This window comes from Schistocerca nitens, chromosome 1 (genome assembly GCF_023898315.1).
Source record: "Schistocerca nitens isolate TAMUIC-IGC-003100 chromosome 1, iqSchNite1.1, whole genome shotgun sequence".
NCBI classification, from domain to species: Eukaryota; Metazoa; Arthropoda; class Insecta; order Orthoptera; family Acrididae; genus Schistocerca; species Schistocerca nitens.
Genome location: NC_064614.1, coordinates 584,503,578 through 584,575,666, shown reverse-complemented (window position 1 = coordinate 584,575,666; position 72,089 = coordinate 584,503,578). Strand labels below are relative to the sequence as shown.

The 72,089-nt window shown below is 42.5% G+C and overlaps 3 non-coding genes across 3 annotated transcripts; 1 reads left to right on the top strand and 2 right to left on the bottom strand.

The window, feature by feature from the left end:
* Positions 1 to 30,281: 30,281 nt before the first annotated feature.
* On the bottom strand, positions 30,282 to 30,354 carry Trnaa-agc (transfer RNA alanine (anticodon AGC)). Its single transcript has one exon. It is a non-coding gene; the product is annotated as a tRNA-Ala (tRNA).
* A 23,888-nt stretch (positions 30,355 to 54,242) lies between these two features.
* Trnaa-agc (transfer RNA alanine (anticodon AGC)) lies at positions 54,243 to 54,315 on the bottom strand. Its single transcript has one exon. It is a non-coding gene; the product is annotated as a tRNA-Ala (tRNA).
* Positions 54,316 to 54,480: 165 nt separating this feature from the next.
* Positions 54,481 to 54,553, top strand: Trnaa-agc (transfer RNA alanine (anticodon AGC)). The gene has a single exon. It is a non-coding gene; the product is annotated as a tRNA-Ala (tRNA).
* Positions 54,554 to 72,089: the final 17,536 nt, after the last annotated feature.

The window sequence follows — 72,089 nt, the reverse complement described above, 5'->3', positions numbered from 1 at the left end:
GCGTTTCAGGTGTTCCTGGTGGGACTCCAGTAGCCTCTATACGATGAAACTCACGGGTAGCATCTTAAACCGTTCTAGTGAGCTTTCTACAACACTAGATGAAAATAAGGAGGGAAGTTGTGATTTTAATACTCTGTCGACGACGAGTTCACTGAAGATGGAGCACAAAATAGGATATAACAATGATGGGTAATGAAATTGACCACATTCATTATTATAAGAACCTCATCGGAATTATTTTAAGAAACTGACGGAAGCACAGAAAACGTAAAGCGTGATAGTCGGACGGGATATGAATCGCGCCCCTCTCGTATGCGAGTCCAGGGCACCGATGGCTCCACCACATCACTCCGTGCGCAGTATGGTGAAAACTGCTCGGAATTAGATTCACAGGTGCAGGTCACAGGTGCGTGGGTTCTGTCTTAGTTGTGTTCAAAGTGAACTGCAATGACCTTCTTTGAAATGTAATCGAAGAGATGGTATGGGCTTGAACCATATCCGGTGGTGAACAGATAATAACAGTGTATCTTTGGAGTTCTCTGAGAAGAGCTGTGAAAGGAGATGCTGAACTATTAAAATGGATAAGAAACGAACACATCGTTAGTCATAAAAATCTTGATAGGCTTGTGACAGATACGATATCGCGTACTTGTGGCATTTCTTATTAGTTAGTTCAAGTTAAGGTTCAGTTAAGAGTAGTTTCAGTCAAGACTGAGTAGTATTTCAGATAGACAGCAGTTTTGAAACGAAAATGCCATGAATTCCAATGGCAATTTCCTTCACAAGTGACAGTAAAATTTTCGAAAAGTCGAAACCACAATGCCGGAGCTCGATTTGAACACAACTCGTCCTCATACTTCTCGACAGAGCAAGCATAAATTTGCGTTTGTTACACAGCGCCGGGCAAATAAAAGTAGCCCGGACGAGCGGAAACGATTGGACTTGAATGTATACATATAACCACACACCGTGATGCGCACATCCCGTGTATGCCTGCCACGTGATCCACACCGGTTCAGTGACGGTGCAGCAGTGCAAAGTGGACGATGGCACAGTGGAGCAGCGGGTGTTCGTTGTGAAACTTTGCGTGACAAAAAAGTCGTGCAAACGGTGTGATCAGTTGTTTACTGGGAAGTTTAATGGTGTCAAAGTACCAGCAAGTACCAAGAGAGGGTGTCATGCAACGCTTAGTCTGAAAATGGCGCCAGACAGGTTCTGTTTTTAACAAGTCAAAAAACATTGAGAAACATGCTCGCACACCAGAAAATGTGGGTGCAGTTGTGCAGTTCACCAGAAAATGCGTCAGAGTCGTACCAAGTCAACGCGATGCCTGTCGCAAGGGACCGGCATATCATGTCGATCAAGCGGACAAATATTCCACCTGGACCTGCACATGCATCCCTACCGACTATCTGTTCAAAAAAAAAAGTTCAAATGTATGTGAAATCTTACGGGACTTAACTGCTGAGGTCATCAGTCCCTAAGCTTACACACTACTTAACCTAAATTATCCTAAGGACAAACACACACAACCAGGCCCGAGGGAGGACTCGAACCTCCGCCGGGACTATCTGTTGTTCATGCATTAAAAGCAGCAGATGCTCCTCAGCGCCTCCAGTGATTGGCTGTTCACTGAGATAACAATGAATGCCTTGGACATGGATTTGTTCTTTACGTCTGATGAAGCTTGATTTCATCTGAGTGGTAATGTCAACTCACAGAATCACAGGTTCTGGGCAACGGAGAATCCGCATAACTTCCACGAAACACAATTGTATGATCAGTAGGTTGGGGTTTGGTGTGCAGTGTCTGCACGCCACAATACTGGTTCCACCTTCTTTCATCAGACGCTGACTTCGGTGCGCTACACTGCCAACATTTTGAAACCATTTGTGGCAGCATTAACGGAGGTGGAAAAGACCTAAAGTTGCTTCCAACAGGATGGAGCAACTGCCCATACAACCGGCCGAACCTTGAAGCACATTTACACAGTCTTCACGCCTGACACAATTATTAGCACAGGTTAGTCTGGTCGCGGCCTCAACAGGCCACCCAGTTTACCTGATCTGTCAGTGTGCGATTACTTTCTATGGGAAGTCCTCAAGACTACGGAATATCGCAACAACCCTCATAGTCTTCAAGAACTGCAGCAGAACATTTCGGGTGAGATTGCAGCAATTCCAGCAGTCCAGCTTGGATCCGCCTCGCTGATCAAGGCCCAAAAGTGCCAAGAGATGAACATCTGCTATAGTGTGATTTGCACTGTACTACCTTTCCTCTGCTGTATTTTTTGTTTCCTAGAACTCTGTTCTCCGCTCTACTTTTATTTGCCCCACGCTGTAGATTATTTTCGTGGAGAATTTGTGGGAAATATCAACTGCTCGGAATTAGATTGACAGGTGCAGGTCACCGGTACGTGGGCTCTGTCTTAGTTGTGTTCAAAGTGAACTGCAATGACCTTCTTTGAAAGGTAGTGGGAGAGATGGTAAAGCAGATGCCAGACTGAGATTCAGTGGAAGAATCCTAAAGAAATGCAGTTCGAAAACAAAGGAAGTAGGTTACAGTACACTAGTTCGCCCACTGCTTGAATACTGCTCAGCAGTGTGGGATCCGTACCAGATAGGGTTGATAGAAGAGATAGAGAAGATCTAACGGAGAGCAGCGCTCTTTGTTACAGAATCATTTAGTATTAGCGAAAGCATTACGGAGTGGAAAACTCTGCAAGAGAGACGCTCAGTAGCTCCGTACGGGCCTTTGTTGAAGTTTCGAGAACATACTTTCACCGAGCAGTCAAGCAGTATATTGCTCCCTCCTACGTATATCTCGCGAAGAGACCATGAGGATAAAATCAGAGAGATTAGAGCCCACACAGAGGCATACCAACAATCTTTCTTTCCACGAACAATACGAGACTGGAATAGAAGGGAGAACCGATAGAGGTACTCAAAGTACCCTCCACCACATGCCGTCAGGTGGCTTGCGGAGTATGGATGTAGATGTAGATGTAGATGAACTGTAACTTGGACTAAGCCGAGATTCTTGTTATAATCCCGTTACGTTTGATACTGTGTGTGGCAGGATTTAGTTTGGGGATTTTGTTCACGCGAAATTTCGTAACTTTGTGTGGTAATCGGTCTAAAGGCATCTTCAGGAGCGATTAATTTTATTTCAGATTTGTGTTTCTCCGTACATGGCAAACTGTCTCGCGGACGTCTCACCGAGGCAGAGGAGAAAAAGAGTTGTGAAAACGATTGATTTGCAAGTTATTGCTTCGTCAGTGATGAATTACTGCTATGTGTGACAATGAAATGGCACACAGAGTGTGTGCGAAGATTCGTTCCTGGTCGCCTTGAATCGGGTGGCCCTATAGCTAAAAATTTATCAACCAGGGCACTACCTGGCCTAGGTGGGACGGCAACCGAACGTGCCAAATGCTACCAAATTGCCCTGATTACTTAACAGTGCGTGGCAGCTAGCTAAATGAATTTAAGGCCTCGATTAGCGTTTGATTAATGCAGCAGCGTCACGTTTTCGGTAACAGGATTTAGCGAGGGAAATGCGGTTGCTTATTAAATAAATGTTTTCGTTGTTGGCTTGCATCGAAAATTCCGTTGTCTGTTGGCCGCTGTAAAGTGGTTATTAATGGTACATCGCGTTTGCTGAATTACGTGACACAGTCACTCGGCGACAAAAATTTACAAAAATTCAATTCATAGCGTTTTAATACGTGCTGCCGTGGATAATAACTGCTGCTTTATTTTGGCTGCAACGTCTTCATAGTAGCAGACATGCATGCAAAGCACAGATTATCAAGGAACACTTTTTTCTGTTATTGGGTGTTGATGCCGTGTTGCTTGACTTTTGAAAGGCATTGGGTGCACTTCAACACTGTCGTTTCACTGGAGATAATAAGAATAACTTCCATATTCACCCATATGATGGTCAAGTGTGGTCCTGAAAAGGACCAAGATGATGTTCCTGGTGTGAAAGGATCAGCCGCCAGCGAAATCTGACGTCCTGGATACGCCCGACTGCCAAGTCTTATCTTGGTCGGAAGTCATTGCAGTCTTCGTGGAGGCTCCTTTCAAGTATCCCATATCGTGTGGCGAGGGCGTCCCGTCGGGTAGACCGGTCGCCTGGTGCAAGTATTTTTAGTTGAATTTCAAGGACAACGCAGTCGCTGGAGAGCGCAGAAAAATGGTCTACTTGAGGGAAGCGTCTTGGCTCCACTTCTCTTCAACACTTATATCAGCGACCGGCTATTGACGCGGGGCACGAATAGATTCTTCTATGCAGATCATCTAGCCCTTGCTTCACAGAGCTCATGCTTTGTAACAGTGAAAAGAAACCTGACAACTGCACTTAGAACACTGCCGATCGGGAGTTGGACGATCCAGAGACAACCTGAAGAGATGGGGCTTCAAAACGGAAGACACGTCCTGTGACTGTGGGCAAAGCACAAACCACAAGCCACATGCTTCATGGCTTTTGTGCCCTACATCCTGCATGAAGAACTGTCCCCTGCAAGCCACTCCAAGCGCCATGGAGGTTTCAAAGTACTGGGCACATGTAATATAATTACAATTTGTGTGTATATTGATGTGTATGGGTACTGCAAATTTGTATGTTTCTGCCTCGAGAATAAAAAAAAAAGGATAATCTAGTACTGAACCAGATTTGTGACTGGATTCAAGACTCCTCAACAGATAGAATTCAATGCGCCGTTGTAACGTTGCAAAACACAAACACACACACACACACACACACACACATACATTGTAATACTAGCGCCATCACAAACCAAAAATGATCGACGGCAGAAGTTATCGATAGTGCAATTGATAATGAACAGGTGAGGTAACACTAACTTTGTTTCTCTGTTTTTTGACTAGGGAAAGAGCAGGATTCCAAGCAGAATTTTAACAAAACCCAACATTTCTCCCTTTTCAAAAACAGAGGGACAGAGTTAATGTTAAATCGCCCTTTGATTACTAATTTCATTATAGATAACTTCTGACGTCGACCATCTCTGGATTGTGATCGTTATAAATAACTTCTAACGTCGGCCATCTTTGGATTGTGATGCGCTAGTGTTTACAGGTGTGTGTGAGTGTGTGTGTGCGGGCGTGTGTGTGTGCGTGTGTGTGCGTGTGTGTGTGTGTGTGTGTGTGTGTGTGTGTGTGTGTGTGTGTGTGTGTGTGGTTGGTGATAAGTTCCTATGGGACCAAACTGCTGAGGTAATCGGTCCCTAGGCTAGGCTTACACACTACCTGATCTAACTTAAACTAACTTACGCTAAGGACAACACTCACACCCACATCCGAGGGAGGACTCGAACCTCCGACGGGGGAGCCGCGCGAACCGTGGCAAGGCGTCTGAGACCGCGGGCTACCCCGCACGGCTGTATGTGTGTGTGCGTATGAGTGTGTGTGTGTGTTTTTTACGTTTCCGGAATTTCTCTGCAAGTCGAGGTTTTAAATGCCTTTTAGAGAACTTACTTGCTGGAGTTTTACCTTGAAAATGGCAGTTGTGCTCCCGTCGAAATTTCGGCGGCTGTCAACGACGCCATCCCGCTGCGTTCCCGCAAGTTATTTGAACATCCTAAACTGATTACAGTATACGTATGTGACCTATCTGAATACAGGCGGTAGCTTTGTGGACGATACTGTCGTATGTAGGAAGGTTGCAACGGCAAAAACTATAGTGAAACGCAAGAAGACATACAGAGGATTGATATTGGTGAGGTTGCCAGTAGTTAACACTAAACGTAAAAAAAAAGAAAAAAGTAGCATGTTTACGTATAGTAGGCGAAACGATCATTCTCACTCGATTACAATGTGCGCGATAAATTACTGTAAAAAGTAAGCTATGCCAGTCGCATACTCAGGAAATGAACTTTCGGGGCGGATGTGGGAATCCCTTATTACCATCCGGGCTAGATCCTAGCGGAGATGAGTTTGCCGTTGCCTTCCTCTACCCTACAATAAAGTGGAAAATGTGTATCTGCGTCATGTTTGCAACTACGATGCGTGTTTAGCAGTGTAGTGCTTCTGGTAGTATGGGCGAATGGAAGGAAGAGAATGATATTGGTGCCCCACACAGGCAACTGTACTCGAATAGCACAAATGGGACCGCCGGACTTAATTTCCGGTTCGACGGGCAGATTTATCATAAAGATAAGCACACCACCTATCCTCATGCCGAGCAAATAATAGCCTGAAAATCTTTCTACTGCCAGGATTCGAATAAAGCACCACCGTACAAGCGTGCGTTAGCGCGTTGTCTCGAACTCCGCAGTTCAGAAGATTTCGAGGTGTGGTCCACTGATTGCTCAACCGAATTCCGGAACTTGCCCTTCTGGCAAAACAGTGCGCGTACAAGTAGGCACTGAGGAGTCTTCTGCACTTTCGAGAACGACAAGTATGACGTAGTGTTTTTATTCTCGTGTTAACTCTTCGTTTGATTCAGCTCACCCTACCTATTAAATTTTTTGTGAGCAACCTCGGGAGAGTACACAGACTCTTACATTCGGCTAAATCCGGAGAAAGAAAACTGGCGTTCTACGGATCGGAGCGTGGAATGTCAGATCCCTTAATCGGACAGGTAGGTTAGAAAATTTAGAAAGGGAAATGGATAGGTTAAAGTTAGATATAGTGGGAATTAGTGAAGTTCGGTGGCAGGAGGAACAAGACTTTTGGTCAGGTGAATACAGGGTTATAAATACAAAATCAAATAGGAGTAATGCGGAAGTAGGTTGAATAATGAATAAAAAAATAGGAGGGCGGGTATGCTACTACAAACAGCATAGTGAACGCATTATTGTGGCCAAGATAGACACAAAGCCCATGCCTACTATAGTAGTACAAGTTTATATGCCAACTAGCTCTGCAGATGATGAAGAAATTGATGAAATGTATGATGAGATAAAAGAAATTATTCAGGTAGTGAAGGGAGACGAAAATTTAATAGTCACGGGTGACTGGATTTCGACAGTAGGAAAAGGGAGAGAAGGAAACATAGTAGGTGAATACGGATTGGGGGGAAGAAATGAAAGAGGAAGCCGTCTGGTAGAATTTTGCACAGAGCATAACTTAATCATAGCTAACACTTGGTTCAATAATCATAAAAGAAGGTTGTATACATGGAAGAATCCTGGAGATACTAAAAGGTGTCAGATAGATTGTATAATGGTAAGACAGAGATTTAGGAACCAGGTTTTAATTTGTAAGGCATTTCCAGGGGCAGATGTGGACTCTGACCACAATCTATTGGTTATGAACTGTAGATTAAAACTGAAGAAACTGCATAAAGGTGGTAATTTAAGGAGATGGGACCTGGATAAACTGAAGGAACCAGAGGTTGTACAGAGTTTCAGGGAGAGCATAAGGGAACAATTGACAGGAATGGGGGAAAGAAATAGAGTAGAAGAAGAATGGGTGGCTCTGAGGGATGAAGTAGTGAAGGCAGCAGACGATCAAGTAGGTAAAAAGACGAGGGCTAATAGAAATCCTTGGGTGAGTGAAGAAATATTGAATTTAATTGATGAAAGGAGAAAATATAAAAATGCAGTAAATGAAGCAGGCAAAAAGGAATACAAACGTCTCAAAAACGAGATCGACAGGAAGTGCAAAATGGCTAAGCAGGGATGGCTAGAGGACAAATGTAAGGATGTAGAGGCTTATCTCACTAGGGGTAAGATAAATACTGCCTACAGGAAAATTAAAGAGACCTTTGGAGATAAGAGAACCACTTGTATGAACATCAAGAGCTCAGATGGAAACCCAGTTCTAAGCAAAGAAGGGAAAGCAGAAAGGTGGAAGGAGTATATAGAGGGTCTATACAAGGGCGATGTACTTGAGGACAATATTATGGAAATGGAAGAGGATGGAGATGAAGATGAAATGGGAGATACGATACTGCGTGAAGAGTTTGACAGAGCACTGAAAGACCTGAGTCGAAACAAGGCCCCCGGAGTAGACAACATTCCATTGGAACTGCTGACGGCCTTGGGAGAGCCAGTCATGACAAAACTCTACCATCTGGTGAGCAAGATGTATGAGACTGGCGAAATACCCTCAGACTTCAAGAAGAATATAATAATTCCAATCCCAAAGAAAGCAGGTGTTGACAGATGTGAAAATTACCGAACTATCAGTTTAATAAGTCACAGCTGCAAAATACTAACGCGAATTCATTACAGACGAATGGAAAAACTGGTAGAGGCGGACCTCGGGAAGGATCAGTTTGGATTCCGTAGAAATGTTGGAACACGTGAGGCAATACTAACCTTACGACTTATCTTTGAAGAAAGATAAAGAAAAGGCAAACCTACGTTTCTAGCATTTGTAGACTTAGAGAAAGCTTTTGACAATGTTGACTGGAATACTCTCTTTCAAATTCTGAAGGTGGCAGGGGTAAAATACAGGGAGCGAAAGGCTATTTACAATTTGTACAGAAACCAGATGGCAGTTATAAGAGTCGAGGGACATGAAAGGGAAGCAATGGTTGGGAAGGGGGTGAGACAGGGTTGTAGCCTATCCCCGATGTTATTCAATCTGTATATTGAGCAAGCAGTATAGGAAACAAAAGAAAAATTCGGAGTAGGTATTAAAATTCATGGAGAAGAAATAAAAACTTTGAGGTTCGCCGATGATATTGTAATTCTGTCAGAGACAGCATAGGACTTGGAAGAGCAGTTGAACGGAATGGACAGTGTCTTGAAAGGAGGATATAAGATGAACATCAACAAAAGCAAAACGAGGATAATGGAATGTAGTCAAATTAAATCGGGTGATGCTGAGGGAATTAGATTAGGAAATGAGACACTTAAAGTAGTAAAGGAGTTTTGCTATTTAGGGAGTAAGATAACTGATGATGGTCGAAGTAGAGAGGATATAAAATGTAGACTGGCAATGGCAAGGAAAGCGTTTCTGAAGAAGAGAAATTTGTTAACATCGAGTATAGATTTAGGTGTCAGGAAGTCGTTTCTGAATGTATTTGTATGGAGTGTAGCCATGTATGGAAGTGAAACATGGACGATAAATAGTTTGGACAAGAAGAGAATAGAAGCTTTCGAAATGAGGAGGTATTGAATAGAATTGGGGAGAAGAGGAGTTTGTGGCACAACTTCACAAGAAGAAGGGACCGGTTGGTAGGGCATGTTTTGAGGCATCAAGGGATCACAAATTTAGCATTGGAGGGCAGCGTGGAGGGTAAAAATCGTAGAGGGAGGCCAAGAGATGAATACACTAAGCAGATTCAGAAGGATGTAGGTTGCAGTAAGTACTGGGAGATGAAGAAGCTTGCACAGCATAGAGTAGCATGGAGAGCTGCATCAAACCAGTCTCACGACTGAAGACCACAACAACAAAGTGGACTTTCTTTCCATACCAAAAACTGACATGACAACTTAAGGAAGACAAGTATCATTCACTAACGACAAGTGTGGGGTAGTGTTTGCATTCTCGTGTTAACTTTTTGTTTGACTCAGCTCACCCTAACTATTAAATTTTTTGTGAACAACCCCGGGAGGGTACAGACAGACTCTTACATTAGGCTAAATAGTGTGGACTATCTTTCCATACCAAAAATTGACAGGAAAACTTAAGAAAGACAAGTATCATTCACAATAAAATTTTGCAGTGGTAAAAAAGTGAAATGGATACATTACACTTTCTGGAGTGTTTGATACGAGCGCTATTTATTTCCTCATCCGATCGTTCGCGAACTGGAAGCCACAGTGAAAATAAAATATGTTCTGTTTGCAACATTTAGCTACACCTTCCATGTATGTCTCTACATAGTCGTGACTCCAACTTAGAATTTTGTCGTAGTATGGTACCAAGTTTCCAATATCCTCGTCATGCAAGGCAGGCACCTGTGATCTCTGCAAATTGCCTTCGCTGGTCTGCAGCTCGTTGTCTGTGCCAAAATGCGGTCTCCTCGTGAGCGAAGAGATTAAAATCAGAGGGAGCCAAGTCCACACTGTATGGTGGGTGGTCAAATATCGCCCATCGACAGCGCTGCAGGATGGTCTTCGTTGCCCCGACAGTGTTGGGCCGGGAATTGTCGTAAAGAAGGAAATTCTGACAGATACGTTATGCGAGCTGCATGAAATCAGGAGAAACTACACAGCAGGCACCTCGCACTTGGCGAGAAACGCTATTTCCCAGGCGTCTTTACCTGCTCACTGGGCGCCGAGTACTGAAGAGACATACTAGAGACACTGCGCAACTCATCTGTACAAAGCTTCACCGGATTTTCATTGCAGTTTTAATTTCGCGCCCGATCGGAGGTGGAAAAACAAAATAGCCCTCGTACACAGCTGAAATGTTATCATTAGCTTAAAAATGTTCTATGAACGACAGTACTGGCAGTTGAAGCCCATTATTGTATACTTTCTTTTCTTTAATCATCTGTCGGTGAAGGCATTTAAAATGATAACTTACCTTCTTGTATATTCTGGTATAAAAATGTTGTAGTGTTATATTGTATGAAACTGGGGACAGAGAAAAGACGGAGAGTCTCCGTCCCCGCCGTAGCCCTCAGTGGTTCACAACCCTACAACAGGCTACAGCAGTCCACTCACCCCAACGCTGCCCCACACCGAACACAGGGTTATTGTGCGGTTCGGCCCTCAGTGGACCCCTCCTGGCAACGTCTCACACCAGACGAGTGTAACCTCAATGTTTCCGTGGTAGAGTAATTATGGTGTACCCGTACGTGGAGAAAGTTTTTGCACAGTAATCGGCGACATAGTGCAATTGAGGCGGAATAAGGGGAACCAGCCCGCATTCGCCGAGGCAGATGGAAAACCGCCTTTAAACCATCTACAGACTGGCCGGCACACCAGACCCCGATACTAATCCGCTAAGCCAATTCGTGCCGGGGACGGCACGCCTTCCTGCACGGAAAGCAGTGCGTTAGACCGCACGGCTAACCGTGCGGGCAAATGTAGTAGTACTTTCTTAACTTATCATCCTACAAAAGAGGTTACTGATGTGTTACCGAGAATGGTAAAGAGAAAATCATAGGTGGGCTACTAGTTGGATAGTTCGGTTACTGGAGGGAAGGTAGTTTTAGGCAAGTTGCGGAATCCTTGTGAGCCGGCGTTTGCGACCTCGGCAAAGTATACGGTCATTCCAGATACTAACAGTGGTGAAACACCCGGGAATAACCGTCCTGGGCCTCCTAAACTGGAATGGTCACATAAAACTAGTTATAGGAAAAACAGAAGCCAGGCTGAGGTCAACCGGAAGAATCCTCAGAAAATGTAATTTGTCTACGAAGAAAGCGGCTTAAAAACAACAGTTTGAACTGTTATTGAGTACCGTTCATCAATGTGGGATCCTTACCGAGCATGATTAATAGAAAAAATAGATGCAAACGAGAGGTGCGCGTTATGTCACGGACTTGTGTAGAAAATGTAAAAATTTTCACGGAGAAGAGCATCAACCTCGAGTGGCAGGCGCTACAAGAGAAGCTTTGCATATAACAGGGAAGATTACTTCAAAAATTCAGAAACCATCCAAGGAGAGCCAGGAAACATATTAAATCCTCGCTCCTCCGATGGATTGCAGGCAGCCGGTCTTCGTACTCTCCATTCGTGAATGGAACGGAGAAACGGGAGAATGTTAATGATGTCAAAAGTGTCGTTCACCCCACACCATAAGGAGGTTCCTGGAGTATGAATGTAGCTGTAACTATATTGCTGGCTGTTATTGGGCATGCCTGTGCAAGTGTGGATAATTCGATCAAGGGATTTCTTGCAAAAGACTTGATATGGTGATGGCTACATGCCTCATCCTACACATTCTGTTTCTAGAGTTTTGCACTTTTGGAATGTACGTTTACTCGAGAAGCGGAAAGTGTAAGATGAGATATGTAGCCATCATCATATCACATCTTTCGGAAGTAACCCTCTGGTCAAATTATTCGTAATGTCGCAGGTATGTCCATCAACACCAGAAGTATTAGCCATGCCTTCTTACACATTCCGCTTCTTGTGTTTTGCACCTTTACAGTATATGTTAGCTGTCTGTGCTGTTATTTTTAACATCTGTTTTAGCTTGAAGCATTTCATTGCCTGCGCGCCAGTAGTCGAGTAAATGTAAAGGCCGCAACACCTGCTCGAACTTCTGCGAGCGAGTGGGTAAATTTACACAGAATATGTGACTGTGAACCTTCTGTGTTTGTTTCAGGTGAGACTGAGTATCCAAGACTTGCCAACGCTTCCTATGGTCACATTTTTCCTGTGACGCTGACCATTGTTGCCGCAAACAACAATTCAGGCAAGAAATGTATAATTTTTATATTGATTTTTTTTTTACGTCTCACCAATTTAGCGTATAGAGAGAGCGCAGAAATATGTGGTAATAGCACTGTGTTTAGAGATCGCTGGTTGGTTAGAATGTTTCACCTGAAGATAGTTTTAGCCTCAGTTATTAATTTATGTGGGTGCTTTAATAATACGACTATCATTTCTCAACAAGTCAAAAAACAACGGATCGGGCAATGAAACCCATTCCTTAGCGTGCGGACATGCGAGGAAAAAAATGCCTTTCTGCCCTACTGAGATTACTTGAAAAATGTGACTATTAAGATGTTTGCTTATTGAGTTTTAGGTCCTAATGTGATTCTTCTTCATGCTTTTCATTATCCCATCAGTTACAGCTGACAATGTACGTGTATGACGGCATCATTGATAACTGATCTGTTCGTTTAAGATCCATTGTGGTATAGCTTACGCCTTTTGTTATGGTCTACTGGCGCATTGTTTCCCACTGGCAATCGGTTTCCTTCAGTGACAGAAAATCTTGGGTATTTTAAAAATACACAGTAAGTTTGATCGTCGCTGCGCAATACAAGGGCATATATAAATAAAACAATGTATGTGATGCCACGAGCAGTTGCAGAGATGAGGCCGTTTCTTGTATTGTGGATAGCGTCCATAAACTACTCATGTAAACAGAATTTTTAAAAAATCATTCTGTAGATACAGCATGGTGTCCGCGTAATGATCCATTACAGAGACAGAGACTTTACAGTCAAATACCAGGGGAGCTGATAGTGGGGAAAAGGGAGTCCCAACTTGGAATATTTGAGAGCAGATATCTGGTTCCATCATTCGCCTTACAACTAATGGAAACCGCTCGTGCAACTTGGTCAGAATCGGGGAATGGGAACTGTTTTAATTTAATTGTGGGACACATGTCCCATAAAAGTTGTATTTGTTTATTTGCACAACAGGGGTTAAGTCGATCACTCGTTCGACACGCACGTGTCTACGGCGTTGCCGGTAGAGTATCATGTGTCACCGACGTACACAGAATAAAATTGTAAGATTTATAAAGAATTATCAAGAATTTAGTGCAGTGCTATATATGTGTGGTACGTCAAAAAGATGAAGTCGTTATGCCTCAGGCAACGCACCTGGGGAGATACAATTATGAGCAGTGTACAGAGTTAAAATTACAACAGAAAAGAACCTTTCACTTCACACTGCGGACATGGTTTGTATTTGAGTTTTGAATGTGCTTCCTTGTACGTGTATTCCATGAGAGGGCGCCGCTTTCCATGACTCAGGAAGACGTACAGACAGCACAGTACAGTACAGTGAAGTAGAGTATGGCAAGCAGTTCAGAGCTTCGCTGTTGGGGCAGCTCTCGTAGCCACTGGGCTGGTCACGTCGGCCGGTGCAGTGGTTACTATAAAATTCTCAAAATCTGTTCATCTGAAACAAGGTTTGCACATCTAGCATTTTGCCTGCTTGTTTTGCGAGAGTCCAGAAAATTTTAAGCTTCTCCATTGTCCCATGAGTTTTGGGGCTTGCAACCGGACGATGTCGGCATCTGTCCATGATATTTCGGCTGAAAACAATTGAGCCGTAATCAGGTGAGTTTCAAGTGTATCTGACCTGAAGACGGATGAGTGATTTTAAGCCGTAATGTCGCGAGAAGATGTAGACGTCAACCGGTTGCAACTCGGCGCCTCATGGAATACTAATCACGCCGGCAAAAGTTCAGGACTATTCCCCATTATGTTGAGGAAGCGACTCTTGGGGCTGTGTAAAGCACTCCTCTCTGCTGTCTTTAATTTTCAACACAGCTGAACATGTTTAGTAGTTGTTGGAAACCAGTTACCATTGTGAAAAATGCGATAGTAGACTGATAAAACACTGTAATAACACAGTTGTAGCGGATCTTCTCCACCGCACAGTGTTGCATGCTCTGATTTAAAAAAAAAAAGTTCAAATGTGTGTGAAATCTTATGGGACTTAACGGCTAAGGTCATCACTCCCTAAGATTACACACTACTTAACCTAAATTATCCTAAGGACAAACACACACACCCATGCCCGAGGGAGGACTCGAACCTCCGCCGGGACCAGCCAAACAGTCCATGACTGCAGCGCCCTAGACCGCTCGGCTAATCCCGCGCTGCCATGCTCTGGTAAGATTCAATTTTCGTACAATTCGCATTGTTTAAGATGCAATGTTCAATCGCTGCCTGGGTCCCTACCTTGAAATTTTCCTTATGCTAGTTTAGCGAAATGCCAGAATGGTTCCTTTGAGAATTACGCAGGTGTTTTTTCTTCCCCAAACGATGCTAGTTTGCTTGTGTTGTACAATTGTTACGATGATTGCGATGCACAGTATTCGATAAGATAATTAACTCCATCATCCACTTGCCTTTCGTGCCACAATCAATCCCTTAACGAGCGAAGTTACGCCGTAGAAAGTACATATGTTCCATCGTTTCCCTGAATCACTTAAGCCAAGTGAAATGAAATTATTGTGTGGTATTATTGGCTGGGAGACCTCGTCTGAGGCTGTTCGGCGGCCTAGTGTAAGTCTTTGTTTGACAACGCTTGGGCGACGTACGCGTCGGCACTTAAAACAACTTCCCTTTGAAAGAGCGGGATCGAGTTTCTTCCCCCAACTTACCGTAATCCAAACTCGTGCATCACCTGTAATGACCAGAGGTGGGATTTATATGCACGATAAACTATGAATAGTATATCCATGCATCTGTGCACTAAAAATCTGGTAAATATTTCCTAAAAACTTTCATATACGCAAAAAATTAACATTATGTCAACTTTTCGTTCCGAAATTATTCCAGGAGCGTTAGAAATTCTACATTATTTAACTTACTGAAAGGGATCTTGGCTAAAACTGACGCTTTACAGATATCTTTTGAAAAATTATCGTCGACATCATTTCCACCCCTGCTTGAAGTAAATGCTGCAAGTAAGGCTGTTTGGATCTTGGACACATTTATATTGACAGCATTTCTATGAGCAGCTGTTTGTAAATGTTGTGTAATCCGGATTTTTTTTTTCGCAGTGCAACTATGACAGTGGTATACAAATAAAGAGAGTTTATCTTGGTTAAATAAAAACGACAGTCATTAACTCGAAACTCACATTGATGTATTTAAATACGTAGAAAACACAAAAATAAAACGTTGCCTCCTTCCATCTGTTGCTAGAATAAGACTTCCGTCAATCCACTGTCGAAGCAAATAAGCTTTGCTGCTCTTCATCTTCAGCATTCTAATATTCTCTCACTTCCCGCTCACACTTCAGGAATGAACAAGGAACAGCAGTCTGCTTACAAATTTAAAAGTTAACTGAAATGGCACTTTTTAATTCTTGGAACAGTTATCGTCGTGGTAGAGGGCTTCGTTTGTAACACAATGCAGACCATATCGAGTTTTATGTTGCGACGGGCGCACCAATCTGTATAGATTTGTCGCATGACTATAAAATACTGTTTACTTTATGCTGAGTCTGAGCGGCGTTATTTTATATACTACTAGCTGAGAAACCCAGCTTTGCCTGAGCATTCCTTTTTCCAGTTTTCTTTTAGAAACGAAAAAAACCTGTGTTTGTCGTGAATTATCTAAAAAAAAAGTAGCATTTCCATGTATTCGTGATAACATCTTTGAAATTACGAAACAGTCGTATAAAGAAATATGCACAACGTAGAAACGTATAAGTACAGTATCCAAATTAAGAAACATGGTCACGAACAGTTTCTGTATGCTGGGCGCAGATGTTACGCTTGTCTACGACGCGATTCTGTAAACGTCCTTCTGACAACGCCTCAACTTTGCTGGCGAAAGCAGCAGTGGAAAATCTGGCGGTAAGGTTTTGAAAAGTGTTCCTTTCCATACAGGGAGCGCGTGAAGTCGTTTCTCCATGACAAGAGTTCTTATTCTGTTTACTCCAGTGGCGTCTCTTTAGCTCTCTGTGGTGTCTGACAAACATTGTAGTTCTTTACGGGAGAATACTTGAGTCGAATTTCAGTTCTTGGCTAATGAGCAAACAGAACTCTTGACTCGTATTCTACCTTGTACTGAGGAAGTTTCAGCTGTGGGAGTTTGAAAACTTGTGTAGACAGAGGATTGAAGGTACACCACGTACGTGCACATTGGCTAACGCCCCAGTAGAGCATTGGTGCAGTACAACTGCACTCAGTACTTCAATCCTTTAATAGTTGATATGTACGCCCCAGGTAGCTCAATGGTCATTGCGACAGTCTGTCAATCCTAAAGGCCCGGGTTCGATTCTCGGCTGGGTCGGAGATTTTTCTCCGCTCAGGGACTGGGTGTTGTGTTGTCGTAATCATCATCATTTCGTCCCCGTTGACGCGCAAGTCGCCGAAGTGGCGTCAAATCGAAAGACTTGCAGCCGGCACGGTACCTCAGCGTGTTCTGTCAGAGAGCTGGTTGGCCTCTGTAATAAAAAAACTGGGTAGAAGGATCAATAATCGAACTTGAACGGATGTCATGTGATGTCCGCAACAACCAAACAAAACGGTCAGCAACGAAGGAAAAAAAAGGTGGTCAGCGCGACAGTCTGTCAATCCTAAGGGTTGCAGATTTTCTCCGCTCAGGAACTGGGTGTTGTGTTGTCCTAATCATCATTATTTAATCCCCATCGACGCGCAAGTCGCCGAAGTGGCGTCAAATCGAAAGACTTGCACATGGCGAACGGTCTACCCGACGGGAGGCCCTAGTCGCACGTCAATAGGTGATATGTGCACTCCGGATCGGCGGATAGGGAAACACTCACAGTAGATATACCGAGTTTCATTTTTTTGTCCACTGAGATTTTTCTGAAAGTACTCATCAGGGTGAAGGTCTTCCATTTCTCACAGCTAAATAGTATTAGCCAACTTTGTGCCCATGTAATAACTGGGGGAACGACCTGCAGAAAGTGAAACATATGTTCCGCCAATCTCGAAATTACATGTAGGGTAGAATCTGATATTGTGTACTTGATATTTATACAATTTCTTACACTCTAAATGTTTTTTGAGAATAAGTAATTTACGGTATCCACAATTTGATTCATTCTAGTATCATTCTGAGAGGAATGATTGGTCAGATATACTAAACTGAAGTAAAACCGCAACACGATAGTTCGTTTTATGGAAATCTCAAGGTGTAGTTTGCATATGATAGGGTCATCTATCTTAATCATTTGAAGGCCTAAGAATTCCATTGCGGAGACAGAATTAGGCAACCATACATACACACACCATATGTTACAAAGAGCACGGAGGTTTACAGTGGAAAAATATCGAAAACGAGTATGAGCCGGTAATATTGTTAAGAGAATACTTATGTATTGCATAACTGGTTTTCTGCAGCTCTATCTTCCGATTGTTTTGTACGGAAAGGTTTTTCTTTAACCAGTTTCTGTCACTGCTGATGCAAAATAGATGGAATTCTGCGTACAATTGCTGAGACTGCAACTGGGATAATAAAAAAACCTGGGAAGGTTTTTCCAAGCATCAGTAGTGATCAATTGTTGATCTCGCAAACTTGTTGACTGCACAGCGATACTGGATTTAGATACATGTATTTAGTATGGGCCGACTATCAGAATAAAAAGACGACAGAATACATCTGGCGGCGATGTTCTGCGCACGAACACGCAAGCCTTCCATTCCGACACAGCCGTGTTGCCTGCTTAACTTGAAGCCCTTGAAGTGCATGTGGCGCATTATTATTGATCGGTAGCTGTACCCTCCACTGAGTAACGAGGTCAAGGCCTCCCCGAATGCTGATGCTCAGTGAAATGTAGGAATGAATTGGGATTCGTGCTGCTGTCGTAGATGCTTTTGTTTTTCTCACATTTATTGAGTCACAAAAGGTACATTACACGAACTATTTATTCCAGACTCTTGCTGACCTCTGAATATCTGCACTGTAACCTCAGCTCAAGTGACTACCTAACGTTTCCACTGCTACTGCTGGAGACATTATCATCACATATGAAGATTGATTGTGAACATTCTTTCACTTTTATCTGATATGACACAAAGTTGTTCAAGCACTACGCTCTTATTTGCAGTGAGAGGAGAAGCATACAGTTGTATCAAAAAATTTTTTTAGGTAACTGTTAACTCACAAAATGACGGATACAGGCAAAAACACAGTGAGCGCCCAATCAAATGGATAGAGGAAAACCTACACTTAATCCACACTTTTAAGAGATGATATGAAATGGAACTGATGCTGAAACTTCAAATTTATGAACACTACAGACAAATAACAGTAAGACAGTCTTGAATTAAATGTGTCATAGTGAATCCGCTATTTTTTCATACGTTTTTTCTCTGTGTATAAACAATAGTTATAAGATATGGAGTTTGTACAATACCGTAGTAGGTATCTCACGAAGCAGATTATTTTATGACATAATGAAACAACTTAAAATTTCTTGTGAATGGGTCACTCGAATCATGAACTTTGGCGTCGATGGGTAATGCTGTTGCCAATTGAGCTGGCAAGGATTGGCTAAAGGTCCACTCCCACAGATTTTATTTTGCCAGTATCTCCAGAACTGAACAAAACTGATGCTTCAGGGACGGGTCTTCGGGCCAGCGGGTGTGCCTGGACACCTCAGTGGGCAATAGCATAGCCCTGAAAGACAGGGTTCCGGCTTCCAATCCCGCTATGGCACAGTGCATTTATCTGTTAGGAAGTTTCTAAACAATGCACGTTCTGCTTCAGAATGAAAGATTCATTCTGGAAACGTAATATACGGTTGTTCTCTTTAAATGATCATAATTACAGAGGTAAACCTGGGGATCCATTGTTGTGGGCCGGTCGTTGTGGCCGAGCGGTTCTAGGCGCTTCAGTCCGGAACCGCGCGACCGCTGCGGTCGCAGGTTCGAATCCTGCCTCGGGCACGGATGTGTGTAATGTCCTTAGGTTAGTTAGGTTTAAGTAGTTCTAAGTTCTAGGGGACTGATGACCTCAGATGTTGAGTCCCATAGTGCTCAGAGCCATTTGAAACATTTGAACCATTGTTGTGGGAAACAATTTCAGTAACTTCTACAGACTCCTTTTGCTGTATTTTAATCATGTGTAAAGAGGGCACAGAAGTTCTGGATGTCATTTAGGAATGTAATGGTTTACAGTACTTTCACATGATGTCGCAATGGGTCAAGTGATGTCAAAGGTAACGAAAAACAAACTTGGCCGTAACCATGCATGTCACACAAATATATAGCGGGGACAGGTGTAGTGATTGTGCTGGTGATGGGAAATAAACAATATTTTGGAGACTGCCTAAGGTAATACGTAATTTGTGTGCATGGGAATTACCTTGCAGATAGAGTACTTCTCCTAGACAGCTACAGCTACAAAACGGACTGGATTAGGTTCTGGATACACTCTGAGGTGACGAAAGCTATGGAATACATCGTGATGTCATGTTGGACCTCCTTTTGCCTGGCACAGTGCAGCAACTCGACATGGTATGGACTCAGTAAGTCGTTGGAAGTCCCTTGAAGAAATATTGAGCCTTGCTGCCTCTGTAGCCATCCATAATTGCGCAAGTGTTGCGGGTGCAGGGTTTTGTACACGAAGTGATCTCTCAATTATGTCCCATAAATGTTTGATGGGATTCATGCTGGACGAACTGGGTGACCAGGTCATTGTTCTGTGAACCATTGTGCCCAGTGACATGGCGCATTGTCATCCATAAAAATTCCATCGTTGTTTGGGAACGAAGTCCATGAACGGCTACAAATGGTCTCCAATAACCACTGCAAAACACTGGTTCAGTTGGCAACTACCATTCCACATTGAAAGTCTGTTCATCCCCACTATGCAGCCACAATCACGTCGGAAACACGTCTTGTTGGAAACAAACTTATTCCAATCATTCATGGTACTGGTTGTTGACAACAGTAATGCTTGCTAAACTCTTCGGCCTCAGGCTTGCACGCATTACTGCTAGTTTCTGGCAGTGTACGTTTACTAGTGAAGAACTGATCGCTAAGCACTTTGCTAAATGCCGTGCAAGAGCAGCACAATGGCGCTATGCTGAGCTGTTCCCATTTTTTTAATCCAAATGTTGGCACCTCCGAGCAAGTGGATCCTCCCTTCTTGCATTCGAAGAGTCCGCCCTTGATAGCTGAGTGGTCAGCGCGACAGAATGTCAGTCATAAGGGCCCAGGTTCGATTCCCGGCTGGGTCGGAGATTTTCTCCGCTCGGGGACTGGGTGTTGTCCTAATCAGCATCATTTCATCCCCATCGACGCGCATGTTGCCGAAGTGGCGTCAAATCGAAAGACGTGTACCAGGCCAACGGTCTCCCTGACGGGAGGCCCTAGTCGCACGACATTCACATTCACATTCGAAGACACTTGCATATTCCAGGGATTTTCATTGTTGTGAAGGTATTGTCACACAAGCAAAAGTAAATTGCGTAACAAACCGTATAAATCGTAATTACGTTATTACGAAACAACCTCCGAAATATTGTAGGTAGAGTTGGAGTTCATCTTATGTATGTATATGCCGAATCCGTCTTGCTGATGACCCTGAAGTTTCAACACTCCCTTTGCTTAATCAAGACCGTTCACAGAACCTATTGGTGACCAAACGTCTGAACTAGGCGAGGTTGGTGGTGGAGACACGTACGTACGCCGTACGTCGCTGTTGGTACGTGAAATACACTGACCTGCAACTTGCAGACGATGATGTCCTCTCTGCACAGCAGAAGCGCTGGTCATGGATTCGCTGAACTCCGGATCTGGATTACTGGCTTAATAGTGTACAACAATATGAAGTCTGACAGGAGTTAATGGTAGAACAATAGCGCGCACAATTTTTGAAAGGATGCGCTTTTTAATTCTAGTAATTTCCTTTGTGGTGATTTGCAATACACATTTGCCCAGTCATATTGTCATCTGCGCCATATGCAGATTACAACCGTCTTACATTCGCGTATCGCAACAAAACAATGACAGTTACATTTAACGATATCTAAAAAGTGCCTAGCCGTTCACCTCAGCCGTCCATTTCCGACTGTAGCTTTTTTTCCTTGACACAGGGTAGGAAAGTGCTTCCTTGTGTTCAAGGCCAATCAGAGCCCTCCATTTTGTTGCCTATATAGGGTCGACCAATGGCCGTATTCTTACGTGGCTGATGTAATGCCACAACATCGGAGACTCTATGCAGAACGCTCTCTTTTCCCCAGTTTATGTACCCTCTCTCTCTCTCACACACACAATCCAGTGGCAGCATATTGCCCAACATTGCGTAATCTTACATATCACTCATTGGGTACCCCCACCTCCTTCCACTGCGTCAACATAATCGTTATGAAGTGTGTCAAGAATATCGACAGTGAACTATCGTTGTGTGCGTTCGAGATACAACACTGCTGAGGTCGTCTTGTCGTTGACCATCATTGGCCTTCCCTCTGCGTCCATACCATAAAGCTAACGTCGCCTACGCAGAGATATTCTGTCAGATATTTTCCACCTCCAGCAACAGGACACCGGGCACAGCTGCGCAATGCAGCTGGCACTGGTGCCGTTATTACAGCATGTCGGCCCATTCATCTGAGTTATATACTTCGACTCTGCAAGCGATGGTACGAACCGCAATGCATCGTGTTGTGTAGTCGTGTGCTGCACAGTTAATACAAGGACCCGATAGAGCCAGCCCAGCTTAATGCTAATTCGAAACGTGTAGCAAGTTAACTGCAGTGAACTCAGGTTGTTTGTCAGGCCAAATTGAAGTGCTCTGCGACATAGGTTGGGTGGGCGGTTATAGCCGGGAGATTTACGAAGTATTACGGTTTCTCGTATGTATCACAGGGATTAATCGCTCTTAGTTTTAGAAATGCAGCTACTGTAATACGAGAGAGCAGCAGCCTCACAAAGAGGTCCAATTCCTCGGTGTTGATCCTAACTGAGAGAAAGAAAAACATTACGTATTTCCTCTTTGTGACTTCACCAGTTCAAGAGTAGCCCCTACTCATTACATGTTGGTAAGTTTGCTTAATAGTTTTTAATTACCAGCGGAAGAGTCCGCTTTTCTTAATGACAATCGGGTCTTTTTTATTTACTGTTGACAATAAGTGAGTAGAAATTTGTGTCCTAATTACAACAATAGAAAATACACGAATGCAAATCATGGACAAACAACATAGTACACAGAAGAAATAAATTACGCGCCTCTAACTGAAACGAAGTTGTCATCAACCCGAAGTGTGATTTTAACACTGCGGTGCTGTAGTAGTCGTATTGGAAATGGTCTCTGCTTCCCTTCCCTCGACTTGAGACCAGCTAAAACTGGAATTAGATTCATGTTGTAGCCTGATGGCAAACAAATCAATGACACAGGTAGAAGTCACATTAAATGCCATAAAATATCCAAGGACCATCATAAATTTTCCAAAAATGTATAGCCGGAAAGTTAGATAGGCCCCAAAGTGCTTTACTAGGTTTGTTTCTGTAGGGACTAGTGCGAATCAACCTTTCTTCAACTTTCCGGTTTGTCACAAAGACAGTGACTGAAATATAATGCTATCTGCTCTTTATCAATCAAAGATGTAGTTCAGGGGCAGAGAATTTTCTGGATTGGGGCTGGAGAGTGCGTTTCACGAATTTTTTTTCACGAAAAATCGGTAGGCTGGACAACTAAAGGCGAATAGGATTCTTCTAACTCGACGAAGCACATAAGTTCCAAGTATAATCACTGAACAAAGCGACCGAAGGCCTTTAAAGATACGCTGAGTTACGCCGTTTTAGCACTACCAATAATTTCATGCTATTATGTTCTTGTATGATTTTTTTTTAGTAATTTAATTGAAAGCTTTGTTGCTTTGGTAAAAATAAAATTGGTTCTTTTTGTCGTGACAGAATAAATTACTATTAATCACACCAGATTTGTCGGAGAACAGCAGCAACATGTGTAATTGATCCAGCTTTAAGAAATTCTATTACCTTTTAGCGGAAAATTCGTGCGGTACTCTCCGACGTTAGAAAAGTCGTGGTGTTCCGTTCGGAGCAGGAGGCGGCTGTCTTTTCTCATTCGCGATATCGAAAATTACTAAAAAATGAACAGAAATTTTTTTTTCGGAGGAAGATCGCGCGGAGAAAACAGACAGAAGTTACATGAAAGAAACCTAAGGGACCAACTAATTGGATTTGTACGAACATATAAACGGAACTGAAAGAACTTGGAATAAATACTATAATGATGTCGTCACGACAGCCTCCTGTTCCGACAGAACACACGCTGGATCAAAAGCTGCATAAATCTTTTAAACAGAAAAGATTATCACAAGTATAATTAATGAAAATAAGGTTGAGAGATTTTCTTTGAAATTAAATAAACTTCAAGGCTTCAAGTATTATATTATGAAACGGAAACTTACATTAACATGGCCACCCAATGTGGCGGTGGAGCGAATTTTCGTGATACACATTCTCGCTTGTTTGTGGCTACATATATTTTAATCACTTAAACTCTTAAATTTACAATAAAATGATTATATTAGTATGGAGCACAATACTTTTGCGTCCGACTCGCAACACATTCACAGAAGAACAGCTAGAGAGCAGCGCGGCTCCCTGCAGAAGTAAAAATTGGCAATTGTTATTTTTTAAACATAGGTGCATTGTTTTTTTTTTTTACTGATCGATAGCAGCGTATAACAGTTTATAGTTATCGTGATATTCTGCGCTTTTCAGGAGCGCGGCAAAGATATCTGGTTACAACATTCATTTGCATATGTTAAAAGTTCGCACATACCAACGCGAATACAAAAAAAAAAAACATTTACATGTTAAACATCGCAGTGATAAAGGCTGTAATGTCACAATGTACACGAAGGATCTGTTTCACGAACAGATGTCCCTTTCACATTCGGTAAATTGGTGAACATGGATCATACAAAGCAACGTGTTGGGCTATCCGTTGTATGAAATTCTTCATAGATCGCATCATGTCAGTCCTGGTAGCGAATGCATAATCCTGTTACAATAGTTTCGGAAACATTTAAGCTGTAGCATAAATAGACGTTGTCGTTAAATTATCTGTTAGCTTGTGTGTTAAATTGAGGTATTGCTGCATGGTCGATTCTCGCGGAGGTTTGTAGTTAGTGTTCGCTGCTACATCTACATCTTCATAATGTACATCCTCCACAAGTCATTGCATAGTGCATGGCAGAGGTAATATTATACAATATCATCGGTTTTCTTTTCTATTCACTTCGTGCTTGCACTGAGCGAGGGGAACGTGACTGTATGTTTCTCTATGCGAGCTTATGTCTCTTATTTTATTCTCACGATCCCTACGCGACGTATACGATGGTGGCAACGTAACGGTCGCACACTGTTAATCGAGTACGGGTTTCTAAATTTACTCAGCAGGGTTTCGCGTGAACTACATCGACTTTCTTCGAACGATTTCTGTTTAAGTTCCCTGAGAATTCCTGCTACACTTTCGCATAGGATATACCCCCTTTTGCGATCCTAGAAGCGCTCCTTTGACCTTCATCACATCATTAAGTAGCAGCAATCGACTCCTACCTGTTATCCTGCAGGTGGCAATGATTATACTGCAGCGTTCTCACTACAAACTTGTACTTATTAATTTTATTTCATCGATTACATGATTTGGGATTAGGCAACATGGAGCTACAAATTACTGTAGTTATAATTAAAACCGTAGTACATGCAAGTATATACGAGGGTTGTTCGACAAAACCGCCCCAATGTTTTTTTACAGCCGTTAATATAAACGTAAGAAAACATCCTATTACCCGTTTCAAACGTAACGTTTCTTCTGCAAGTGTGCGGAGTTTTGAACAATTCCGGCATATGTCGGAACTCAAGTGAATCATTAAAATAGCTTCTACGCTAGACACTTGTTACAAGCAGCGTGGTACAGTTGAATTCTTGGTTTCGGGAGCATTCATAAACATTTGTAAGCAATGTATGGTAAACATGCGATTGATAGGAGTACTATTGGACGATGGGTGAAGAGAATTAAGCTCAGAGATCTGATCTGCCACGTTCGAGACGTCCTGTGAGACGGCTACTGTTCCAACACGGTGAATCGTGCGTATGCTATTATTGACCCATCGCAACTCGACATTTGGCTCTGCATCTATAGATGAGAGATAGAACTCTGTATGCAATGATTGAGACTTTTGGATATTCAAAGAGTTGCTCAAGATGAGTCCCACGAATTCTCCTAACAGACCGTAAGATTGAAAGAATATCAATTTTTTCCGAAGTGATGGAGCTGTTTGACTCCAATGTAGAGGCTTTTCTGTCACAAATCGTTACAGGTGACGAAACGGTGGTGCATCAATTTCAGCCAGAAATAAAAAGGTACTCACTGGAATGGCCCCACTGGCGATGACCAATGAGGAAATTCAAGACAGTTCCCTCTGTGGGCAAAATCATGACGACAGTCTTTTGGGATAGAGATGGTGCTATTCTCGTGGATGTTTTGCCGAAAGATTCTGCCATTAATTCAGAGGCACATGTGAAGACTCTGAATAAACCCAGTCACCGTTTCCGACGTGTTCGGTCTCACAATAATTCAATACGATCATGCACGCCCACACACACGTGTCATAAAACCCAGTAACACATGGCCAGACTGGATCAGACATCACGGCCTGATCGACCCTAAGGCCAGACCGGGTGCCCTCGGACGTCCATCTGTCTGGGCTATAACACGACGTGGCATGGACTCGGCTAATGTCTGAAGTAATGCTGAAAGGAATTGACACAATGAATCCTGCAGGGCTGTCCATAAATCCATAAGAGTACTAATGGCTGGAGATCTCTTCTGAACAGCACATTGCAAGGCATCCCAGATATGCCCAATAATGTTCATGTCTAGGGAGTTTGGTGGGCAGGGGAAGTGTTTAAACTCAGAAGAATGTTCCTGGAGCCACTCTGTAGCAACTGTGGGCGTGTGGGCTGTCGCATTGTCCTGCTGGAATTGTCCTAGTCTGTCGAAATGCACAATGGACATGAATGGATGCAGGTGATCAGACAGGATTCTTACGTACGTGTCACCTATCAGAGCCGTATGTAGACGTATTAGGAGTCCCATATTACTCCAATTGCACACGCCCCATACCATTACAGAGGATAGAGCAGCTTGAACAGTCCCCTGCTGACATGCTTGGTCCGTGGATTCATGAGGTTTTCTCCATACCCGTACACGTCCATCCGCTCGATACAATTTGAAACGAGACTCGTCCGACCAGGCAACATGTTTCCATTCATCAACAGTCTAATGTCGGTGTTGACGTGCCCAGGCGAGGCGTAAAGCTTTGTGTCGCACAGTTATCAAGGGTATATGGGTTGGCCTTCGGCTCCGAAAGCCCATATCGATGATGTTTCGTTGAATGGTTCGCACGCTGACACTTTTTGATGGCTCAGCATTGAAATCTGTAGCAGTTTGCGGAACGGTTACACTTCTGTCACGTTGAACGATTCTCTTCAGTCGTCGTTGGTCCCGATCTTGCAAGATCTTTTTTCGGCCGCAGCGACCGGAGATTTGGGGTTTTACCGGATTTCTGATATTCTCGGTATATTCGTGAAATGGTCGTACGGGAAAATTCCCACTTCATCGCTACCTCGGATATGCTGTGTCCTATCGCTCGTGCGCTGAGTAAAACACCACGTTCAAACTCACTAAAATGTTGATAAGCTGTCTTTGAAGCAACAGTAACCGATCTAACAACTGCGCCAGAAACTTGTTGTTTTATATAGGCGTTGCCGACCGCAGCGCCGTATTTTGCCCGTTTACATATCTGTTTATCTGAATACACATGCCTATACCAGTTTCTTTAGCGCTTCATTGTACATGTTCTGAGGAAACAATTGTGATCATTGTTTATTGAACTACCTACGTACAATATGGAATTGTTTACACATGTTTATAAGAATAACATCCAATACCGATTCGCAGTTCTCAATGAATATCACTAAAACAATGGTAACATGACTCATACTTTTGATACTTTCATAGATATTATAAAAAGAGATCAAGCTGTCGCCGTAGATCTTTCATTGACATATCTTCTTTCCTTTCCTTTAGTTGGTCAGAAATACTACATTACGACCTTCATTGGTAACGGACAGGATGTGGGCATGAGGAAAATGAGATCAATCTAGTCTTCTCCTTCTTCTAATTATCGTATTTCCCTGCGTGGCAGGGACAGTACCACATTCACGATTTGGTAATTACTTTAATTTTGTTTCGATCACGGTCTGGGTATGGGAAGTTAGCGCATTGTCCGTTCAGTTCTAACATCAGGTTCCATCAAATAACCATAGGCTTCATAAATGTTGAACAGAAAATTTTTGTAGATGTACAATAATGTTCATGCTAGGGAGTTTGGTGGCCAGGGGAAGTGTTTAAACTCAGAAGAGTGTTTCTGGAGCTACTCTGTAGCAACTGTGGACGTGTGAGCTGTCGCATTGTCCTGCTGGAATTGCCCTAGTCTGTCGGAATGCACAATTGATATGAATGGATGCAGGTGATCAGACAGGATGCTTACATACGTGTCACCTGTGAGAGTCGTTTCTAGATGTTTCAGGGGTATTAGGGGTTAAGCCCAGATATTTCTGTTGGTGACTGAGCAAAGTGTACTGAACAACATCATATCATGTAGTGAATGGATGGAACACGTCAAGCTAACGTAAACAGATGTTCAACTGTGAATTTTATTGTATATTGTGAGTTTTATGACGTAACAATCATCTGTGAGAGCTACATATACAGACATGGCTGTGTGCACAAGGTGCTTTTTTATTATACATGTTTTATATCTGACAAACCTTTATATAAATTGCAACGTTTCATGCACTAATATGACAAACTGGCCTGAGGCCCCGACTCACAATTTTCCCTTGGGCAGCGGGTCAGGTGTTGAAGTGCGGACCCATGGGCGCAAAGGGGTTAGTCTATACTGTCAGGCATATTCCATTTCGTAGTGCAGAAAACATCAGGTAGTAAATTCTGTGACACACTGATGTGGGTACATATTAAGATACCAATGATAACATAACTGCACTAACACCCCAACACTAAATCGTTTGCTGTACCATTCATATTATTTATCTTTTTAATTCTTAGTTTTACATAATTTTTGTTTTCGTTATACGTACACTTCTTGAAATACTGGAGTTATCAGAAATAGGGAGTGAAAGGTTATCTAGGTTATCTATAGCTTGTACAGAACGAAGCCGGTAGTTGAGTCGAAGGCACTTAACAGAAACCGATTGAGACAGGACCGTAGCCAGTGTCTTGAAAAGAAGTTCTTATATGAATATCAAGAAAAGCAGAACACAAATAACGAAGTGTGGTCCAGTTGAGTCAGGTGACGCGTACATTAGGAAATGAGACTGTAAGCAATAGGTGAATTTTCCTATTCGGGCAGGAAAATAACTGTTGGCAGTAGAAGTAAACAGGAATCAAACTGCAGACTGGAAATTGCAAGAAAAGATTTTCTGTTAAAAAAACTTCGTTAACATCTAATTCCAGTTTGAGTTAGAACGTGTTTGTCTGGAGAACACCTTCGCACGGATGTGAAACGCGGACGATGAGCAGTACAAACAAGAAGCTTTTGAAAAGCGGTCTTGCAAAAGAATGCTGAGTGTTAGATGTACTCATCGGATGTAACTAATGAAGCGGGATTGGGTCGAATCGGGGAGAGTTGATACTTACGACTGAATTTGACGAAAAGGAAGGATAGGAGTCATTCTGAGACATCACTGGACTTAATTTGCCAAAGGCGTGAAAAGCTAAGGCTTGACTACAGTAAGTAAGTTCAAACGGAGTCGGCGACAGTAGTTACACAGAGACGAAGAGGCTTGTACAGGACAGACTAAAGTGGAGAGCTGTATCAATCAGTTCTTCTCGCCGAAGACAACGTTTAAACTATGTGACTCCTTTAAATTAATTTAAAAAAGGTAAGTAAAATCACACATCAATATCTTTCGTAACGACCTGTTTTTGGATCTAGAAAGCAAACCAAATAGTAAATGTATTTCTTTACAGACCACTCATAACATATCCATGAAGCAAAACGCGTTTGCTGACGAAAGATGCACAATTTCTTGTTGTTGCAGAGGCCGATTTAAAATAAATCGTCTCACGTTGTTAGCTGAGTCATGGCATCTTGTTGTCACAACGTTTTGACGTGTTTCCTACATGTTATCTTCAGGCCTTAAGTCGTCTCACGTTGTTAGCTGAGTCGTGGCATCGTGTTGTCACAACGTTTTAACGTGTTTCCTACATGTTATCTTCAGGCCTTAAGATGACGAGCAGAAACCTAATTGAAACGTTGCGACAACACGACGCCATTTGTAGGCTGACAAACAGAGAAGATTTCATCAATGATATTCGCCGAGAAAGTCTAAATTCTCATATAGGTTTTAGAATACTTGCAATATCTAAAACCTGGTCACGATCATGTGCCGGCCATCTGTGTCGTAAATATCAACGATTTTAGTAAGATACGCATCAACGATTTTAGCAAGATACGCAGTACAGTTAGTCAACAATGGAGTGCCCCGATGTCAACATTACTAACATTTTACGAGGACGGATGAGCAGTTTGTGCTCTTACGCGCGTAGAGCACTCCTGACTGCCCAGAGTGTGTCTGAATATTGGTTACACATGACGCTACATCGGAAAAATCGTGTAATCGCATGATATAGAAACATATCTTAACTGTCAGGGAACGCTCTTGTGCGTATGTGATGTCATATACACTATATCTAGTATTTAAGTGTGTTGTGTTCTGCGTAAATCCAATGATAAAGGGAACTACGTTGAGTTCGGATTGTTTATGTTAATATTTTGTTTATGATCATCCGAGTGGCACGTGTGCACTATTGGGAGGAAATTGTTTGGCTCTCTCAAGTGCGTCGCACTCTCGTTCTCTACGTTGATTCTTCGCGACAAGAGCAAAAAGTTAGTCTGGAGGCGCCGGGTATCGATCCCGGTACCTCTCACATGCTAAGCGAGCGCTCTACCATCTGAGCTACGCCCCCAGCTGCTACTTACGCACCGGTGAACACTTTCTGAGACAGTCCTCGAACTGTAACTTTCACCGCTCTACTTGGAAGTGGTCCAGAGCTCCTTGGACACACTGTGACTGGGCACCATCATCCAGCCGGGAGACTCAAATGCGTAGACATACGAGGTGCATTCAAGTTCTAAGGCCTCCGATTTTTTTTCTAATTAACTATTCATCCGAAATCGATGAAACTGGTGTTACATCTCGACGTAATCGCCCTGCAGACGTACACATTTTTCACAACGCTGACGCCATGATTCCATGGCAGCGGCGAAGGCTTCTTTATGAGTCTGTTTTGACCACTGGAAAATCGCTGAGGCAATAGCAGCACGGCTGGTGAATGTGCGGCCACGGAGAGTGTGTTTCATTGTTGGAAAAAGCCAAAAGTCACTAGGAGCCAGGTCAGGTGAGTAGGGAGCATGAGGAATCACTTCAAAGTTGTTATCACGAAGAAACTGTTGCGTAACGGTAGCTCGATGTGCGGGTGTGTTATCTTGGTGAAACAGCACACGCGCAGCCCTTCCCGGACGTTTTTGTTGCAGTGCAGGAAGGAATTTGTTCTTCAAAACATTTTCGTAGGATGCACCTGTTACCGTAGTGCCCTTTGGAACGCAGTGGGTAAGGATTACGCCCTCGCTGTCCCAGAACATGGACACCATCATTTTTTCAGCACTGGCGGTTACCCGAAATTTTTTTGGTGGCGGTGAATCTGTGTGCTTCCATTGAGCTGACTGGCGCTTTGTTTCTGGATTGAAAAATGGAATCCATGTCTCATCCATTGTCACAACCGATGAAAAGAAAGTCCCATTCATGCTGTCGTTGCGCGTCAACATTGCTTGGCAACATGCCACACGGTCAGCCATGTGGTCGTCCGTCAGCATTCGTGGCATCCACCTGGATGACACTTTTCGCATTTTCAGGTCGTCATGGAGGATTGTGTGCACAGAACCCACAGAAATGCCAACTCTGGAGGCGATCTGTTCAACAGTCATTCGGCGATACCCCAAAACAGTTCTCTCCACTTTCTCGATCATGTCGTCAGACCGGCTTGTGCGAGCCCGAGGTTGTTTCGGTTTGTTGTCACACGATGTTTTGCCTTCATTAAACTGTCTCACCCACGAACGCACTTTCGACACATCCATAACTCCATCACCACATGTCTCCTTCAACTGTCAATGAATTGCAATTGGTTTCACACCACGCAAATTCAGAAAACGAATTATTGCACGCTGTTCAAGTAAGGAAAACGTCGCCATTTTAAGTATTTAAAACAGTTCTCATTCTCGCCGCTGGCGGTAAAATTCCATCTGCCGTACGGTGCTGCCATCTCTGGGACGTATTGACAATGAACGCGGCCTCATTTTAAAACAATGCGCATGTTTCTATCTCTTTCCAGTCCGGAGAAAAAAATCGGAGGCCTTAGAACTTGAATGCACCTCGTATGATCCGTTAGTAAGTGCTGTGATAATCTTGTTCAGAAAGTACATCGCTTACTTACCATATGAAAGGAATCGACTCAATACAGAGTGAATTTCTTCGAACTTTCGAGCGGTTGTAGGCGCTTCAGTGTGGAACCGCGCGACCGCTGGTTCTAAGTAGTTCTAAGTTCTATGGGACTCATGACCTCAGATGTTAAGTCCCATAGTGCTCAGAGCAATTTGAACCATTTTCTTCGAACATTCCGCACCACAGTGTTATTTCATTTTACTCCAGACATTTAGAGTAGCAGTACTGCACATTGTCTAATTGCTGTGTACGAATAGGTATACAAAATGATGTTGTTGTTGTGGTCTTCAGTCCTGAGACTGGTTAGATGCAGCTCTCCATGCTTCTCTATCCTGTGCAAGCTTCTTCATCTCCCAGTACCTACTGCAACCTACATCCTTCTGAATCTGCTTAGTGTATTGATCTCTTGGTCTCCCTCTACGATTTTTACCCTCCACGCTGCCCTCCAATGCTAAATTTGTGATCCCTTGATGCCTCAAAACATGTCCTACCAACCGATCCCGTCTTCTAGTCAAGTTGTGCCACAAACTTCTCTTCTCCCCAATCCTATTCAATACCTCCTCATTAGTTACGTGATCTAAAATGATATGGTTTCAAAATGAACTAGGAATGGCTTGTCAATTTGATTCTTCGGAAATTAGGCCAAGGTTTTAACTTGGCAGTAACACCCTACGCAATACGGGCTAAATGATACGCCATCCAACGTGGAACGGCATGCGTCATTAACGAACTGCTTGATAAATAAGTGTTTACTGTTCTGAAAATGCCGAACTGTTTCCTGACTACGTGTTTCGCACGGATAACGTAGAGCATCTGTTTACAAAGTAATGCTATTTAGCGAGATGACACAGAGACTAAGACAGTGGACTCGTATGTAGGGTGATAGCCTTTCAAATCTCCATCCGGCGATTCTGATTTAGGTCTTGCTTAAGGCAAATACTGGGATGGTTACCTTGAAGGACACACTTTAATTGCTTCTACAGCCTTCCGCGAGCCTAACTTGGTCCGGTCTGTAATGATTGCGGCTTCGACGCGGCACCAAACCCTAAATGCCTTTCTTCTGCGCGTATTTACGAACATTCCTGGCTTGAGTATCCTTGGTGTACTTTTTCGGCTATTATGGGGCGCGTTGTATGTAAAGGAAGTGAAATGAATCGGCAACTCATTTTCTAAACACAGCAAGTACTACAATTACATGAGAAAGCGAACCGAATACGTTGCCAGGCTGGGAGCACGACATTGCTTATGCCCAGAAGAAAACATGGGGGAGGGGGGTCAGTAGTAGCGTACACTCCAGTATTCTTACAAGAAGGCAGTTGTCATACTCTGTATGTGCATACGACATGTCGTGCGTAGCACAGCGATGAAACAACCCTGTTTAATAATTAGTTTGAGGCTGTGAACACATCCTGCATAAAACGAAATATTGACCGGCAAGTTTGCTCCACAATATTTCTTGCGCACCATCACTTTGACAACATTTATTCACGGTGTAATTTGTACGAATCACGTTTCGTCTGCAGAAGCCACTAGTCACGATAATTCGTGTGCAGAAATTTTGTAAAATGAGATGGAACTATGTCCTTTCGTTTGCACAAGATGATCCTTGTATTGTGAAAGCTGTTAAAACCTTATCCCATGAACAGAATATTTTGCGTCAGTTTCCTTGTTAGTTCTGATGCCCACCTCCGTGCGTCAAAAGCTGTGAAGTTTTCGCAAAGTTGATTTTTCTTCGTAACGTTCATAAAATCGTAGATACCGCTGAGTAATAACCCCATTATCCACGTCGTCAGTGCGATATTTATTGTTTGTACTTTACAACAACTTCTCTGGGGTAGGGACTTGGATTCTACTCCGCTAACGAGGAGATCACGGTAAGCGGCGTAACCGGATTTCCGAGAAACTTCGCTCACTGCCGGAGGGGTCAAACTAATCGAACGCGTGCCTCGGCTTTTCCTTAGACGTTAGACTGCTTCTGAGAAAACGACGGTCAACGTTTTGGCGGTAATTTATGTGTGTCTTACCGAGCAAACAGTTCCACCGAGACGGTGGCACAAGGTCCACTGTCGCGGCCTTAAGCTTTCGGGCCCCGAATTCGAAAGCCGACAACTATTTTCATTTTTTTTTGTTTTTCATTTATCTATCCATGTTCGAGAGGATTAATACATGAGTTTTTTCCGATGTATATTGAAATGAATGAATTTAAAGGAAAAACAATTAATGAGTGGAAAAATTATTTGAAATTGTTTTCGGTGAAATTCCTGTAGTTTATCGTGACCATCATCAATTGCAAACGCCAATTATTGGAAAAGTAAGCCGTTATGAGTGGTATGCCGCGAAATTATTGACAGCGCTTGGAATTTTCAGCGATGTTAAAAGCGTTTCTTTCCCGAGTGGGATCCTTAACAAGAAATGTCGCTGTGGCAAATCCGCTTTGGCGCGATGCTCCAGCCAAGTGAATACACCAAATGTTCTTGGAGAGCCGGCCTGAGTGGCCCAACGGTTCTAGACGCTACAGTCAGGAACCGCGCGACCGCTACGGTCGCAGGTTCGAATCCTGCCTCGGGCATGGATGTGTGTGATGTCCGTAGGTTAGTTAGGTATAAGTAGTTCTAAGTTTTAGGGGACTGATGACCTCAGACGTTAAGTCCCATAGTGCTCAGAGCCATTTTTTGTTCTTGGAGAGTAAACATAAGAATAAAATGTATGAAGTAGGAACTGATATAAGAATGAAATATATAAGAATGAAGTATGGGAATTGAAAAAGATTGTAACCCATGAATACACCATACACACATATATTGTATAATAAATGTGTGAGACTTATTGTGAAACCCAGATGTAATTTTACTATTAATAAAAGGGCCTTTTATGGTCTAACTTGATGCGAAAGATTCATGTACAGTAGTAACCTTCTGTGGACATGGCTAGGCAAATGAAAAAAAAATAAGTTTCGAACAGTGGTCCCAAAAGTGAGCGGCCGTACGCTAGTCACTGTGCCACCAGTTGGGCTGAGCTTATCGCCCGCTTAAAGGCACCTCAAATACGTCAAAAACTTTGACGGTCGTTTTCTCAGAAACGGTCGAGTATCTACGGATAAGCCAAGACACGTGTTCGCTTATTTAGGCTCCTCTTCTACTAAGCGAAGTTTCTGGGAAATCGAGTTACCGTACTTACAGTGTTCTCCTCGTAAGTATTGTGAACCTTCTTCCGTTTTTTACACGTTGTAATCTTACTGAACTTTTAACACTTTGCTTCCGCGTTCCGTAACTTATTGCGTCAGCACTTCCACTCTTTTCTGCGTCTCGTCGTCAATAACTTTAATGAAGGTAATAGCAAGCGGAGGAATTTTCCTCGATCATTTTCCGTGTTTGCGTTGCGAGATAACAACGCACTTGACTTTGATCTGTATCATGGCTTCACTTGTTCACGTGCCCAAGTTGGTTCCCTCTACGACCAGCTGCACTGCTTGCTTTGTCGATTAATACCCCTCATTTACTCTTGTAAACGTATGATTTCGCGCCAAGTGTTACATTATGTAAACTGAAGAACCACATAGTATTAAAAGGTTGCTTGATCCAAGAGATTTAATATATTTCTAACGTGCGAGTGCATAATACGAAGATGTTTTGCAGGGTACAGAACTCAACTATTCTAAAGTTAGTTGTCGGGTATCGTTATTTGCCCCGAGTGGTATAATTCAGGGGAACTCTTGTTTTTCACAGTTGACTGTAAGCACTTTCTTCACCGCGCAGCACTGTGTTAAGAGCAACTTTCGATGTCAAATCAGCGACTAAACTCTGCATTGATCCTATCAGATGCGATTAAGGGCATTCCGGTCGCTCCGGAACTGGCTCGCAGCCAGTGCAACTTGGCTGCGGTGCGGGCAGCCCGCGCTGTACAGCCGGAAACCACTTTCACGAAGTACTTCCGTGTGCTAGCAGCAACGTGATGCGCATGCGCTGCGGGTAGCGGATGTAACAACACAATCACTGAGATCAAATATTAGAGTGTATGGCTGTATCGAGCAGAGAATACTATAGGATTAATTTTAAGAACGGAAAGGCTGATAACAGTGTGCGTTTTAGAGCTGCACGGAAATGGAAATCTAAGGAAAAGTTCACATCAATTTCATCGAGCTGCGCAACTGACTATTGAGCTTTTAAGCTGGAAACCTCGAAATATCGACGGTGCCTTTGGAAAGAGTGCTTATCACCGTATTTATCAATGTTTTCGACTCTTTGTAGTGGAAAAATATCCATCGTTGGGATTTGATACTTCGTGGCTGCTGAAGCTGCAAGATGCGATTTCTGGCTAGTAAACAACGTGCCATGTTTTTGTTAAATTACTAAGCTTTCTGCTGTGGATAATAGCCAGTGTTGACGATGAACCGTCCTCGGAGAGAATGGTGGGTCCGGTGGTTCCACTGTGCTTTCTAAAGGGAGTCACTGGTATACTGTTAATATCTCTCTTTTCCCCCCAAAACTTACAGTTCTACATTTAAGGTGAATATTATATCTGCGTGTAATATTAGTATACTAAAGACACAGTCTTGCATAAAACTAGCAATGACGGTGAGAAGCGTCTGCAAATCTGCAAAACTTCCGCTTTTAGAATTTCGTTTCATTTAGGCCCTCAAATCATTAATGACACAGAATTATACTTTCTTGTTTCCGTTATTTTTTTTTATAATAGCAATATGGATTACATTATGTGCTAGGAAACTATATTGTCACGAATTTCAGTCCATATAACGATTCCAGATCGAAAACAGCGTGCAGGGCCTCAGAAAAATTGAAATTGAAATTTGTGGTAAGGTCTGTTGAAATGTTCAAATGTGTGTGAAATCTTATGGGACTTAACTGCTAAGGTCATCAGTCCCTAAGCTTACACACTACTTAACCTAAATTATCCGTAGGACAAACACACACACCATGCCTCAGGGAGGACTCGTACCTCCGCCGGGACCAGCCTGTGGCTGCAGTCCACGACTGCAGCGCCTATGACCGCTCGGCTAATCCCGCGCGGCGGTAAGTTCTATGGGACCAAACTACTGAGGTCATAGGTCTCTAAGCTTACACATTACTTAATCTAACTTAAACTATCTTAACGCTAAGGACAACAAACACACCTGCCCGAGGGAGGACACGAACCTCCGACGGGGGCAGCCGCGCGAACCGTGCAAGGCGCCTAAGACCGCACGGCTAACCCGCGCGGCAGGGCCTCAGAATACGGTTTCCTACCAGTATCGGGTATAGTGCTTGTAACGGTAACACCGACCACCTTAAACGGCAATCGATGCTAACGTTAAACCTCTGCGAGGAGTTTTTGAGTAAGTTGTGACCGTGAGATAACAGATAACCTAACGGGAACAGAATAATCAGGCTGGGATTCTTTTCTGAAACACTCCACTAGAGTATAACCAACTGTAAACGTGTTGGTCAGGATCGGACGTTCTCCCAGCACAAAAGCAAGTTGTAACATTACATGTTAATATCGGTCGTCAACCTAATTAGGCATTCTTGTGTCAAGCAATATAATAAAGCAGAAGGCAGTGCTATGGCTAACCTAAGCTTCCTTGACACACACTAAACTCTTTCTTTATATGTATTCACACCACAACACAGTAATCTAATCTTGCAGATAAATGTACTACTAACTTGAAAGTCAGACAAACACATGGCCAATGACATAGCAAACAGTAACAGTAACAGTAACAACACGTACCTTAAATGAACTAGATGCACCAGTTTATAGACCCGATCACCAACACACATTAAACTAATAGCAATACTAAACAGGGAAAACGATTAAATGATTCTGAGTTAAATCAGGGGGTCTATTAATAATCATAGTTTCCATTGCTTAGTACAGGGTGTCTATGCCTGTGCATTAACCAACGTGCAATAGAATAGCTAACACAGTAAGTATTTCTTTCTTAAGCTCAGTTTGAAGCAATTAAACAGAATACAAATCTACCTACACTGGCTCTGAAGGAGCCTTTGCTTTGCGTTATTAACTAACTAGCCTAGCACATGAGGGCCCTTAAACTTTCATGGTTTGAACCATGCTCATTAACAAAACTACACAACTATGTGTAAGAAAGGGTAAGTATTCTGATCAATAATTATTAACTAAGTAAAGCGCAACAAACTATAAATGTTTAAATAACAAATGTGCTTTGATAAGCAGTCTTTTAACCTACTCAAAATATAGTTGTCTGCGCACATGCCAACACAACGTTAAATGCAAGTTCAAACACTTTCTCATGACATGAACGCTGATAAAACTTTGTACTTCTGATCAAAGTTCATAAATGCAACAATTAATAAGCTTTTTCACTTTAAATCAATATTATTGTTCTTTTAACTAACAACTTTACTACTTTCAAGCAGCTTTTCAAGTAAGGCAAATTATTTAAGGAAGCGACTGCAGATTAATTTAAAAATGCTCTGGAAATGGAGTATTTCTCAGAATATAAAACTGAACTTTACTCTCTATAGCTCCACGAATTATAATGCAATCACAACTAATTTTACAGCTGGCCAATAAGTCTGTCCATAATAAACTAGGACACTCGGAATTAAATTCACAAGGATAGGATTCCTGTCCAGATTTGTGATTTGGGATAGTCACGGGTGTAAGACAGAGTTTTTAGCAACACCACAATTGTTATTAAAATCAACCAAATTTCACAAATACCTCGTCCATTTACAGAGCGCCAAATATAAACAATTTAGTGGAAGGCTGGTGGCACTGGTAGTGTAAAAAGCAGTGGCTGTTAACATCGGTTACATATCATTTTGACGTCGGAATTATATTTTTACAGGGCCAAAAACCATGATATGATTATAGTATCACCAGATGCAGCATCCGAGACCCATACATACTGCTCTTCAGTTCCTCTGGCCTCAAAACTCCAAGAATATGAGCCACAATGATCCGCTACTGCTAGCGAGATGTTAACCACAGCACTGCTCAGCCCAGACTTCTCGCCAGCCACACAGGACGAGTTGCCACTTGCGCGCCAACCACACCTTTCCCACTCCGCCCCCCTACTTCCGTAGCTGCGGGGCTTCCCTCACATCTTTTACATTCAATCCTACATTCCCTAACTATGAACCAAGTTATTTACAGTACATTATATAACAATCATTCCAGTAGTTATTTAAACCCACAAGAATAGTTTAAACAACATCGTTCAAAAAGTTCCCATAACTGAAGTATGTATACATAGTCAAAGAATTTCCGTGGCAGATACAACACTCTACATGTGCAGAAATACAAACTGACATAGAAATATTTATACAGATACAAAATAGGTCGAAAATAAATGTTACATGCTGAGCCGTTTGTGTTGGCATTACGGATGGTTTCACTGTTTTAGCCTGATACAGATTAACCTTGTATTACGATATTTGCCACTGTGCCTAAGCCATTGTTATTCTAGCCCACTTGTCTAAGCTTAGATTCGCAAATTGCTGCTATCCAGAATGTTTGTCAGGATCAGATTTCTAGTGTGTTCGAAATGTCCAACTTGGTGAATTAAGTTATTTCAGTAAGCGTCAAATGTTTTCCACGTGCAACAGTAATGTTTTGTTTCGATTCGAACGCTACTGTTAACAGCAATGGTGCTGATCATTTATAGCAGACGTGGCAGAAAAGTGTAATAGAGGCGAGCGACCATTATAATCACAATGATGAAAATGGCTTTGAAATAGCTGGTTGGTCGCAGGCTGTTTCTGGATCCATTTATTATTCTTACGCGTTTTGGGCTCTCCCCGTTTCAGATGATAGGTTGAGAAATTGGTAAAAGAAAATCTTTTTTACTATCATGCAAGGTAACACAAGTGTCTTAAAACAGGGCACATGCCGAAACGCAACTGAACATCAAAGAAATTTAAATATGGTCGATACATAATAGCAAGTAATAATTACAATATATATTGCAATATTGATACTGTTTTTTCTTATATTACAAATAAAAGTAATACCAACATTAGGCACAGACATATTTAAAGACATACAGGGTTTTAGTTACATACTCCAGAGCTTACTGACGCTGGATGGCGTACGTGCTATGGAACAAGTACTAATCTAATCTAAATCTAATCTTTGATGCTGCCGTATATGACCTGCACGTAATTAAAAGTGGTAATTTGGGTACATATTATGGACATAAAATGTATACAGATTTTTCCTTACATTATGAATAAAAATTAATGCCAACTTGACGTAAAGACAAGATTGAAATACATACAGAATTTTCAGTAAAGACATTTTATGCAGAAGACATGCAGTAAGAAGAGGAACAAAACTAGTAGCCAGTGTCTAGAGCTAAAAGTTTCTAAATAAACCATAAAATACACAGGAGAACACAACCTAACCGAATGAAATATGGAAATGCAGAGTTTTATTCGCATTTTTACCCTCTATTTGTTCGGCAACCGCTCGCCAAAAATGCGGAAGAACCATTGTCTACTACTGGTGACCTCCTCATTAACTACTTGCTTTTGGGTTGAACGGCGGTCAATGTAAATTTCAATCTCTTCGAAGATATCTAGTGTTCTACCTTTCTGTTCCGAATGTTTTTTAAAAAACATATTTAATTTTGAATCCGTTGGATTTCCAAATAACGAGAATAGGTTCAAATGTAAATAATAATACCCTCTGTAAATTAACAGACTTAATTATTTCGCCACACTCTTGACATCCGCCGCACATAAACGAGCTGACATCAATTTTTTTATGAGACTGCAAAACTTGGTTTAAATATTGATAAGGCTGATTGGGAAACTGAAAGTAGTTCAAGGTGGGGAAGTAAATGGTTTTACCGATAAAGCAATTCAAAATCTAAGTATAAAATTTTTCTAAAAGGTAGAGAAACAAACAGTCTGTATTAAAATTGCAGTCACCCGTATTTCTCATTCTTATATCGGCTCATACTCCGAAAAAACTGCCGAAGTTTTTAAAAAACTGACATATAAGTTGGTTTTCGAACAGATAATAAACTAGGTCTGTTTTTGCGCCAGGACCTAGATGAGGGTACACACAAACACAGCGACGAAGATATTTATAAAGTAAGGTGCGGGTCATGTAATAGTGTTTATATTAGTCAAACGGTAGAGAATTTAAGATAAGATTAAGGAGCACACGTATGCCAGAAACGACAGCACCCTTGGTTGTCACCTGAGAGAGCAAAATTACTGTTTACAGTCAATCGAAAATCGCCCAAGTATTTTACATTCGTAACGAAAAGGCAGAACACTAGATATCACCAAAGAGTTTGAAATTTGCACTAACTGCCGTTAAATCCCAAATTTAATAGCTGGTGAAGAGACCACCACCAGCAGACAATGGTTCTATAGAATTTTTGACGCGTTTTTTCCGAAAAAATAGAAGGTAAAAATACGAACAAAAATGTGTCCTCAACAAATGGTAAAAATGCGAACAGAAATCTGAATTTCCATACTTCATCCTGTTTGGTTGCGTTCTTCTGCGTGTTTTGTGGTTTATTTAGCAAGTATTACCTTCAGACATAGACTCCTAGTTTTGTTTCACCTTTTACTGCATGTCTTCTGCACAAAATATCTTTTCTGAAAACTGTGTATGTATATCAAATTTATCATGTTGGAATTAACTTTTATTTGTAACTAAGAAAAATCCGTATAAATATTACAATAGATATTGCAGTTATCACTAGGAATTGTGTTTCGGTCATACAGCGCAGCGCCGCAACACTTAAGCCACCCAGCGTCAATAAGCTCTCTATGTGGGACTGTCTGGCAGTCACATCACTCGGCTGTAAATAGCATACACGTTAGGTCATAAAGTTATTTGCTGAGTGGACTAATGAACTTTACGTTCCTTTCGACGTTAATTGGCATTCTTGTCAAAATTGTACATTCATTTTGTCTTAAAAACTGATATGTATTCTGTTTTAAATGTCTTTAATAGTCAGTTGTGTTTTAGCATATGTCCTCATTTAAGACAGTTGTGTAATTTTGCAAGATTGTAAAAAAAAATTCTGTTAGCAATTTGAAGATGGGCAGAGCCTAAGACGCGTAGTGAATAATAAATATTTAGAAACTTCCTGTGACTATTATCGTGCGACCAACCTGCCATTTTAAAGCCATTTTCATAATGATGATAACTTACACTCAGTAGCAGCGTCTTCTGACGCACCTCTGATACTTGCTTGTTGACCATGGTGTTTTTGACGAACGTTGATGTACGTTGATTGAAATAGCTGAGTGTAGGCACATCTGTAGAAGAGAATGATACACTTCACGTGGATAATTAAGTATGAGAAAGCTTTGTGCGAGATGGATGTAACTGGAGGTTCTCCTTCCAAAAACTATTTCATGAAGATCTCCAATAAAGACCGTTTCAAGTTTATATCGAACAGTAGCGGGTGTTTATAAAATGTGATTTATCACTGGTTACCCTAACACTTTAATCTCCAGATTTCTGTGTTCCCTTTCGGTTAGAGTTGGTGTCATGTCTGAATATTTTGACTATATGCTGTGTGTCTATATCCATACCGTAAAGTGATACTAAATTATTGACCACATTCTGTCTATTGTGATATTTTCTATTGTGCATGTATTTATATCAGTGCAACCCGTATGCCATATGCTTTAATAAAGTCAAGTAAAAATTAAAGAGCAGTGATTCTCCCAGGGAACTGACCGTAAATATTGGAACTTTTTGCAGTCCCCGTACTTAACAGTCATATACAACCGCTCGCTCGACGAAATATCCGTACCCAAAGATTGGAAAGTTGCGCAGGTCACACACATATTTAAGAAACGTAGCAGGAGTAATCCACTAAATTACAGGCCCATATCATTAACGTCGATATGCAGGAGGATTTTGGAAGGTGTATTGTGTTGGAACACAATGAAGTACCTCCAAGAGAACGGTCTATTGCCATATCGTTCTTGTCAAAGACAACTAGTTCTTTACTCGCACGAAGTGTTGAGTGCTACTGACAAGAGATTTCAAATATTTTCCGTATTTCTAGATTTACAGAAGGCTTTTGACACTGTACCACACAAGAGGCTTGTAATGAAATTGCTTGCTTACGGAACATCGTCTCAGTTATGTGACTAGATTCGTGATTTCCTGTCAGAGGGGTCACAGTTCGTACTAATTAACGGAAAGTCACCGACTAAAACAGAAGTGATTTCTGGCGTTCCCCAAGGTAGTATTATGAGCCCTTGGCTATTCCTTATCTATATAAATGATTTACGAGACAATCTGACCAGCCGTCTTAGGTTGTTTGCAGATGATTCTTTCGTTTATCGACTAGTAAAGTCATCAGGTGATTAAAACAAATTGCAAAACAGTTTAGAAAAGATGACTGTATGGTGCAAAAATTGGCAACTAACCCTAAATAACGAAACGCGTGAGGTTATCCGCATGAGTGCTAAAAGGATTCCGTTAAACTCCGGTTACATGATAAATCAGCAAAATTCAACTAAATACCTAGCAATTACTATTACAAACAACTTAAATTGGAAGGAACACATAGAAAATGTTGTGGGGAAGGCTAAACAAAGGTTGCGTTGTATTGGCAGGACACTTAGAAAATGTAACAGACCTACTAAGGAGACTGCCTACACTACGCTTGTCCGTCCTCTTTTAGAATACTGCTGCGCGGTGTGGGAACCTTACCAGATAGGACTGACGATGTACATCGAAAAAGTTCAAAGAAGAGCAGCAAGTTTTGTATTATCGCGAAATAGGGAGAGAGTATCACTGAAATGACACAGGATTTGGGGTGGACGTCATTAAAAGAAAGGCGTTTTTCGTTGAGGCGGAATCTTCTCACAAAATTCCAATCACCAACTTACTTCTCCGAATGCGAAAATATTTTGTTGACGCCGACCTAAATAGTGAAAAACGATCATCATAATAAAATGAGGGAAATCAGAGTTCTTGCAATTTTTATAGTTTAAGACCAAGGCTATGAAATAATATAAGCAGCATTTCCTGTCAATTCACCGCAAAACCGCGCTAGCAAAACCTGTTTTACATTGAAGGACATCATTTCAATGCCCTGCCGACACAGTTTCTCGTTCCAAGTCTGAGAGTAATGAGAAGAGCCAGGAAGATAGTTGGAATGTTAAGAGAAGAGGCAAGAGTTTCGTATGATTCTATAAACATTGGAATTGAAATAAAAGGTCTTTATTCGGCAGCGGACAGAAATAGACTGTTAATACTGATGATAATGATAATATGATACCAACTCAAAGTTGGAATCATATTCAAAAGACAACTAAATAAGCAGAAGTACTGTGACCGATTTGTGTACACCATAATTTTGATAACCTACGGGCCATAAAGCTGCATGAACTGAATCTAAAAGGATACCACTAGATGTCTGGCCTGATGAACTGCCTCATCTACGACGTTGCCAGCCTCAGCAAACATCTGAGTTGTTGCCGTTACCGAGTGCTTCGCGTTCTCCGATTTATTTTCTTTTGTGTGTTGCTCGCTGTTTTCTTTTCTGATTCTGAAATGAGTGGTCCATTACGCGATTCGAATAAGACTCCCACTACACCAGAATGTGTGAGCATTCCCTATGACCAAGCGATAATTCTACTTTATCAGAAGCGCGAATTACAGGTGTACATTGCAAGCCCTACGACAGGGAAAGTGGGGGGGGGGGGGGGGGCGGCTTCTGTCCATACCACTTTTCTCTCTTCGGGAGGCTCTCATCTGTTTACGTTCGCTGTCGACTGCCACTATATCGACACCGGTGCTCCTCTCTATTCTCAAGAGGGATTGTTTAAACAGATGTATATGTAGATTTCTGGCATCGGAATTCGGTTGGAGCTACCCAGTTATTTTCGTGTGAATCCATCGCGCTCTCCTCTGTATCTCTTAAAGGACATGGAAGAACTGCCCGTTTCTAAGGACCAAGTCGCCGACGAAACTTTAAACTCTAATCATTCCTTCCTTGGATCAATATAGAGATCGAAAGCAACCAATTATTGTCTATTTTTTTTTCGAAAGAGTGGAAAAGGCGGAAGTTATTAGTGAGCAGACGTGAAAAGAGAAAAAAATTATGACCTGCTGTCCAGATCTGACTATTTTATTTTTCACGACTTTTGCTGCGGTTCTCACAGTCCCATATTCTACCACTCGTGCATTTTTGTTAGGAAACGACATCAGTATGTATTACAACATCATTTGAAAACAGTCCCGAGTTACTGTATTCGCTACTCATCGACAATGTGACCATTGTCTGAGTGCCTTATCTAAGCATCGACGTAGACTGAAACGAACGCAAAGTTTCACAACTGAAGTACAAATATTCTCCCTTTCGTTGTTGACCAAGAGCCGTCAGTGCACTCAAGTTTACTGGTATTCTTCAAGAAGAACCCCTCTCTCTCTACCCGCTCATTGTCACGTTACACTAATGATGAAAGAAATTTCTGGGATGTCAGTGATGTATTAGGAACACAAGTTGTAGAATATGGAGCCTGGATTCGGTTCGGCTATAAATTATGCAGAGGAGCAGGTGCAATAGCGAAGCACAAGTTTCTTCATCCGAATTTGTTCCTCTCTGCAAAGAAGTTATAAATAAAAATGTTTATAAGCGGTAGAGCACTTGCCCACAAAAAGCAACGGTTCCCAGTTCGAGTCTCGGTTCGGCACACAGTTTTAAAATGCCAGGTATTTTCATATCGGCGCACACTCCGCTGCAGAGTGAAAATTTCATTCTGGAAACATCCCCCAGGCTGTGGCTAAACCATGTCTCACAATATCCCTTCTTCTAGAAGTGCTAGTCTTGCAAGTTCGCAGGAGAGTTTCTGTGAAGTTGGGATGGTAACAGACGAGGTACTGGCGGAGAAACAGCTGCGAGAGAAGATCCTGAGTTGTCTTGTGTAGCTCATGCCGGCACTGTAGCTTAGCGTGTTCGGTCAGAGGGCTGCTCGCCCTCTGTAATAAAAAAAAAAAAAAACTGAGTAAAGGAATCAACAATCAACTTGAACGGGTGTCTTGTGACGTCCCCCCAGACCAAACGCAACGAACAATACCGAACAAAATGAAGGAAAAAAGAAAGTCGGAAGAGCATTTGCCCGCGAAAGGCAAAGGCCCCGCGTTCGAGTCTCGTTCCGCCACATAGTTTTTATCTCGCATGAAGTTTCAAGTTTGATAAAGATAATTGATGACTGAATACAACAACAGTATTTCTTGCTCCTCTGTAGAATAGTATATTTCAGCATACATAAGTGACACAGCGATGCAACTTGGTATTATTTTTATTTTTGGTATCTTGTGTCATCGTTATCAGTATAATGTAAAGCTGTCAACAACCCAAAGGTTGATTTGAACGCCACTGTGCCTATAACACTACCACTATTATTGCAATTTAGTATGTTTTTATCTAAATAACAGAAACCCTGTCTTTATGTAGCCACGTATAACCCTCTTTCTAGAATTTAGTTTAGTTCCCAAGTAAAGTACACTATGGGAGGATAGTTCTGTTTATAGGAAAAGCTAATCAATAGAGTTACCCTTTTTACAGGATTTGGCCGTGTGTTGTGTCTAATGGATATATAAATCAGACTATTCACTTCTTTTCCTAAGATCTTACCCAGCGGTTAGAGAGAAACGCAATGTTGTTGTTGTTGTGGTCTTCAGTCCTGAGACTGGTTTGATGCAGCTCTCCATGCTACTCTATCCTGTGCAAGCTTCTTCATCTCCCAGTACCTACTGCAACCTACATCCTTCTGAATATGCTTAGTGTACGCATCTCTTGGTCTCCCCCTACGATTTTTACCCTCCACGCTGCCCTCCAATACTAAATTGGTGATCCCTTGATGCCTCAGAACATGTCCTACCAACCGATCCCTTCTTCTGGTCAAGTTGTGCCACAAACTCCTCTTCTCCCCAATCCTATTCAGTACCTCCTCATTAGTTATGTGATCTACCCATCTAATCTTCAGCATTCTTCTGTAGCACCACATTTCGAAAGCTTCTATTCTCTTCTTGTCCAAACTATTTATCGTCCATGTTTCACTTCCATACATGGCTACACTCCATACAAATACTTTCAGAAAAGACTTCCTGACACTTAAATCTATACTCGATGTTAACAAATTTCTCTTCTTCAGAAACGCTTTCCTTGCCATTGCCAGTCTACATTTTATATCCTCTCTACTTCGACCATCATCAGTTATCTTACTCCCTAAATAGCAAAACTCCTTTACTACTTTAAGTGTCTCATTTCCTAATCTAATTCCCTCAGCATCAGCCGATTTAATTTGACTACATTCCATTATCCCGTTTTGCTTTTGTTGATGTTCATCTTATATCCTCCTTTCAAGACACTGTCCATTCCGTTCAACTGCTCTTCCAAGTCCTTTGCTGTCTCTGACAGAATTACAATGTCATCGGCGAACCTCAAAGTTTTTATTTCTTCTCCATGGATTTTAATACCTACTCCGAATTTTTCTTTTGTTTCCTTTACTGCTTGCTCAATATACAGATTGAATAACATCGGGGAGAGGCTACAACCCTGTCTTACTCCCTTCCCAACCACTGCTTCCCTTTCATGCCCCTCGACTCTTATAACCGCCATCTGGTTTCTGTACAAATTGTAAATAGCCTTTCGCTCCCTGTATTTTACCCCTGCCACCTTTAGAATTTGAAAGAGAGTATTCCAGTCAACATTGTCAAAAGCTTTCTCTAAGTCTACAAATGCTAGAAACGTAGGTTTGCCTTTCCTTAATCTTTCTTCTAAGATAAGTCGTAAGGTCAGTATTGCCTCACGTGTTCCAGTATTTCTACGGAATCCAAACTGATCTTCCCCGAGGTCGGCTTCTACTAGTTTTTCCATTCGTCTGTAAAGAATTCGTGTTAGTATTTTGCAGCTGTGGCTTATTAAACTGATTGTCCGGTAATTCTCACATCTGTCAACACCTGCTTTCTTTGGAATTGGAATTATTATATTCTTCTTGAAGTCTGAGGGTATTTCGCCTGTTTCATACATCTTGCTTACCAGATGGTAGAGTTTCGTCAGGGCTGGCTCTCCCAAAGCCGTCAGTAGTTCCAATGGAATGTTGTCTACTCCGGGGGCCTTGTTTCGACTCAGGTCTTTCAGTGCTCTGTCAAATTCTTCACGCAGTATCGTATCTCCCATTTCATCTTCATCTACATCCTCTTCCATTTCCATAATATTGTCCTCAAGTACATGGCCCTTGTATAGACCCTCTATATACTCCTTCCACCTTTCTGCTTTCCCTTCTTTGCTTAGAACTGGGTTTCCATCTGAGCTCTTGATGTTCATACAAGTGGTTCTCTTATCTCCAAAGGTCTCTTTAATTTTCCTGTAGGCAGTATCTATCTTACCCCTAGTGAGATAAGCCTCTACATCCTTACATTTGTCCTCTAGCCATCCCTGCTTAGCCATTTTGCACTTCCTGTCGATCTCATTTTTGAGACGTTTGTATTCCTTTTTGCCTGCTTCATTTACTGCATTTTTATATTTTCTCCTTTTATCAATTAAATTCAATATTTCTTCTGTTACCCAAGGATTTCTACTAGCCCTCGTCTTTTTACCTACTTGATCCTCTGCTGCCTTCACTACTTCATCCCTCAAAGCTACCCATTCTTCTTCTACTGTATTTCTTTCCCCCATTCCCGTCAATTGTTCCCTTATGCTCTCCCTGAAACTCTGTACAACCTCTGGTTCTTTCAGTTTATCCAGGTCCCATCTCCTTAAATTCCCACCTTTTTGCAGTTTCTTCAGTTTTAATCTACAGGTCGTAACCAATAGATTGTGGTCAGAGTCCACATCTGCCCCTGGAAATGTCTTACAATTTAAAACCTGGTTCCTAAATCTCTGTCTTACCATTATATAATCTATCTGATACCTTTTAGTATCTCCAGGGTTCTTCCATGTATACAACCTTCTATCATGATTCTTAAACCAAGTATTAGCTATGATTAAGTTGTGCTCTGTGCAAAATTCTACCAGGCGGCTTCCTCTTTCATTTCTTAGCCCCAATCCATATTCACCTACTACGTTTCCTTCTCTCCCTTTCCCTACACTCGAATTCCAGTCACCCATGACTATTAAATTTTCGTCTCCCTTCACTATCTGAATAATTTCTTTTATTTCATCATACATTTCTTCAATTTCTTCGTCATCTGCAGAGCTAGTTGGCATATAAACTTGTACTACTGTAGTAGGTGTGGGCTTCGTATCTATCTTGGCCACAATAATGCGTTCACTAAGCTGTTTGTAGTAGCTTACCCGCGTTCCTATTTTCCTATTCATTATTAAACCTACTCCTGCATTACCCCTATTTGACTTTGTGTTTATAACCCTGTAATCACCTGACCAGAAGTCTTGTTCCTCCTGCCACCGAACTTCACTAATTCCCACTATATCTAACTTTAACCTATCCATTTCCCTTTTCAAATTTTCTAACCTACCTGCCCGATTAAGGGACCTGACATTCCACGCTCCGATCCGTAGAACGCCAGTTTTCTTTCTCCTGATAACGACATCCTCTTGAGTAGTCCCCGCCCGGAGATCCGAATGGGGGACTATTTTACCTCCGGAATATTTTACCCAAGAGGATGCCATCATCATTTAATCATACAGTAAAGCTGCATGCCCTCGGGAAAAATTACGGCCGTAGTTGCCCCTTGCTTTCAGCCGTTCGCAGTACCAGCACAGCAAGGCCGTTTTGGTTATTGTTACAAGGCCAGATCAGTCAATCATCCAGACTGTTGCCCTTGCAACTACTGAAAAGGCTGCTGCCCCTCTTCAGGAACCACACGTTTGTCTGGCCTCTCAACAGATACCCCTCCGTTGTGGTTGTACCTACGGTACGGCTATCTGTATCGCTGAGGCACGCAAGCCTCCCCACCAACGGCAAGGTCCATGGTTCATGGGGGGGAGAAACGCAATATGAATCATATTATACTGAAGCTAGGACAACTCAGTTCCAAGTTCATTTAGTGGTTTAAAACATGTACTAATGGTCGCCAGCCTATCCAGGCAATGAAACAGTGAACTATTGGAAAAGCGGAAGTATGAATTTTGCCTAGTTTCTTGCTACTGTTTAATTTGGTTCTCCAGAGAAATATTACTTCACTTAAACAATGGTGGACTACGCCCTTATACATCACGCTTTTCAAAGAGGAAAAGCCCAGTAAATACACTCCTGGAAATGGAAAAAAGAACACATTGACACCGGTGTGTCAGACCCACCATATTTGCTCCGGACACTGCGAGAGGGCTGTAAAAGCAATGATCACACGCACGGCACAGCGGACACACCAGGAACCGCGGTGTTGGCCGTCGAATGGTGCTAGCTGCGCAGCATTTGTGCACCGCCGCCGTCAGTGTCAGCCAGTTTGCCGTGGCATACGGAGCTCCATCGCAGTCTTTAACACTGATAGCATGCCGCGACAGCGTGGACGTGAACCGTATGTGCAGTTGACGGACTTTGAGCGAGGGCGTATAGTGGGCATGCGGGAGGCCGGGTGGACGTACCGCCGAATTGCTCAACACGTGGGGCGTGAGGTCTCCACAGTACATCGATGTTGTCGCCAGTGGTCGGCGGAAGGTGCACGTGCCCGTCGACCTGGGACCGGACCGCAGCGACGCACGGATGCACGCCAAGACCGTAGGATCCTACGCAGTGCCGTAGGGGACCGCACCGCCACTTCCCAGCAAATTAGGGACACTGTTGCTCCTGGAGTATCGGCGAGGACCATTCGCAACCGTCTCCATGAAGCTGGGCTACGGTCCCGCACACCGTTAGGCCGTCTTCCGCTCACGCCCCAACATCGTGCAGCCCGCCTCCAGTGGTGTCGCGACAGGCGTGAATGGAGGGACGAATGGAGACGTGTCGTCTTCAGCGATGAGAGTCGCTTCTGCCTTGGTGCCAATGATGGTCGTATGCGTGTTTGGCGCCGTGCAGGTGAGCGCCACAATCAGGACTGCATACGACCGAGGCACACAGGGCCAACACCCGGCATCATGGTGTGGGGAGCGATCTCCTACACTGGCCGTACACCACTGGTGATCGTCGAGGGGACACTGAATAGTGCACGGTACATCCAAACCGTCATCGAACCCATCGTTCTACCATTCCTAGACCGGCAAGGGAACTTGCTGTTCCAACAGGACAATGCACGTCCGCATGTATCCCGTGCCACCCAACGTGCTCTAGAAGGTGTAAGTCAACTACCCTGGCCAGCAAGATCTCCGGATCTGTCCCCCATTGAGCATGTTTGGGACTGGATGAAGCGTCGTCTCACGCGGTCTGCACGTCCAGCAGGAACGCTGGTCCAACTGAGGCGCCAGGTGGAAATAGCATGGCAAGCCGTTCCACAGGACAACATCCAGCATCTATACGATCGTCTCCATGGGAGAATAGCAGCCTGCATTGCTGCGAAAGGTGGATATACACTGTACTAGTGCCGACATTGTGCATGCTCTGTTGCCTGTGTCTATGTGCCTGTGGTTCTGTCAGTGTGATCATGTGATGTATCTGACCCCAGGAATGTGTCAATAAAGTTTCCCCTTCCTGGGACAATGAATTCACGGTGTTCTTATTTCAATTTCCAGGAGTGTAACTTCAAGGAAGCTAAAAAAAATTTGGCGAGGGGGGACCTTTAGAAAAGCACTTTCCATAATCAGCAAACTTAAATACTAAAATACTTCGACACTAAAGCACACACTTTTTATACTTAACCTTTCACTGCAAGAAAACCTCTTTCTTACTGGAATTTTCTTTCAAAATCTATTACTCTTTGAACTAATTCTGTGTAGTCATTTAACAGATTCTAGTAACTTGGCTTCACTCTGAATTTTACTTGACCAAACTTTTACTATAACACTTTGCAGTAGTGAAGAAACCTTTTTTATTATTTACACAAAAACAATTTAAATGGTGCCTCTTAATATTAACTTGGCATTCATAAGTCTATAAGACAGGATACTCGGATTAATCAAATACCAGGAAGGAACCCTACGAGTATATAGGTGTATGATTAGGATGAAATAAGAGGGTGAACCAGTATCTTTAAAGTTCAAGAATGATTATTAAAACACAGTTTAAATTAATGGTTCACACTGTACAAAAGTAAAAGAATACAAAAAAATCTTATCTGTTGGCTGTATGCTTGGGTGTGGCGAACAATTATGACAGCTATACTACTTACAGTACGGCCTGCAAGTATCTTGATGTATGGGCTCAATTTCTCTTCTTGGCGTCGTTCAATTTTACATGCAGTAGCCGAATAACTCGCAGCTATGCCGTAAGCCATTTGCAGTCTTCATCCGAGGCACTTTTTTGCAAATCTGCAGGCAAAGCTTTTCGTGCTCCACAAGAGGTTTGCGTCAATCACTGGTGCATACAGACTGTGTGACTTATTCCCGCACTTGCTCTAAGTAGCGCGCCAGTTCACCCTTGCCACCTTTTCCACTCCACAGAGCCACTTTCGTTTCAAACAAAAGCACACTAGCTTTTACATAACACCTATTTCTTACATTTTTCCTAAGCGTGACCATTTCTTAAGATGTCAAATTTACATCAATATGAACAATTTATACACAAAATGTCATTTGAAAATTATTTAACATAATAAACAATTTATATAGTATTTTACATACATAACTCAGATGTGAAAATTACCGAACTATCAGTTTAATAAGTCATGGCTGCAAAATACTAACGCGAATTCTTTACAGACGAATGGAAAAACTGGTAGAAGCGGACCTCGGGGAAGATCAGTTTGGATTCCGTAGAAATGTTGGAACACGTGAGGCAATACTAACCTTACGACTTATCTTAGAAGAAAGATTAAGAAAAGGCAAACCTACGTTTCTAGCATTTGTAGACTTAGAAAGCTTTTGACAATGTTAACTGGAATACTCTCTTTCAAATTCTAAAGGTGGCAGGGGTAAAATACAGGGAGCGAAAGGCTATTTACAATTTGTACAGAAACCAGGTGGCAGTTATGAGTCGAGGGGCATGAAAGGGAAGCAGTGGTTGGGAAAGGAGTGAGACAGGGTTGTAGCCTCTCCCCGATGTTATTCAATCTGTATATTGAGCAAGCAGTAAAGGAAACAAAAGAAAAATTTGGAGTAGGTATTAAAATTCATGGAGAAGAAGTAAAAACTTTGAGGTTCGCCGATGACATTGTAATTCTGTCAGAGACAGCAAAGGATTTGGAGGAGCAGTTGAACGGAATGGACAGTGTCTTGAAAGGAGGATATAAGATGAACATCAACAAAAGCAAAACGAGGATAATGGAATGTAGTCAAATTAAATCGGGTGATGCTGAGGGAATTAAATTAGGAAATGAGACACTTAAAGTAGTAAAGGAGTTTTGCTATTTAGGGAGTAAAATAACTGATGATGGTCGAAGTAGAGAGGATATAAAATGTAGACTGGCAATGGCAAGGAAATCGTTTCTGAAGAAGAGAAATTTGTTAACATCGAGTATAGATTTAAGTGTCAGGAAGTCGTTTCTGAAAGTATTTGTATGGAGTGTAGCCATGTATGGAAGTGAAACATGGACGATATCTAGTTTAGACAAGAAGAGAATAGAAGCTTTCGAAATGTGGTGCTACAGAAGAATGCTGAAGATAAGGTGGGTAGATCACGTAACTAATGAGGAGGCATTGAATAGGATTGGGGAGAAGAGAAGTTTGTGGCACAACTTGTCTAGAAGAAGGGATCGGTTGGTAGGACATGTTTTGAGGCATCAAGGGATCACAAATTTAGCATTGGAGGGCAGCGTGGAGGGTAAAAATCGTAGAGGGAGACCAAGAGACGAATACACTAAGCAGATTCAGAAGGATGTAGGTTGCAGTAGGTACTGGGAGATGAAGAAGCTTGCACAGGATAGAGTAACATGGAGAGCTGCATCAAACCAGTCTCAGGACTGAAGATCACAACAACAACTCACATAAATTGCAAAGAACTTCGAACTCTAGTATAGAACACTTTACATCTACAGAAAATATAATACCAATATGCGAAAATTTTAAAGCAAAAAAATTATAAAAATTTAAATGAACCCTAACCGAATAATGTTATATGCCTCACTAGGTATGGTCCTTTTGCCATTGCCTTCTATCGACCTTTGAACTGATATACTCAGCCAGTTATAGATGGACCTAAAATTTAATGTGCATTCTCAATGGCACTGCAGCTCGGCATTTTTCACTTTAACAAACATTTTCAGAGACGAAACAATTGATAAATGACTGATAAAAGTTTTAAGACCGATCGGGGATCGAACACCACACCTTTGAATCCATAGTGCGGCACTTCACGCCTTAGGCACCGAGTCATACAAAAATGGACCTGGAGGCGCCGGGTATCGATCCCGGTACCTCTCACATGCTAAGCGAGCGCTCTACCATCTGAGCTACGCCCCCAGACGCAAATAAACTGGAGACTTGAATGCTGCAATGGAACAGCAACCGGGGACCCGTGCTTTCTCTGCCCCTCGCAGGAGCTGCCAAACCAGTTTTGGCACCGACCGACCAGCAGTTTTCACCAAATACAAGTACAACGGTAGTTTGCCGGTTGCTATGGCAACTGGGGGCGTAGCTCAGATGGTAGAGCGCTCGCTTAGCATGTGAGAGGTACCGGGATCGATACCCGGCGCCTCCAGAACATTTTAATGTATTATCTCTAACTTTCGCTCATTATGTCACATTTGGAAGAGTTCCTGAATAACTAATTGTTATGACAGCATTTATATAACACTGCCGTAAGCAAGCCAATGTTTTTTGTCACTTGTGTGCTTGTGTTTCACCATGTGTCAACCATTACTTTATTGTCTATAAAAAATATCCAACGTTACCTGCATTATCGTTTATCAGTTTCATGAAGATGGAAGTGTAACTTTGTGTTCTGCCTTACGGCAGGTCTTGTCATTGGGGAAGCCTCGTCAGAGAGGTCCACCGCATGAGCGTCTAGGGAAGTGATTCCAGTGATGGTTTCCCTTTGCCTTCCACTGATAATGATGAAATGATAATGAGGACACCACAACACCTAGTCGGTGAGCAGAGAAAAATCTCCGACCCAGCCGCGAATCGAACCCGGACCCCTTGGCGTGACAGATCGCCGCGTTGACCACTCAGCTATCGGGGCGGACGAAGGAGGTATAGCATGTACTATTATTATACATTTTTATCAGCATCTAGCAAGCGAGATGAGTATGGTTGATACATTGCGTTACAGGTCAGGAAGAGAGTGGGGTGGTTGAGCAAGATTCAAATCCACGCCCAGGCACTCTTGTTGAGGTCTGTCATAGTTTTCCATAATGGTCTGACGTACTGATCAGCAGATGTACAGATAAAAGTTTATTGATGGAGCCGAATTAACTCTCTGTAGTACTGAACTCTCAGTCAAATTGAATATGGTTCGTTAGCAGCTCTTCGGCCAATGAGACACAGTTAAACGTATCACTACTACAAAGTTGATAAAGGTGCTTAATAACTTAACTACTTTCAAAAAGATTCCTCGATCCGACCACTGGGCTGAAAATTTTTGTACCGCTAACAGGTCACACGCTGCGTGAAGGTCACTCCCAGCCGCTGCCGCCGGTAACATTCATCACAATAAATACAAGGACGACAGTTGAAAGTAAATAGGAGAAAAAATCCCAAAGAAACGCCACACGTAGTTTTCACGGAAACAAATTGGAATTTAATTCCTTCAATTAAAACTCCGTCCCTCTCACTAACCACAAATAGCTAATTCTTTTCGTCAGCGGTCGAAATAGCGTCGAAATGACAATGTAATTAACCATAATAAATAAATACGAACAAATATAAATGGAAAGGGAAGATAATGTCAGTTTTATCTATTCTGTACAACTGCTGTTTCAAGTCCTTACCACCTCTGATAGAATTACAATCTGATACCTCAGCGCGGGATTAGCCGAGCGATCTAAGGCGCTGCAGTAATGGTCTGTGCGGCTGGTCCCAGAGGAGGTTCGAGTCCTCCCTCGGGCATGGGTGTGTGTGTTTGTCCTTAGGATAATTTAGGTTACGTAGTGCGTAAGCTTAGGGACTGATGACCTTAGCAGTTAAGTTCCATAAGATTTCACACACATTTGAACATTTTGATCCCTCAGGTTGAAAAACAACGGCATTAGGCGACGTTCCAGTCCGACTCCTCGATTTATTACTGCTCCCCTTTCATGGCTTTAGACTCCTGTAACTGCAGTCTGATTTGTTGTAAATGACCTTTCCCTCCACTATTTTATCACTGCGACGTTCAGAATTTCAAATACGATGTTCCAGTCAACACTGTCAAAGCTTTCCCGTAATCTGGAGATACTTTTCTTTAATCTACGTTCAAAGATAAATTGTAGGGTCAATATTGACTCACGTGCTTCTAATTTATCTCCCACGAGGTCGATTTCTACCAGTCTCCTCACTGTTCTCTAAATAATTGATATTAGTGTTTCGGAACGAGGATTTTTTGTGACGTGTCAAATGAGCTGTTTAGCATATCACTGAGAAGGTACAGATTCTATCCCTAGTGACCAGCAGAGATGGAAAGCTCCCCATAAGGTCATGTGAATTAAAAGAAAACAAGGTCACGCACCGAATAACGGCTTATTAAATGAAAATTAGTGGAAGTGGCCCATTTGAGCTTGAAGGTGTGGGTAGCACATCTCACACAAACATATCGATAATGAGATCCATCAGATTATGAAAGGACACTAATGGTCACTATAACAAAATGGTTTACTGCCGAAAGACAGCAGACATGTTCTATCCTCTGAATAAAAAAAAAAGGACAATTAATAAGTGGACAAGGGATTGCAAATACGCACTATAGCATTGGTGCAGGAGGGCGGGTCCATCAAAGAACGATATAAGCTGTGTCGGAATATGGGCAATGATTGTGGAAAAGGTTAATGAGTTAAAGAAAGGTCACAGAAATGTATGAACAGACACGGTTACTCTCAGACAAGCGTATGGTGAGTGCAACTATCTGGCTGCGAAAATTAAATCAGCAAAACGAAACGTTGATTCAAATTAACTGACTTCGTGCTTGCGTCGTCTCAGCGGGAGCAAACACAGTCCGTGCTTAGCACCCTAAGGGTGTGCAAAAGCTGAGGACGGCTGCAGTGCTCGCTGATGATTCTAAGTTCAGCACGACCTTCACGCTCTGCTGTAAGCTGGAAATATCTCTCTCTGCAGCTCTCAGAGCCAGCGGACAGCCTTAATCCCTGGACCAAGTATCTCCAATGACGCCCCGGTAAGTGTTCTGCTACTCTCCCCTACATAAATTGGCCGGTTCTGTCAGTGTTAGAATCTCGCCAACCAACTGCAACAGGCATTCCGAGTTCCGACCACTGATAATTTAACAAACACTATACTGAACTCCGTCCGAAGAAGAGTCGGAAGACCCAATGGTAGTGACCAACCACCGTGATATCCTCACCTGATACGCTATAGGATGGAGATATGGAGGGTCGTGAGGCAAGCACACCGCTCTCCGGTCCGTTGTTAGTTTCCTTGACCGGCGCCGCTACTTCTCAGTCAAGTAACCCCTCAGTTTGTCCCACAAAGGCTGAGTGCACCCAGCTGCCAACAGTGCTCTGCAGACCGGGCGGTGACCCATCCAAGTGGTAGCCAAGCTCGACAGCGCTTAACTTCGGTGATCGACGGGAACGGGTGTTATCATCGCAGCAACCCCTTTGAGAGTTTAATAAAGGAGCTTAATAAATTTCCTAACCTTGCGAATATTGTTGTGGTTAACTAGTGATGTATACTTCTCCCTCAAAACGGGGGAAAAGGCAGAAAATCTCTCCTACTATGTATTAGATTTCAAGTTACGCCCAATGCAAAGACGTCCACGCACATATGTGTGGGAACTTCCCTCCCTCCCTCTCCCCCCACACTAACGAAATTATTACTAAGCTCACCACAAAAATGAGTCACCCACTTTGCACGCACAGATGAATCGTTAAGCCATTACAGATGGCGCAGCGATCGATTCTCATGAGCAATCATGCAGACACTGCCTTTACATGTGCATTAGTCAGTAGCGATCACTGAGACATTTATGTTTTATTTAAACAGTGCATGTAAACATGGGCAAATATAAAGATGTGACAGAATGGCAAGGGGGGAAATGGTGTTCGTCTGTGTCCATGACCATCAGATGTGTGAAGTTGCTGGATTAGTTGGCGTTTTGCAGTGGACTGTTCAGCATGTGTGGTATAACACACATGGCCACGAAACACGATGTCTGAACAGTGATAGGGAAATACCCTTATAGAGTGACCAGAGACGCGTTTCACGGCCAGTGAATCAAAATCAGTTCCAAACCTGACAGAAATTATAGTGAGAAATGCAATCATTTGCAGTTATTACTGCTGCTTGCAGTTTTCATGCAGCGTTAGAGATCTGACTTGATTTACCGGTTGGATATTCACGTTGGATTAACAAACAGGTTATGTGTCAGGTTTTGGAAGTAGCAGCCACATAATATATTCGCACTTGTAATCACCTGTCTTTCTGCGAATTGTAATTACTATATTCTTCTTTATGTCTGAAAGTGAATACACAACGTGCTAAAATAGATCAGCTTGTCTCTTGATAATCAAAACTGAAGTGCCATAAAATATTTACTTCAGTTTGTTAAGTCTTATGCAGTAACATTACTTATTTCAAGTATCATGTATCAAAGAATAAAGTGGCTACCAGAATTGATTTTAATTATGTTGTTCACAACATCTGTTGGTGTGTTCAAGAAATATAGGATGAACAACCTGATGTACTGAAATCAGTGTTTATGCTGTTTTGAATGCCTGATGGTGACGTTATTTAAACGTCTGCTCGCGGTGAAAGTACGCTGTTAGTAGCAAGAGGATAAAGTGAATGCCATGACGAGCTTCTTATAACCATAGATTTTGCAAAAGTTCAAAATTTAGGTCATAGTGGCATTTATTGTGATGAGATGGCGATGTCTTAGTTATCTAGAAGTTTCTGCACTCCATCTCTCAATCAAAACAGCAAACAGCGCAATCTGAGACATCTGTGGGCTCATCTACTGCCGCAGACAACGCGAAAAAAACTGCGAATTGTCTATGGACTTTTTTTACCAATTTGTGTTCCTTGTGAAATAGGACTTAAGAGGAGGAAGTTCACGAGCAGATACTGTTGCTCTATCTGCAGCACACACATATTTACGGATTGTCCCTTGGCGAATTATTTGATAGCTTTTGCAGTTACGCGCGACAACATTTTTTAGTTTGCGTACAATGTGGCTACATCAACTGCGCTCTACAAAACCAACAGACGCCCTCTTACACGATACTAGAGACACAGACGTTTATTTTAACTGACGACACGGAAATGTCTCGAAAACTACATATCGGATCAAAAAAAAGTTATAATTCCAATTTGTTTGTCTCTGAGGGGAACATCCAACGATACTACACTCGACACGCCACCCTACCCCGTGCGTGGGTGGCGGAGGTAACTTTGAAATCTTCCATGAGAACCCGTGTTTTTTATTGCAGATTACGATTGTACGACAATATCTACAGACGTTTTGTCTGAAGCATTTTGTTCGCTTCGCCACAGATGGCGTTGTGATAGGAGGAACAGAAATGGATACACAATCGTAATATACGATATGCTACTCAATGGTGCTTGAATATCCGATGGCACGTGGGACCCCACCTCCGTGTTAAGAGGGTAGAACGGAACATTATTTCATAACTTCTGATTGGGAACCCCATTCGCAACGTTGTAATCCTCCGACATATCGAACATGGTACTGCTCGAAGCGAACTATGACTTATCATAACATGCAGTACACTGTGAACGGAGCTCACGTGTCATACAGACGTAGACCATATAGCAACTGTAAACATTACAGTACTTGCGCAGTGTTTATTGCCTGTACACCTACCTGTTATTTGGACTACAGATGTACAAGTGGACGATGAATGTTGCAACCACAGAAGAAGAAAAATGAAATGATCCTGATTTACGGAGAATGTACGAAAATGTTGAGGCTACTGTTGCGTTGTATGCCGAGCGTTTTCCAGAGAAAGCTTGCTCTCGTTAGTTCTTTTATGTGGTTGTGAACGTCTTTATGTCTGATAGCAGCGTACAGAGAGGCAAAAGGAAACAGAGTAAACTTGTTACAGGAGGAGCTAATGAAATAACTGTATTAGCACAGTTCACGACAAGCCACGGATAAGCACTCGGCAATTACATCGCGATTTCGTATGTTCGTAGGTAGTATTGTCACAATACTGTATTGTCGGAAGTACGAGGGTAATCTTAAAAGTAAGGTCTCCTATTTTTTTTATAAGTAGATAGACCTGTTTATTTCTACAGTGGTTTACATCAGTTTACAGCTTGAACATTTAGCTATTTTTCGACATAATCACCATTTCTGTCGATGCATTTTCGTAGACGCTGTGAAAGTTTTTGTATGTCCATGTCATACCAGCTATGATCCTCTTCTTTCACCTCGTCGCCGAACTGAATCGCTGGGACTACAATTAACGCTGACAGATACTGTGAGACTCTGAAAAAACTCAAACGGGCAGTTCAGAACCGGGAAAGAGGAATGTTGAGCAAGGGTGTACACATTCCCCATGACAACGCTCGCCCACACATCACTCGGCAAACAGTTGCTCTCCTACAACAGTTTCAGTGGAACATAATCACCCACCCACACTATAGTCCTGACTTCGCGTCCAGTGACCATCACCTGTTCCCTAGGTTGAAAGAACATTTGGCCGGAAAGCGATTCAGCTCCGACGTCGAGGTGAAAGAAGACGTTCATAACTTTCTCAACAGCATGGCGGCGAGCTGGTATGACATGGGCATACAAAAACTGCCACAGCGTCTACAAACATGCATCGACAGAAATTGTGATTATTTCGAAAAATAGCTAAATGTTAAAGCTGTAAACTGGTGTAGACCGTTGTAGAAATAAACAGGTCTATCTACTTATAAAAAAATAGGAGACCCTAGTATCATCCATACCACGCGTCACTGCACCAAGAATTTCATGACGCCAATTTCCATAACCGGGTAGTGTTTTGTTAATGAGCACGTTCTTTGGCGAGGCACTACTTTCCGATGAGTCTACGTTCACAAACCATGGTAGCGTTAACCGGTATAACACTCATTACTGGAATGTAGACAGACCCCACTGGTTGCGGCAAGTCGACCATCAACGTCAACGGTCGGTTAACGTTTGTTGTGGCACCATGGGTAAAAAGCTCATTGGTTCGTATTTTATCGACGGCACGTTGAATGGATGCAAATACCGAACGTTTTTGAACAGAAACTACCGTTACTACTGCAGAATGCTGCCCTGGACGTTCGACAACGGTTGCCAAGCGCATTACGCAGCTGAAGCACGGGAGGTATTATACCGGACACCGGTCGGTGGGTCAGCAGAGGTGACCACTTTAATTGGCCTCTAGATCGTCGGATTTGACATCGCCGGATTTGTTTTTGTGGGGATATTTAACAGTTAAGGTAAATCAGCAAGTGCCAACAGACCGTGAAGGCATGGTCGACCTCATCAGAAACGCCTGTGCTGACATTCCCGCAGCTGTGCTTCTGTCCTGTGTACGGACATTTGAGAAGCTCATCACTAAGTGTACTGAAGTTGCCGGTACTACGTTTGAACGTTTACTCTAATTGGAAGTATAGTAGCGTTCGCCTCGACCCACGGCCGCAGTGGCGCGTCGAGTAGTCCCATGTTCGTTATGTCGGAGGAAAACAACGTTGCGAATGGGGTTTCCAAGTAGAAGTTATGTAATACTGCCCTGGGCTACCCTCGCAGCATGGAGGTGGGGGCACATTTGCCACTGGATATTCAAGGGCCATTGAGTAGCAGGTCGTAAATTACGATTGTGTACCCGCCTCTGTTCCTCCGATTACGGCGCCATTTGTGGCGAAACGAAGAAAATTCTTCAGACGAAATGTATGTAGATTTTGCAGTAGAATCGTAATCTGCAAATTTCAAAGTCCCTCCCCCCCCCCCCCCCGCCATCCACGCACGGAGTTGGGTGGGGTGGGGCGTCGAGTGTGTGGTGTCACTGCATGCGCCCCCCGCCCCCGCCCCCTCCCGGGACAAACAGACTGGAGTAATTATAACTTTTCTGAATAATATATATTTTGTGTGTTGAAAGCGATTGCTGGGAATGTTCCTTACAAAATATTAAGCCTATTTCCTTGCCCATCCTTGTTCCTTGAGGAGCTAGATCTCAAATAAAACTAGTCTTTTGGGTATTAAACCTGTCTTCCTTCCTTCACTAATTTATCTTTCGCATACGACGTAGACTGCTGAGGCTCAGTGATCTGCTCCTTCGCTTGCGGTTCTAATTGATACTCTACGAATGCTAAACGCGCAGTCCTGCCGTAAGCAATGAACCTGCTCAACCCTCAGCTGTAATGACACAGCATTTACGTAGCTGTATAAGAAATATCATAACAGGTCCGCACCTGAATTTCTCTACAACATAAAAAAAAATTCTTGTGTACACACGAACACACACAGCCATCAGTTCACAAACGTCGATTCTCACTGGTGTTCTGTAAGGAGATGAATGGCGAAACGTTGTGGAAAGACAAAGAATAACTAGAGGCGCCGTGTATCGATTCCGGCAACTCACACCTTCTGAGCGAGTGCTCTACCACCTGAGCTAAGCCCCCAAACAGAAAACGGACGGATATGAGGATCAGTTTGTTGCTGTGGGTTTGCGGGTCAAGGCATGAGCAGTTACCCCGCGTCTCTGGTTCCATCCAGCAGAACCGCCGCTTGTGTGCGTGGCTGCCCGATTTCGGTGGTGCACAGGTTGCGTAAACTTGTAAAATACCCAGGGGCTGTAGTTCAGATGACAGAGCACTCACGCATATTGTAAAGGCAGCTAGACTGGCACCCGATAGAATATCTGACGTCGAGAGAATCGTATCCTATAATCATCTTGCCGATTCTGAAGCTCTTATTTCTGCGTTCAACCGGATTTGCGAAACAGATGTGGTTTTGTAGCTCCACATTCTGAAAAAAAAAATCTGCGTGCATTGAAAAGGATAGCGCATGCTCCAGTTTCTCGATCCATATCTTGAAAGAAATTCAGAACCCAAAAAATGTTGAAACGGAACTGAATAAACTATACAAAGAAACGGTTACATACAAAACATAACGATTATGATGTCCCCTGTTGCCCAGCACCCCCCCCCCCCCTCCACTTCTTTCACTCTTCCCCTCCATCCCTCCCTCATCCCCCCAATTCTTTCTCTCCCCCCTCCATCCCTCCCTCACCCCCCCTCTGTCTCTCCCTCCCCTCCCAGTAATGTCCCCAACACATATTACGATCAAAGATTTAAAATTAGTGTCTCAATCATTGAACAAAAGTTACACGTTATCACAATTGAATAATATTTCTCAGAAAGTGTGGGGTAATGTTCTTGCTTCGTTGGTTTTGTTCATATAACATTTCATTATAGTTCACAATATTCAACTCAACTTATTATATACATTTATTGATAAAAGTTATATGTTTTAGTTTACAATACATGATTGCTATTTCGCCACTTATGTCATTCTCAGGTGCTGAACAGTCAAATTACGATGCCACCCAGGCTTTTATGAAAACTGCCTCGAATATCTCGATGTTTGTATAGTGGCCGGATATTTTAGGCTTATTCTACCGTACCATTTCAACCATTTGAAAATTGCCTTAGTGCCCAAATTACGGTCGTGTACTGAAACGTAAAACGTTGCAGTCAATGCCTTTTTGAATGCTGCAAATGTATTTTTTTAGACTTCCAGACGCGTTTCTCCATTTTCGCGAAGGCATCTTCATTATTTCAAGGTCATGCAGTTTTTTCTTTTGTGGAAAACAGATTGAAAGTCACACTCTTTTGTCCAGAGCCATTGTAATTTCTTAATGTAGCAGGTGGATTGACGTTATGTTATGAAATGACAGTGACTATACAAGGAAGGGTGCGACTTTCAACGGTTTTCCGTATAGGTCTCGGGTTTATTTGTCTAATGGTATAATGCAAGCTTGAAGACCGTAACGTCAAGGCATCGAGTTCCGGTCAGCCAACGGAATTTTTCATTCTGCATTTACGTTACTTTTCACCTCTCAATGATGTGACGATATGCCAGTTAAAATGCAGCGTTAAAACGTAGCTCCCTTTTCCCAGGTAGGAATACTGCGGTAGGTTAAGGGGGGACGTACGCGAAATTGCAATAATTTTAAAAAATAGCTTTACAAGTCCAAAGTTTTAATACAGTGTAACTAAGTTTGGCACAGTTGTTAAGAAACGTTACATGCATCCACACACACGTTTTCATTCTTTTGACGTTTCATATTCTTAATTGCAACCAACTGAAATTTTTTCAATTAGGTGTGTACAAACGTTCCTTTTTTTGAAAAATCCAGCAGAACGAAATTAATGCATTTTTACATGATTTGGTATACCATTATTATAAACACTTCCGTAATATAATTTTCATATATCCTTTTGATGGATTTTTACAGCTCTCCAAATATCTCTGAAAAAAAATGCACCAAATTTTAAGACTTTTCTCTTAGATCAATGCCTTACAGAACTACCGTATTAACTGCAAATTCCATTCACAGAATATTTCACTATAGTATTGACTATTTGTATGTCAAATTTAAGTACTATAATGTCGGTGATTTATGAGGAAAGGGTGCTGTGGGTGAACTAATGCAAAGCATGTTCATACTTCTCGTCATCTTCAAGCAGTCTTTTCTTTGCTTGTCTTCTTTGGTTAAACTGATTTTAAAACTGAGTAGCAATAATGTCAGCTGCAGCAATTGTTCTGTTATCGATTTCCTTCAGTATCGACAGTGTGAAAGCACCTGGATCAAATCTTAGCCTCTGTAGATTTCGTTGCCTGCCAATGTTACTAAAGTGCAGTAATTAGACTTTACTGGGAACAGGTGTGCTGCGGACTGTAGTAGCAGATCTACACACAAATTTCGTATACTTTATTCCTTTGATTACCACTTGTAAACAAACACCATATAACAAAAAATATAAAAATCAGTGGCAGTGATGCTATTTCAAAGCCTTCTTGATGTACTACACAAACATTTCGTGTGTGGTGAGTACATAGAATTCATAGAAAATCCCGCAGGAATGAACAATGTGAGTAAATATAGATCAAGAAAGGGGTGTGGCGCGATGCAAGTTCTACATCTACATCTGCATCTACGTGATTACTCTGCTATTCACAATTAAGTGCCTGGCAGAGGGTTCAATGAACCACCTTCAAGCTGTCTCTCTATCGAACGGCGCCTGGGAAAAACAGGCACTTAAATTTTTCAGTGCGAGCCCTGATTTCTCTTATTTTATCGTGATGAACATTTCTCCCTATGTAGGTGGTTACCAACAGAATGTTTTCGCAATCGGCGGAGAAAACTGGTAATTGAAATTTCATGAGAAGATCCCGTCGCAACGAACAACGCGTTTGTTTTAATGATTGCCACTCTAATTCACGTATCATGTCTGTGACACTATCTCCCCTACTTCGCGATAATACAAAACGAACCGCCCTCCTTTTAACTTTTTCAGTATCATCCGTCAGTCCCACCTGATACGGATCCCACACCGCACAGCAATACTCCAGAATAGGGCGGACAAGTGCAGTGTAAGCAGTCTCTTTAGTAGATCTGTTGCACCTTCTAAGTATTCTGCCAATGAATCGCAGTCTTTGGTTGGCTGTACCAACAACATTATCTGTGTGATCGTTCCAACTTAGATTATTTGTAATTGTAATCCCTAAGTATTTAATTGAATTTACAGCCTGCATATTTGTCTGACTTGTCGCGTAATCGAAAGATAGCGGGTTTCTTTTAGTACTCATGTGAATAAATTCACACTTTTCCTTATTCAGGGTCAATTGCCACTTTTCGCACCACACAGATAGCTTATCTAAATCATTTTGCAATTCATTTTGGTCATCTGATGACTTTACAAGGCGGTAAATGACAGCATCATCTGCAAATAATCTAAGACAGCTACTCAGATTGTCTACTGTGTCGTTAATATAGATCAGGAATAATAGAGGGCCTGTAACACTACCTTGGGGAACGCCGGATATTACTTCTGTTTTACTCGATGACTTTCCGTCTATTACTACGAACTGTGACCTTTCTGGCAGGAAATCACGAATCCAGTCGCACAACTGAGGCGATACTCCGTAGGCACACAGTTTGGTTAGAAGACGCTGTGAGGAACGGTGTCGAAAGCCTTCTGGAAATCTAAAACTATGGAATCAATTTGACATCCCCTTTCGATAGCACTCACTACTTCATGAGTATAAAGAACTAGTTGTGTTCCGCAAGAACGATATTTTCCGAATCCGTGCTGACAATGTCAATAAATCGTTTTTGCCCGTTGTTATTTTTATGACGCTTAGGAGTGAAATTGGAACGTAATATTGCCGCGCGGGATTAGCCGAGCGGTCCAAGGCGCTGCAGTGTTGGGCTGTGCGGCTGGTCCCGGTGGAGGTTCGAGTCCTCCCTCGGGCATGGGTATGTGTGTTTGTACTTAGGATAATTTAGGTTAAGTAGAGTGTACGATTAGGGACTGATGACCTTAGCAGTTAAGTCCCATAAGATTTCACACACATTTGAACATTTTTTTTTTTGAATGTTATATTCTGGAACTGAAATTTCAGTACCATGTAATAAACGAAGAGCCAGTAAAATACTTTTTCACAACTGTGGTCGGTTTCACATACGTCTCCCTGTAAGGACGCGTGAGTCGCCGAAGTGGCGTCCAAGTGCAAGAACTTGCAAGCAGGCGGCTGAACGTCCCCCTTGAGGGACTCCCAGCCAATCATAGCATACCAATTTACTTTCCTTTGCACGCTGGGGAAAAGTGCATGATCGTAAGGTAATGAGTCAGACGTTTTGCGAACACCCACTGAGGATGCCTTGGTGAAAAGGCGAAACGCGTCGGGGTGTATAAACGAAAGCTAATGTGCGGCATGTGAAAGTGTACTTTTTTGTAACTGCTATTCTACAATTATAGTTTATCAGTCTTTGATTCACTACTCTGTGATGTGCAAACGAGTACCACACAGGTTGTAGCTTCATGTTTTACGACGAGACCATTAATTTGTTACGACTTTCCACCTGAATTTTCAGCCATACAGTTTATGAATTTTAGTCCGCTTTAAAACGTAACGTTTTAATGCCGATGATTTGGTTTCGTGGGAGTACCGGTAATAATATCCACTGATTTTGCTTATAGATGTAATAGAAGTTTATATGACGAAATGGCTTTACTGATAATCTCAACTGCCTTTAGGATGGGAGAAAAAAACTAAAATTGCAACCTTTCCTCTCCAACCTCTACCTCATAAAAAAGAACTTCCACTGTTAATTCTGCCTCGATAATTAGTATCGCCGTCTTTCGCGTCTATGAACCGTTTAATACGTCCTTTTTTCTTCTTATCTCTAAATGCAGTTAACAGGGCAGAACGAAATTGCATTTATTGACAGAGTTAATACTTCACCTCGAGGCTGAAATGGAAGGCTTTGTGTGCTGAGCTGGATAATGTGATAAATTTTGAGGGAGGTTACTCTAGAATGAAACCGTACAAACTCTTCTGAAAACTAAGGACTTTTAAGTCATTCCCGTCGTGTAAGTTAACTTTATCAGCTTATATGAGCGTGAACTGTTGCAACTATTCTGGAAATCACGTATTTTCAAATGGTTTCATCAGTGTATCTGCAGTCCTGTGTTCATATTAATGAGTCTCTCGTAGGTGATAGGGAGAACATTTCGATATTTAACATTGAAGAACATAAACATTATTGCTGGATTTATTTTGTTTGTTGCTCGGTTTTCTGCTGAAAAGTCTTTGATCATACGCGAATTGTTATTGCGTGGGACAGTAGATCGATGATGTTAAACAGCTCTGAAAAATAAATATTGTAAGGAAACGAAGATAGAAATCGTCTTTGATACTGCAGCAAAAATAATGAAACATCAAACTTAGCTGCACGTGAAAACTATTCAAAAGTAAACTTAAATTTAGAAGACAAAATAACATAACTATGGAAAACTATATATTCCGACAGCAGTCGATTCAGATATATAGTACACAAACGTACAGTTTAGATGACAGGATAACATAATTACAGAAAACTGTGTATTTCGACAGCAGACGATTCAGATATTCAGTACACAAATGTACATAGATGATCTGGGACACAAGTACAGATAGTGTGAAGAAGTGGCTGTAGGTTACACAGTTACATTAGGAGTGGGGAGATATTAAGTTATATTTATGGAAAACCAAATACATAGTAATCGATATTTACATTATAAAAGTAAGTGTATAATGTGCAGTTGCTAAAACTCATAAATGAGTCTGAATACGATCAATCCCTGAAGAAGGTTCCCGTTTTTACCTCAAGGGCGTTCTTTTGGAGATATAAGGGCTGGGTACTTTCGCCCTCTAGAAATTTCTAGAATATTTCAGAACATTCGAGAGCATTCCGCAACATTCCGGAATGTTCCGCAATGATCCGGGACGCTGTGGAAAGTTCGGGAATAGGGGAATCGTCTGGAATATTCGGGAAGATTCCAGAATGTTCGGGAACGTCTCGGAACATCCCAGATCCGGGACGCTGTGGAAAGTTCGGGAATAGGGGAATCGTCTGGAATATTCGGGAAGATTCCAGAATGTTCGGGAACGTCTCGGAACATCCCAGATCGTTGTGGCACATTCCAGAACACTCTCGAATGCTATGAAATGTTTTAGAACATTATGAACCATGCGGAGCCTCTTTGGTATGTTCTGGAATTCGCTTTATACATCCCTATCCCATTGATAGGAATGTATAAAGCAAGACCCGTCGTAGGTTCGAACGTCAATTTCGTATCAGAGACGAAATAAGGAACCGTAAAAGTCGTGCAGTGGGTGAATAAAAACAAAGAGTGAAGTGTAAGTAGTCAAAGTGATACAGTGACTGAATATAAATCGAAAATAAAATGTGAAAAGTGTGTGAAGTGTTCTTAGTGTATTTGTTACTAAAAAGTTGATTTGATTTATATTTTAGCTAATCCCCAAAAGTAAAAGAGGAGGAGATCTTGCCAGTTCTGAAAAAAAAACCGGAGAAAACAAAAAGAACAGTGAAAAAACGAAACCGATTAAGAGTGCGAAGCACGTTTAAGCTTCACAACGAACGACAGTGAGCACCGTAATAAGCAGAGAAGCCGAAGAACAACGAAATGAACCGATTGAAAAATCAATAATTGCAACACAGTCTTATAACAAAAGACGGCGAACTTAAGTCAGCCATGAAAATATCACTCTACGAGAAGCGCGGACGAGGACAATTAAACAATACAACCTAACAAATGAAGCATTCCACTAGAACCCGACGAAAGAACATGACAAAAACAGACACGTCGTAATCGAAAAAATGGATAACATCTCAAAATTTTGCAACGCGAAAAATTTCAACACAAGGATTCTGTTGCATGAACGGAAAATTTCGATTACTACCACTGGAAGCATCTCCGCAGGAATTTTTATATTATATGACCGGGAAAACTCCTGAAACAAAATCTTTCCTCAAAATATGAAAGCGTACAACGCCTGCTTCCAAATTACTTCTATTGGTGTCACATCGATCAACACTAACAGAGGTGAAATCGACTATGCTTTTTCCAGCCAAGGGCAAATTATCACAACATGAGATCATCATTAACATTGTCCAACGAAGACCAAATACTTCAATAAGTATATTTCACCTGAAATGAAGAAATAGAAATTGATTAACGACGTACAAATATCAGTGGATTGAGACGAAAAGTAGGCCAAGATACACAGAGGATCTTACACGAATACAAACTGATTCACATATTGAAAGTAGCATTAGACCGAATGATTTCTGATGGCAATAAAGTTATAATTCGAGCCTACAAAAGACCACCTAGAGAACACGAGCGTAGATTTGATGCACTTCAGATAGCCGGAGTCGCCATCGTAATTGTGGACAATGAAAACACAAGCCGCGACACAGAGAGAGGGGGAAGAAAGAGATGAACAAAAGGAGGGAGGATGATGTGGGCTAATAGAAAAAGAAGTAAATAGCCGGTCTACGCTGGGTTTCTCAGCTAATTTATTATAAGGAATTGCACTAGATTAAAGATTTAATTTTTTGTAGGTCAAATGTAGGACACGAGAGCCACCGTAACGTTTACTTTGTAATTGCTCAGCAGATATAAAATCACACTTAAACAATCTACAGCTACGCCCGTGTTCATATACACTCCTGGAAATTGAAATAAGAACACCGTGAATTCATTGTCCCAGGAAGGGGAAACTTTATTGACACATTCCTGGGGTCAGATACATCACATGATCACACTGACAGAACCACAGGCACATAGACACAGGCAACAGAGCATGCACAATGTCGGCACTAGTACAGTGTATATCCACCTTTCGCAGCAATGCAGGCTGCTATTCTCCCATGGAGACGATCGTAGAGATGCTGGATGTAGTCCTGTGGAACGGCTTGCCATGCCATTTCCACCTGGCGCCTCAGTTGGACCAGCGTTCGTGCTGGACGTGCAGACCGCGTGAGACGACGCTTCATCCAGTCCCAAACATGCTCAATGGGGGACAGATCCGGAGATCTTGCTGGCCAGGGTAGTTGACTTACACCTTCTAGAGAACGTTGGGTGGCACGGGATACATGCGGACGTGCATTGTCCTGTTGGAACAGCAAGTTCCCTTGCCGGTCTAGGAATGGTAGAACGATGGGTTCGATGACGGTTTGGATGTGCACTATTCAGTGTCCCCTCGACGATCACCAGTGGTGTACGGCCAGTGTAGGAGATCGCTCCCCACACCATGATGCCGGGTGTTGGCCCTGTGTGCCTCGGTCGTATGCAGTCCTGATTGTGGCGCTCACCTGCACGGCGCCAAACACGCATACGACCATCATTGGCACCAAGGCAGAAGCGACTCTCATCGCTGAAGACGACACGTCTCCATTCGTCCCTCCATTCACGCCTGTCGCGACACCACTGGAGGCGGGCTGCACGATGTTGGGGCGTGAGCGGAAGACGGCCTAACGGTGTGCGGGACCGTAGCCCAGCTTCATGGAGACGGTTGCGAATGGTCCTCGCCGATACCCCAGGAGCAACAGTGTCCCTAATTTGCTGGGAAGTGGCGGTGCGGTCCCCTACGGCACTGCGTAGGATCCTACGGTCTTGGCGTGCATCCGTGCGTCGCTGCGGTCCGGTCCCAGGTCGACGGGCACGTGCACCTTCCGCCGACCACTGGCGACAACATCGATGTACTGTGGAGACCTCACGCCCCACGTGTTGAGCAATTCGGCGGTACGTCCACCCGGCCTCCCGCATGCCCACTATACGCCCTCGCTCAAAGTCCGTCAGTTGCACATACGGTTCACGTCCACGCTGTCGCGGCATGCTACCAGTATTAAAGACTGCGATGGAGCTCCGTATGCCACGGCAAACTGGCTGACACTGACGGCGGCGGTGCACAAATGCTGCGCAGCTAGCGCCATTCGACGGCCAACACCGCGTGTCCTGGTGTGTCCGCTGTGCCGTGCGTGTGATCATTGCTTGTACAGCCCTCTCGCAGTGTCCGGAGCAAGTATGGTGGGTCTGACACACCGGTGTCAATGTGTTCTTTTTTCCATTTCGAGGAGTGTATTTCGCCAGCCCAGCTGCGGTTGCTCTGTCCGAGTCGCCAGTATAAAACTTATCAGAGTACAAGAAATAAGTCCTTACGCTCCACTTCCTTTTTGAAATCGAGACTATATTGAATGTGTTATCATTTACACTGACTGAAATTCTATAGCTATACGGTTTAGGTATTGTAGCCGAATTCTGAAGGAATGGCTCTAAGTATGTGACAATACACGATTTAATATTATGGAAGGTACTACAAAGAGGGCACAAAGAAGGGAAGGCCATGATAGTTGGTATTTGTTTCTGTGGTGGGATAAGGTGAGTTAATACAGAGGTACACATATTGCTGGGGGAAAACCAAGTATTTAGGGGAAATCTTAATATCCTCTGATGTTTGATAATTATGCTGCTTAAATGTCCAAACACCCTTAGACCAGACGTGACTAGGAGAATAGCCGTCCGGGGTGACC